At 48.0% G+C, this 58,399-nt stretch overlaps 4 non-coding genes across 4 annotated transcripts; 2 read left to right on the forward strand and 2 right to left on the reverse strand.

Moving 5' to 3' along the window:
• The first annotated feature begins 10,359 nt into the window (after window positions 1-10,359).
• Window positions 10,360-10,431, forward strand: TRNAG-UCC (transfer RNA glycine (anticodon UCC)). The gene has a single exon. It is a non-coding gene; the product is annotated as a tRNA-Gly (tRNA).
• Window positions 10,432-10,922: 491 nt separating this feature from the next.
• Window positions 10,923-10,995, reverse strand: TRNAV-CAC (transfer RNA valine (anticodon CAC)). Its single transcript has one exon. It is a non-coding gene; the product is annotated as a tRNA-Val (tRNA).
• Window positions 10,996-14,460: 3,465 nt separating this feature from the next.
• Window positions 14,461-14,532, forward strand: TRNAG-UCC (transfer RNA glycine (anticodon UCC)). The gene has a single exon. It is a non-coding gene; the product is annotated as a tRNA-Gly (tRNA).
• Window positions 14,533-14,942: 410 nt separating this feature from the next.
• Window positions 14,943-15,015, reverse strand: TRNAV-CAC (transfer RNA valine (anticodon CAC)). The gene has a single exon. It is a non-coding gene; the product is annotated as a tRNA-Val (tRNA).
• Window positions 15,016-58,399: the final 43,384 nt, after the last annotated feature.

Here is a 58,399-nt window from a genome sequence, read left to right on the forward strand (position 1 = left end):
CATCCATCATTCATTCATGCATCCACCCATCCATCCAGCATCCATCATTCATTCATGCATTCACCCATCCATCCATCCTGCATCCATCATTCATTCATGTATCTACCCATCCATCCTGCATCCATCCATCATTCATTCATGCATCCACCCATCCATCCATCCACCCATCCATCCTGCATCCATCCATCATTCATTCATGCATCCATCCATCCACCCATCCATCCACCCACCCATCCATCATCCATCCTGCATCCATTCCTGCATCCATTCATGTGTCCACCCATCCATCCACCCATCCTGCATTCATTCATGCACCCATCCACCCATCCATCCTGCATCCATCATTCATTCATCCACCCATCCACCCATCCATCCATCATTCATTCATGCATGCATCCATCCATCCACCCACCCATCCATCCACCCATCCATCATCCATTCCTGCATCCATTCCTGCATCCACCCATCCATCCATCCTGCATCCATCATTCATTCATGCACCCATCCATCCACCTTGCATCCATCCTGCATCCATCATTCATTCATCCACCCATCCTGCATCCATCATTCATTCATGCATCCACCCATCCATTCATCCACCCATCATTCATCCTGCATCCATTCATGTGTCCACCCATCCATCCTGCATCCATCATTCATTCATGCACCCATCATTCATTCATGCACCCATCCATCCATCCTGCATCCATCATTCATTCATGCACCCATCCATCCACCCTGCATCCATCCTGCATCCATCATTCATTCATCCACCCATTCTGCATCCATCATTCATTCATGCATCCACCCATCCATTCATCCACCCATCATTCATCCTGCATCCATTCATGTGTCCACCCATCCACCCATCCTGCATCCATCATTCATTCATGCACCCATCATTCATTCATGCACCCATCCATCCATACTGCAACCATCATTCATTCATGCACCCATCCATCCTGCATCCATCATTCATTCATCCACCCATCCATCCATCCACCCATCCAGCATCCATCATTCATTCATGCATCCATCCATCCATCCACCCACCCATCCATCCTGCATCCATTCCTGCATCCACCCATCCATCCATCATTCATTCATGCACCCATCCATCCACCCTGCATCCATCATTCATCCACCCATCCTGCATCCATCCTGCATCCATCATTCATTCATGCATCCACCCATCATTCATCCATCATCCATCCATCCACCCATCCTGCATCCATCATTCATTCATGCACCCATCCATCCACCCTGCATCCATCCTGCATCCATCATTTATTCATCTACCCATCCACCCATCCTGCATCCATCCTGCATCCATCATTCATTCATGCATCCACCCATCCATTCATCCACCCATCATTCATCCTGCATCCATTCATGCATCCACCCATCCTGCATCCATCATTCATGTATTTTTATGACCATATAACTTGCACACAGCTTGTCAGTGTTTAATACCAGTCTCGAACCTTGTACTCCAGCACCAATGATACATGATTAATATTAATTGTTTTTAAAAACATGTATTTATTCGACACCAATTTCACACCTTAGTCGGAACATCATTTTTATTTGTTTTTTTTAAATATCTATTTATTTAACACCAAAGTAAGTCATGTATACATTTTTATGGTTCGATAAGAGGCTCGAACCTGGTTTCCCAGCACCAAAGTCGGCCGTGCTATCCGTCAGGGGTTATGTAACCGGGCTATGTAGTGACCAGCCAATCCTGCGCCAGGATTGGCTGGGGGGGCACCATGACTCCTCGCCCAGTCGCCCTGTGTAACCCCGGGGGCTGCGGCCCGCCCCCTGGTCCTCTCTCTAAGGGGGAATTCACAAGAAAACGATCTGCGCATGCGCGGGCATGTTTGTGCCCAAAAATACACTTGCGCAGCTGCAGCAGCCCGATCCTTCCCCCCCCCCTCCACCCCCTCTTGCGCACTCCGGGAAGGTCGGGTGTCTCCCGGTTTCCCGGCCTGCAGATAGCGCGATTTTTAAAAATAATTGTGTTTGGCTTCTAGTGAGGACGTGGTGGGTCCATGGGGCTTAGTGGGGCTTCGCCCCTACGCCCCAATGGACGCACCGCGCCTGTTCAAAATTTGTGGAGAGTGGACTCATGTAGGGACTCTAGCTATTCGTGGCCCACCAGACTCACGGGCCACGGACCCCGGTCACACACACACAAGGAGGGGACACTTCACTCAGCTTGGCAGGTACGGACCGGAAGTCACAAGCTACTCCGGTCCCTTTATTTAAAGCCTTCTGGCCACGCCTGGCCAGAAGGTGCTACAATGTGTGGATGTGTTTCCGGGCCTCAGCCGAGACCCGCGAAACACTAGAGCGCTACATCCCATTCCAACTTGGTCCCTTGTTTATTCTTGGGACAGGGCTGTCAAAAGTCAACACACAAAATCAGCAAGTTTTACACTGGGTCTAGGGTTGGGTCTTAGATGGTAGCTCTCACCTCCCCTGGTTGCTTGTGACCCAGGCTGTGTTCCTCTCATCGGTTCAGATGCTCTCTCTCTGTCCGTTGCGTGGATGTTGCCGTTATCTTGCTCCGACCTCTCTGTTTCCTGTGTCTCACTATCTTGTCGGGTGTCCTGGCTCGCTGGGATGCGCTTGAACCAAGATATATTTCGGGTTACTACTTCGTCATTTCTCTGTGCTGTCACGGCCGTACCCTTTGTCGTCTTGATGACCCACGGGTCAACCTCGTAGGGTGTACGGAACTTGCCTCCCGGTCTTCTGGCTCGCATCAGCGCCGTGTCCCCTGGGCAGAGCTCTCTGTCTTGAGCCCTCCTCCGGTAACTGGCCCTTTCATTGGTCTGTCGCCGTCGTTCTTGGGTGGCCGCCGGTCGGTATGGCGCCACCTTCCAATTGTCCGCCATGGGCAGTCGATCCCTCCTTGGTCCGGCAAACATCAACGACCACGGGGACCTTTGGGTTGTGCTATGTGGGGTGCTCCGATATTCTCGCAGAAACAGTTGCAGTGCTAATTCGGGGTCCTTGCCCTCGACCATGGCGATTCGTAGGGTTTTGTTGACTGTCCTCATAAAACGCTCGGCCTCCCCATTCGCCTGTGGCCATTGCGGAGTGATTCTGTGATGTTTTATTCCCAGTTCCTTTACAAATTCCTTGAACTCAGCTCCTTGGAATGGCGGGCCATTGTCCGTTTTGATTCTTCGGGGAATGCCAAACAGCGCGAAAGTTTTACTAAGCAGCGGGTGGATGTTTGCGAAACTTGTGGATGCAGCCAGCTCCACCACGGGGTACTTGGTGTAACTGTCCACCATCACTACTGTCACTCTCCCATCCGGGAAACTACCAAAGTCTAGGCTGATCCAGCTCCATGGAGATGGTGATGGCTCCTCCGTGATGACCGGGGCTGGCGACTCTGGTGTGCTCGTGAGCTGACACGCTCGGCAGTTTTTTACCACGCTGTCTACCTTTTCGTCCATGTAAGGGAACCATACCTTTTCCCTCATTCTCGCCTTCATTCTTCTGGTCCCTTGGTGTCCTTCATGTGCTAGCAGGGTTGCTTGGTCTTGGAGTGTCACTGGGATGACTATCCGCGACCCTCTCAGGATTAGTCCATTGCTGGCTTTGCTCAGTTCGTTGTGCACTCGCCAAATTTGAGACAGTCGATTTCGGTCAGTTTCACTCCAGTCGCTTACGTTGCGCAGGAAACTCTCCCAGGATCCTGAGTCTAGGGCCGCTGCCACTCTCACCATCGTGGCGTCATGCTCATATTGACTCACAATATCTTCGGCCACCAGTGCACGGGGACACGCCAGCTGTGATATCATGTCTACAAACTCTTCCGTCTGCGATTCCTGTTCATTCCCATTTTCTTCCTTCTCAGAGGGATGTCGCGACAGAAAATCAGCCGGGTTTTTGGCTCCTGGACGATACACCAGCTCCATTTGGTAATGTTGCGTTTGAATGGCCCATCTCTCAATCCGTGGCGGCGGGTGTGGAGCGGTCCCTCTGAATAACGATAGGAGCGGTTGATGATCGGTGACCATCCGGAAGGGCTGTCCAGCGATGTAGAGATGAAAATGGTTGCAGGCCCACTTAACTGCTAACGCCTCTCTCTCTATCTGAGAGTATCTTGCTTCGGTTGCCGTGAGGGCCTTGCTTGCAAAAGCCAACGGGACCCACACCCCCGGTTCTGATTCTTGGGTGAGGAGTGCGCCCAACCCTACGGGGCTGGCATCCACCAAAATTTCTGTTGCCCTGGCAACGTCGAAGTAGGCCATTGTCGTGCTGTCTAGTAATGCTTTCTTGACTTTCTCGAACGCTTCCGCCTCTACTCTCGACCATCTCCACGCCGTTTCTGTCTTCGTCAGGTTTCTTAGCGGTTCAGCAATTGTGGCTAATTGCGGAATGAACCTGGCACAGTATTGTGTCATCCCCATGAAACTCCTCACCTCTGACGCCGACATTGGAGCGGGGGCATTTTTGATTGCTGACGACTTCCTGGGGTCCACCTTGACACCTTCCGCATCGAAGACATAGCCAAAAAACTCAATTGACCTTTTGAAGAACTGGCATTTCTCTTTGTTCAAAGTGATTCCATATTCCGCTAACCTTCGGAGTGTCAATTTTAGTCGTTTATGATGCTCCTCACTCGACTTCGCATGTATCAGGATATCATCACTTATGTTCAATACTCTGCTCAACCCGGATAGGATCTCTCTAATAGTGTTCTGAAAGATCTCAGCTGCTGATGTTATTCCAAAGTTGAGTCTTTTGTAACGTCGCAGCCCCAAGTGTGTAGAGAATGTCGTGATGTACCGACTCTCTTCTGCCAGCCGGAGCTGATGATATCCCGCATTAAGATCTAATTTAGAAAACCATTGGGCTCCATTTAAATCGGTCAAAATGTCATCCACTGTAGGCGTGAGATGTCTCTCTCGTTTTATTGCTCTATTCGGCATCCTCATGTCTATGCAGATCCGGATTTTACCAGGTTGTCGGGGCTTCTGTGCAATTACCATAGGTGATACCCACGGGGTTGGCCCCGTTACTTTTTCAATCACGCCTTGTTCTTCAAGGTTTTTCAGCTCCTGTTCCACCGCCGACCGCAGGTGGAATGGAATCCTCCTATGGCGCAGAGCCACCGGTTGTATTGCTTTGTCTATGTGTAGCTTGACAGGCGGTCGTTTGATGGTGCCCAGACCGTTGAATAGCGAGGGGAATCTTTGTAGGAGCTCTTCGGTGTGTAGCGCCTTCACTATGTTTGCAAATGCTATCAATTTGAGGTCTTCGGCGGTATGGCTTCCTATGAGTAGATCCGCTTCTCGATCTATTACGTGAAACGTAGTAGTGATCTCCTGTCCCTCTGCTCTTACTTGCACAGTCATCCTTCCTTTGAGGGGTAAAGGTTTCGTGCTCCCATATGTGAGGATGCGTGCTTTCGATGGCAGTAGTTCCGGTCTTGGTCTCAAAGCGTTGTAGTGCTGACACCCCATCACATTGATCGTTGCCCCGGTGTCTATGACACCTGTTACTGTTGATCCATCGATCTGTATTTCGCACTTGGGTTGTGGTCTCCGTCTTCTCTTCAACTCGCTGACAAATGAGACATAATAACACTCATCGTCTTCATCCGTTGACGATTCATCTGGGTATTGTGGATGTCGGGGCTGTGGTCTGTTGCCCGTTGCAGCCGATTTCTCACGGGAATCTTCTAGCGTCAGTTGTCTGACTGCCCTGTTTGGAGTTTTCTTCCCTGCCGATTCCCGACCTCTGAACGTTCCTCTGGCACCCCCTCTGCAGACGCTTGCGAAATGGTTCATTCCGCCACACTTGGCGCATGCTTTACCACGTGCCGGACAGCCATTTTGACTGTGTTCCTCATATCCGCATGCTCCACACGGGGCTTGTCGCTGCGTTCGGGTAGGCCATCTTCCTCTGCCCCTGTTGTTGCTGCTTTTCATCGCGTCCACTCTTTCTGTTTTCACCGTCACTTCATGGCTGGTGGATGGGTTTATAGCTTCCTCCATCGCGGTGGCACGAGCATCCGACAGTTCGTGTGACCTGGCGAGCATCAGAATTTCGTCCAGCGTAATGCGCGACTGTCGCAAAATTAGTGTCCTCAAATGCTTACTTCTACAGCCCTGGATCAGTTGCGCCGTCACTTCCTTCGTTTGATCGTCGTCCGGGCAGGTGCTTATCATCTCCCTGAGTCTTGCATGGAACGCATCCATGGTCTCACCTTCTCGCTGTTTGGACTGTCTGAATTTGAATCGTTCGTAATGGGGATTTAACTGGGGGTCGAAATGGTCATTCAGCGCTTGTACCGCTGCGTTGTAGTCTGTTGCTGCTCCTGTATTTGGTAGATGCGTGAACAACTTGTGGAGTTCATCTCCTCCAAAATGCAGCAAAAGGGAGCGTTTCACCTCCTCGTCCTTCTCACGCGTCGCCGTGAAGTAATTGTTCAGGCGGCGCAGCCACATCGCCCATCTCGGTGCAGCGGTATTTGGCTCAATGTGGGCACTAAATGGCGGCAAGGGGTTGATTTGTGAGTGTGGGGAATGTTGGACGACTGTCCCCACAGCTTGCTGTGCCACTGTTCCTGCCACTGCTGCCGGTTGCGCAGCCTGTGGTGTCCCCCCTGTCGCACCCCCTTCTTGTCCTGACATGTTAGTGTTTTCGACAGGTGACGTACTCCCCTCCTGGTATGACTGTCTTCTACGTATTGCCTTGCTCCCTGTTTACTACTTGTCCTTTATTGGCCCCAATGTAGTTGATACTGTAGACAAAATGTTATTTAGTGATATCCGGATTGGATGTGCCAATGCTTGATGGAAAATATTTTTTTTTTCAAAATGTCATTCAATATTTATTCTTGTCGATTGGATGCGCCAATGCTTGATTCACAGTCAATTCCCTGCTTAGCCGGGCTTCCCCCAGCGATTTAGAACCTCCAGTCCTCTCCGTGAGGACACACGCCGCACTCGCGGCCTTCAGGGACGTTTTCGCGCCACACAGGCGCCGGGCCGCTCCAGCCGTCTCTTCTGCGCATGCGCGCCTCTCCCGATGCAGACGCAGGCCGTCCCAGGCCCAGTATGCGCACAGGGTGACTCCACAGCGCATGCGCGAACCACACGAGGCCGCCGAAAGCCTTCCCAGGCCCGACACTCGCTCCACACAGACAGCGCCGGTCCCTGATGCAGCTCCTCACACGCTGCTTACCGGCCCAGTTCCGCGCCGCCTTCACTTCCCCGGCACAGCCGGGCCTCCGCAGGGCGACACGAAGCAGGTAGGCGCGACGCGCTTCCAGACGCGCTGCTCCGCCGCAGGGCTCACGGGCTCGCCACACCAGTGCCCGCCCTCGTCGCCAGTGTAGGGACTCTAGCTATTCGTGGCCCACCAGACTCACGGGCCACGGACCCCGGTCACACACACACAAGGAGGGGACACTTCACTCAGCTTGGCAGGTACGGACCGGAAGTCACGAGCGACTCCGGTCCCTTTATTTAAAGCCTTCTGGCCACGCCTGGCCAGAAGGTGCTACAATGTGTGGATGTGTTTCCGGGCCTCAGCCGAGACCCGCGAAACACTAGAGCGCTACAGACTCAAAAGACAAGTGCCATGCTTGGGAGTGCCCTGGCTCCAAGGCAGACCTAGTACAGCTGCATGTTAGCTGCTTTGTGTCCAGAGTCCACCAGCACTTTAAGGGGCCTCGAGGATTTCTGAGAGGTGTCACGCGATGAATGAAGAGGGCTCCAAACAAGTATGGGGGAGAGGTAGCTATCCGCATTCTTTGTTGATGAATCTAAAGAACAGAGTCAATAGAACCCAAGACATGGCACCGGGGAAAAGGATGATTGAGCAAGGTTTTTTGATACATCAGTTTGCACACAAGAGGACTGATGTGCCATGTAAACAGAGATGTGAACTGTAGCACAATGCACAGACAGTAATCATGTTCATATTGTGGAGTAGGAAACGACTAACCTTTGAAGCAAGACACATGATGTTGCATTTTATGCAATTACAGGCGAATGGTGTGCCCATTTTGTAGTTATTTGTATAACTATTTTGAAATTTAAAACACATTGGTTTCGTACAAAGGGACCCTAATAGCATGGAATTATGGTGGTTTCCTAAGAAAGAAACTATATATTCAAGAAATCCTTATCAACATGTTATTCACTAATAATGATGATTATGTCTTCCATAGAGGCCCATGAGCATCATTTTAAGCACTCCCCTTCCTACCTCCCAGAGTGAAATTGTATCTATGAACCACATAGAGTATTGCTTTCAATGGAAAACAAACCAACGTGTACATGCTCCCATTAATAAAGGGCACGCCTGTTCTATTATGGGCACCCACATGCTTTAAAAACCCCACTTCCTTAGCTGGGTTTTGTGTTTATTCTGTGTTTACAGTGAGGTTTGGTATTCTTCTCAAATCAAACTGCTCTGCTGATGCTTGGGGAGCATGGATATATAAACAAGAAGTTACAATTAATAATAATAAAACATTTTCAGGACACAGAGGGAATAGTGAGTCCATCTTGTTGAAATTACATTTAAATATGTAATGTTAGATTCCATCTGCAAACAAAGTCCTTCATCCATTCTTACGACTGGAGATGTGAACGCCATCTTGTCAAAATTGTCACCTGCTGAAAATCTGAATGCGGTTAATGAAGTGAAAGTTGACCAATTAACTGTTATAAAGTGTTAGAATCTCAGTGGCTTTCCACAGGCAGCGTTTATTTTGATTTGCATGAGCTAGAAACATTTTATTGTTGAAATATGTATATTACGTAGAAGATGCCAAATTACATGGTAAGTGTAACAAATCCTTTCTTACGTAGTTAGTGCAGTAGCCATAGAATTACACATTCCCAGGTGTTTAGGGCAACTTTTTAACAGTGAAAACTGCAAAACAGCTGTCCTTCTTGTAATAATACCAGTTCAATCGTTTTGTCCAGCAGTACTTTAACACCTCTTTGCCAAAACTATTTTGAGATGGAATTTTTTATTTCCATCCAGTAGCATGCAACCCTAAGGTCACCTCAAAGCTCCTAGGGTGACAGAAGAAATGGAAACAAACAGGAGACCAGTTGAGCACAAAGGAGGACTGGGTAGATGGAAGGAAGACAGAACCTTATACATGGAGGTGCCTTCCATCTATCCATCCATTGAATGGGAGTATGACACAGGACACATCAAAAGTGGTTTGTGGGTAGTTTAGGTGTGTGATCAGCAGGATGGGTGGGGCAGGAGATGATAGGGGACTTGAAAGGGGGGATGGAAAGGAGATGAAGAAGGTGGGGCTATTTAAGGTCTGATAAGATGATTGGTCTTTGAGAGGTAACATGGCAGGCAGAGTAAGCCCTGCTAAGCAAGAAACTTGGTTTGTCCTCCCTCTTCACAAAGTCAAGGTCATACCTTTGATGAAAAACAATGTTTCGCTAATAGATACATTGACCTATGTCCCCACAGCCAAAGAAGGGTTTAGAGAAGTGATAGTCTGTTCATGTCACTATGGACTTGGACTTCTCGGAGGACAGAGGCATCTTGATGGAGGAGTCTTCGATTTAATATTGATTAGCCATTGCACTCTCCAAAGATATTGTGTACTAAGAGTCCTCACGCTTTATTTCCTAGCTACCTGCTCCTGTGAGGATCATTTTGTGTTGATGTAGCCAGGGATGGAGTTGATCAAGGACTGGACACACCAACCTGCCCTGTTCCAGTATTTTGCTCAGGAGAGGTATTGTGAAGATGCATGAAGGAAACTTAGACGGTTGAACCACTTGTGCATGGACCTAGGAAATTTGAGAGCTTTGCTCTTGGTCTTCTTTAGATATCCTAAACCTAAAATAACCATTTAGAAACTGCAAACTAAACTGTATTGTAGTTTTATACTGAAAGCACTGCCACTTCGATGCCTCATCAGGGGTAGGAAGCGCTAAATAAAAACAATTTTAATTCACTTTCAATCCCACATAGGCACCAGCTAGTCCACATCTAAAACAATTTAGCATGGGTTTACACCGCACATTGTATTTAAATGCCCCAATCAAACATGGACACCAGGTCGGGTTCAAACGCATGTGATTCAACAGAACGCGGCCGTCGGGCTGTAGCGACAGTAATTATAGTCCAATCCAAAATGGCTGCTAGGTTGGCCTGATTCACATGCGCCTGATTTTAAGAACTTAATAAAAATGTCTAGAGTAGATCGAGTGCGTGCAAAATGTCTCCCTATCAGAAGCATAGAACTGTCCACACGCCCTTTAATTCAGAAATAAAAACACCAGTCATGTTCTCTGGTATGTATATACAATCTATCCAGAATAGCAGCAAATCAAGCAGGCGTTGGTGGTATAGTGGTGAGCATAGCTGCCTTCCAAGCAGTTGACCCGGGTTCGATTCCCGGCCAACGCAGCTAACTTTTTATTAATATTGAACAATTTTAATAATGGTAAATAATTGTACGTGAATTACTTCATTACACTTATTTGCAATGCATTTTACAGTTTTAAGTTTCGTTCGCGGTTATTTTAACATTTTCCTTTAACTCAATTTTACTATTTTCACTTTCACTAGAAGTAATTCAGGAGTCAAATACATTCATGCCCACTCGTATATATTTTAATATTTTTCATGTCTTTTGGAGCTCCGTAAGCAGTTTGCGTATGAGCTATATGTGGCATAATGTTCTAATGTCACGTTGTTTATGTATAATTACCGTCTTTGCTTGCATTTTGGAAGAATGAATTTTCAGTGTTCTCAGACTGTATTTTCACAAGGGAATACATCAGTCAGAGTGCAGCTACTTTTAGTAGGATTATTAAAATCAGCATTGCATTTAAATTAAATGTACTAAAATAATTACAGTTATTTGGTTAAAGCAGCAAAAATGATGTAAAAATAAGTGTTTCCGCCCGGGATCGAACCGGGGACCTTTCGCGTGTGAGGCGAACGTGATAACCACTACACTACGGAAACTGATGTTCAATAGAGCCTTGTCACTCTGAATTTAGTATGGATACACACATGTGTGAAAGTTATGTCTTTTGGTTTGCATTTATTCATTCTTATTTATAGTAGATAATAATGATGAAAAGTATTACCCTTCAAGATGCTCAAGTGAAGACATCAACATAAAGTCTCAGAGCTGAGTCCAAAGAAGACTTGCTATAACCATTGTCCTAAGAGTAGAGGTACTCCTCTAATGTGGCTAATGGAAGATGTGCCATGAAAGAGCTAAACCCACACAAGGAGTTTTTATAGTGAGTTACGCCCTGGTTATATTAACCTACAAGTGAGCCATGCAGTGGGTCCGTCAGATTTATGGGCCTGGCACCACTGCACCTGCTGCACCCTTGTTTGTTATGTCCAAGATTTGAAGTGGCCTCCCTCTGCTCTCAGACTTCTAACTAAGCCTGGTGGGTCACCGAAACCCACTCCAGCTCTTCACTGGGTATTCCTCAGATGGACGAGCAGAACCTCTAGTCATTCTTCAGCCCAGTACCCCAAACCCAATCCCTCCCCAGACACCCCCTGAAGCCTTCCAACTCAGCCTTTCTTCCATTTTTGTTACCAATCCCAAGGCTGTCCCTTACATGCCTGCCCATGTCTCCTACCCTCAAACAGGTTGTGACAGCTCCTGCCCCATAGCATAATTATAAAAAAATATAATAGTATGTGTACCACAGACAGTCTAAGCTAACTCAACCCTCCACAAGACCAAATCACAGAGTGCCTAAGTCCATTCCCACGATACATTCAAATCCCTGCAGACTCAGGCCCGGACTGGCCGTTGTGGGCACCGGGCAATCCCCCGGTCGGCCGCAAGGGTGGGGGCCGGTTTTTGGCCCTGAGGGCCGTTTTTGTTGCAGAGCCGTTTTTGCAGCATAGCTGCAAAATCGGCCATGTAACAAAATCGGCTGAAAAGCGGCCCTGGCAAAGTTCTCGCCCCCCTCCCGCCCGGGGGGCGGGGGGGCCGGCCGAGCACTTTGCCAGGGCCGGTTTTGGTTCCCAGTCCGGCCCTGTGCAGACCCCCCACACTAAACAACAGAATATCCATCCCTGATAACCTTAGGAAAGTCCCCCTCTCACTAGTACCCTCTACTACCCTTGACACACCCCGTCTCAAATGCACTCTTCTCAACTGCAGATCGGCCTCTAGACACTCCTCCGCCATCGCTGATCTCATCTTAACATTGGACCTTGACCTAATCATTTTAACTGAAACCTGGCTAACCAAACCTTCTACCCCTATAATGGACATTCTGGTTCCCCCCAACTACCACATCATCAGACTTGACAGGTCTGGCAAGATAGGTGGTAGAATCGCATGCATATACAGGAACAACCTCTCTGTTCTGAAAGTCACCGCACCTTCCCTACCCTCCCCAACCTCCTGTGAATACATCTGCCTCGATATTATCAGTGAGGGCAAACCGATATGCTCTCTTCACGGCATCTACCACCCACGTAACCGCACACTTTATGCCATGAAACTGAAATAAATGACGGCCGAAAAGTAAATATAGCCTATCACGTCAAGGCTACTAAATAGGCAGCACAGCGAAGACGAATCACTAGGCAGATGCCAGAAAAAACACGGCGCGCACTAAGGAATGTGCCAGCAGGACCCCTTTCAGAATTCTTTTTTTTTTCGAACACATAAGAGCTCGGAAGCTCCGCCCCCCACTTCGTGGTGGCGTAGGCCCGAGCCCTAAAAAAAAGTTTACCTTCACTTTTAATAAATGAGGTTTCACTTCTAACTCTAACATTATCTCCCTTCCCAAACAGGCAATTGCAAGACTAACGAAAAGATTATCTGAAAAGTCGAGCTACAAAATGTATATTGATTGCTTAACTAGGGACGTTCATCAGGAAATTGTATGTAAAAAGGCAGAATTAAAAAAAATGCACAGTATATTTGGCTGTAAAGTGAGCACACCTGTCAAAGATTTGTACTTATTCTAAGAGCTAAACGATTGCATATTAATGGAAATGTGATGAGTTTGTACCTAAATATGGATTATCTAGCAATCTGTCCTGTGAGTAATTTGACCGTTCAACAGAGCTCTGTGAAGAGTAAAGGTGCCAACGCTGAGCTATGTCCAGTGCTGAGGATCACAGGGTGGAGGTGCCAACGCTGAGCTGTGTCCAGTGCTGAGGATCACACGGTGGAGGTGCCAACGCTGAGCTGTGTCCAGGGCTGAGGATCACACGGTGGAGGTGCCAAAGCTGAGCTGCTGTGTCCAGTGCTGAGGGTGCCAAAGCTGAGCTGTGTCCAGGGCTGAGGATCACACGGTGGAGGTGCCAAAGCTGAGCTGTGTCCAGTGCTGAGGATCACACGGTGGAGGTGCCAAAGCTGAGCTGTGTCCAGGGCTGAGGATCACACGGTGGAGGTGCCAACTCTGAGCTGTGTCCAGGGCTGAGGATCACACGGTGGAGGGGCCAACGCTGAGCTGTGTCCAGGGCTGTGGAGCACACGGGGGAGGTGCCAAAGCTGAGCTGTGTCCAGTGCTGAGGATCACACGGTGGAGGTGCCAACACTGAGCTATATCCAGGGCTGAGGATCACACGGTGGAGGTGCTAACACTGAGCTGTGTCTAGGGCTGAAGTACACACGGTGGAGGTGCCAACACTGAGATGTGTCCAGTGTTGAGGATCACACGGTGGAGGTGCTAACACTGAGCGCTGTCTAGGGCTGAAGTACACACGGTGGAGGTGCCAACACTGAGCTGTGTTCACTGCCGAGGAGCACACGGTAGAGGTGCCAACACTGAGCTGCCCCGTGTGTTCTTGTGGTTTGAGAGTCTGCCATTTATTGCAGTATTATCCTTCTACCTGTGTTTGGTACTCTTTTGTAACATGCACACGTCACTTTTCTCTTGTAACACACTGTTTGCTACCTCTTACATTTTGTTTGCTTTCGATACTTGCACAAGTGCCACCATCGCCTAAGTAACGTTTTTTTCTTGTGCTTGAGTGTCTGCCATGTATTGCAGTATTATACCTCTAATTGTACTTTGTACGCTTTTTGTATCCTGCACACATGTCACTTTTTCCTCCTGTAATGTACCTTTGCTACCTCTTGTATTTTGTTTGCTCACAATTGTCACTATTGCCTTATGTAACTTAACGTTTGCTTTTGTAATGTGTTCACTTGTAATTTTCTTCTCATGTATCAGTTCTGATCCTATTGTGTAGCGCTCTGACACCTTCAGGTAAAGTCAGCGCTATATAAAAAGGCATACATAAATAAATGAATGCGCAGCCTCCGTATATTCAATTGTGTTGTCCTGTTCTAAAGCTTGAGATGTTTGCACGGAGCTGTTCCTGCAGAATGAAATGACTTTCACTTCAGATGTAGACAATAGGTTCGACATAACGTGCACTACACACTGAGTGCACAGCAATCAGAGATTTGTGTGAAACCTGGCAAGCAGGCAGGCGTTGGTGGTATAGTGGTGAGCATAGCTGCCTTCCAAGCAGTTGACCCGGGTTCGATTCCCGGCCAACGCAGGTATACTTTTTTATTTTAAATGTCGTTAAAATATTTATTTTAAATGATTCCTGTTACAAATTAGATATAAACGTTTACTAATTGCACACTTCCTCGATTTTGTCTTCATATTTCATATTAGAATTTTTTCATATTCTCAATGAGTTTGCTTTCCATATAGTTTTTAATGTGACAGTTAAGCGAACTAAATTGCACAATTTCATATTTTTGTGCCTGCGTCATTTGTGTTCCTATTTGTAATATGAACGCTTTATATTTTATTACATGTGCATGTCGACGTATTTATTTAATTGGTGCCCTACGTTGTGTTTTTATCATCTGCAGAATTATTTGTTATGGTTTGAATACATTTAACAAATCTCTAATAAAACATACATTTTAATAAATAAAACAAAAATATATAAAATGGTGTTTCCGCCCGGGATCGAACCGGGGACCTTTCGCGTGTGAGGCGAACGTGATAACCACTACACTACGGAAACTCATGACTGTGCACGTGCACCAACTTTTCAAGACTGGCGATCTGAAATGAGGTATTCTATACCACCTTTTGGTGCATGATTTATAGTCAGAAAAAACACAATTTCGGTCCAACACTCGGGACGATCAGAGGATATAGTTAGAGTTCCCAACGCCAGACTTCTCTCAGAATATAGCAGCGACCCCTGAGGCAACATCCAGGAGCTGGCAGAGGGGCCACAGGTCACGGGCTGAGCTCTTCCTTTCCTTGAAATTGTAAAGCACTCAGATATCCTTCTAGATCAATTGCGCGCTATATAAAACTTTATAAAAAAATAAATAGTTACTAAAACTGAGCTGTGAGTGCATAGAGTTGTGGTGCTTCTACTGCGCTATGCACGGGGCGTAGGTGGTGACTAGTTTTTAAAAGGGTAGAAGGGCTAACACTTCGCTGTGCATCACACAGAAGGAACTGCCAATTCAGTAAAATGCTCAGGAGAAAAGTGCTAACAGGTAAAGGTGCTTACACTGCAAAGTGTCCAGGTAGAGGAGCTTACACAGAGCTCTGCCTGAGCAGAGGTGCTTTCAAGGAGCAGCGACCAGGCTAGAGGTGCTGAGCGCGACCAGGAGAGAGGTGCCTAGCTGCGACTGGGGTAGAGGTGCTGAGCTGCGACCAGGACAGATGTGCTGAGCTGCGACCGGGCTAGAGGTGCTGAGCTGCGACCAGGCTAGAGTTGCTGATCTGCGACAGGGATAGAGGTGCTGAGCTGCGACTGGGGTAGATGTGCTGAGCTGCAACCAGGACAGAGGTGCTGAGCTGCGACTGGGGTAGATGTGCTGAGCTGCAACCAGGAGAGAGGTGCTGAGCTGCGACTGGGGTAGATGTGCTGAGCTGCAACCAGGACAGAGATGCTGAGCTGCGACCGGGCTAGAGTTGCTGATCTGCGACAGGGATAGAGGTGCTGAGCTGCGACTGGGGTGGATGTGCTGAGCTGCAACCAGGACAGAGGTGCTGAGCTGCGACTGGGGTAGATGTGCTGAGCTGCGACCAGGCTAGAGTTGCTGATCTGCGACAGGGATAGAGGTGCTGAGCTGCGACCAGGACAAATGTGCTGAGCTGCGACCGGGCTACAGGTGCTGAGCTGCGACCAGGCTAGAGTTGCTGATCTGCGACAGGGATAGAGGTGCTGAGCTGCGACCAGGACAGAGGTGCTGAGCTGCGACTGGGGTAGAGGTGCTGAGCTGCGACCGGGACAGAGGTGCTGAGCTGCGACCGGGCTAGAGGTGCTGAGCTGCGACCAGGACAGAGGTGCTGAGCTGTGACCTGGCTAGAGGTGCTGACCTGCAACCAGGACAGAGGTGCTGAGCTGTGACCAGGATAGAGGTGCTGAGCTGAGACCTGGCTAGAGGTGCTGACCTGCAACCAGGACAGAGGTGCTGAGCTGTGACCAGGATAGAGGTGCTGAGCTGCAACCAGGACAGAGGTGAGCTGTGACCAGGATAGAGGTGCTGAGCTGTGACCTGGCTACCGGTTCTCAGCTGTGACCTGGCTAGAGGTGCTGACCTGCAACCAGGACAGAGGTGCTGAGCTGTGACCAGGATAGAGGTGCTGAGCTGAGACCTGGCTAGAGGTGCTGACCTGCAACCAGGACAGAGGTGCTGAGCTGTGACCAGGATAGAGGTGCTGAGCTGTGACCTGGCTACCGGTTCTCAGCTGTGACCTGGCTAGAGGTGCTGAGCTGCGACCAGGACAGAGATGCTGACCTGCAACCAGGACAGAGGTGCTGAGCTGCGAACAGGACAGAGGTGCTGAGCTGCGACCAGGATAGAGGTGCTGAGCTGTGACCAGGATAGAGGTGCTGAGCTGTGACCTGGCTACAGGTTCTCAGCTGCGACCAGGATAGAGGTGCTGACCTGCGACCAGGACAGAGGTGCTGAGCTGTGACCAGGATAGAGGTGCTGAGCTGAGACCTGGCTAGAGGTGCTGACCTGCAACCAGGACAGAGGTGCTGAGCTGTGACCAGGATAGAGGTGCTGAGCTGTGACCTGGCTACCGGTTCTCAGCTGCGACCAGGATAGAGGTGCTGAGCTGTGACCAGGATAGAGGTGCTGAGCTGTGACCTGGCTACAGGTTCTCAGCTGCGACCAGGATAGAGGTGCTGAGTTGCGACTGGGGAAGAGGTGCTGAGCTGTGACCTTGCTAGAGTTGCTGATCTGCGACAGGGATAGAGGTGCTGAGCTGCGACCGGGACAGAGGTGCTGAGCTGCGACCGGGTTAGAGGCGCTGAGCTGCGACCAGGATAGAGGTGCTGAGCTGTGACCTGGCTAGAGGTGCTGAGCTGCGACCAGGACAGAGGTGCTGAGCAGCGACTGGGGAAGAGGTGCTGAGCTGCGACCGGGTTAGAGGCACTGAGCTGCGACCAGGATAGAGGTGCTGAGCTGTGACCTGGCTAGAGTTGCTGATCTGCGACAGGGATAGAGGTGCTGAGCTGCAACCAGGACAGAGGTGCTGAGCTGCGACTGGGGTAGAGGTGCTGAGCTGCGACCGGGATAGAGGTGCTGAGCTGCGACCAGGATAGAGGTTCTGAGCTGTGACCTGGTTACAGGTGCTGAGCTGTGACCAGGACAGAGGTGCTGAGCTGCAACTGGGGTAGATGTGCTGAGGTGCAACCAGGACAGAGATGCTGAGCTGCGACCGGGCTAGAGGTGCTGAGCTGCGACCAGGCTAGAGTTGCTGATCTGCGACAGGGATAGAGGTGCTGAGCTGCGACCAGGACAGAGGTGCTGAGCTGCGACCGGGGTAGAGGTGCTGAGCTGCGACCGGGACAGAGGTGCTGAGCTGCGACCGGGCTAGAGGTGCTGAGCTGCGACCAGGACAGAGGTGCTGAGCTGTGACCTGGCTAGAGGTGCTGACCTGCAACCAGGACAGAGGTGCTGAGCTGTGACCAGGATAGAGGTGCTGAGCTGAGACCTGGCTAGAGGTGCTGACCTGCAACCAGGACAGAGGTGCTGAGCTGTGACCAGGATAGAGGTGCTGAGCCAGGACAGAGGTGCTGAGCTGTGACCAGGATAGAGGTGCTGAGCTGTGACCTGGCTACCCGTTCTCAGCTGTGACCTGGCTAGAGGTGCTGACCTGCAACCAGGACAGAGGTGCTGAGCTGTGACCAGGATAGAGGTGCTGAGCTGAGACCTGGCTAGAGGTGCTGACCTGCAACCAGGACAGAGGTGCTGAGCTGTGACCAGGATAGAGGTGCTGAGCTGTGACCTGGCTACCGGTTCTCAGCTGTGACCTGGCTAGAGGTGCTGAGCTGCGACCAGGACAGAGATACTGACCTGCAACCAGGACAGAGGTGCTGAGCTGCGAACAGGACAGAGGTGCTGAGCTGCGACCAGGATAGAGGTGCTGAGCTGTGACCAGGATAGAGGTGCTGAGCTGTGACCTGGCTACAGGTTCTCAGCTGCGATCAGGATAGAGGTGCTGACCTGCGACCAGGACAGAGGTGCTGAGCTGTGACCAGGATAGAGGTGCTGAGCTGAGACCTGGCTAGAGGTGCTGACCTGCAACCAGGACAGAGGTGCTGAGCTGTGACCAGGATAGAGGTGCTGAGCTGTGACCTGGCTACCGGTTCTCAGCTGCGACCAGGATAGAGGTGCTGAGCTGTGACCAGGATAGAGGTGCTGAGCTGTGACCTGGCTACAGGTTCTCAGCTGCGACCAGGATAGAGGTGCTGAGTTGCGACTGGGGAAGAGGTGCTGAGCTGTGACCTTGCTAGAGTTGCTGATCTGCGACAGGGATAGAGGTGCTGAGCTGCGACCAGGACAGAGGTGCTGAGCTGCGACTGGGGTAAAGGTGCTGAGCTGCGACCGGGACAGAGGTGCTGAGCTGCGACCGGGTTAGAGGCGCTGAGCTGCGACCAGGATAGAGGTGCTGAGCTGTGACCTGGCTAGAGGTGCTGAGCTGCGACCAGGACAGAGGTGCTGAGCAGCGACTGGGGAAGAGGTGCTGAGCTGCGACCGGGTTAGAGGCGCTGAGCTGCGACCAGGATAGAGGTGCTGAGCTGTGACCTGGCTAGAGTTGCTGATCTGCGACAGGGATAGAGGTGCTGAGTTGCAACCAGGACAGAGGTGCTGAGCTGCGACTGGGGTAGAGGTGCTGAGCTGCGACCGGGATAGAGGTGCTGAGCTGCGACCAGGATAGAGGTTCTGAGCTGTGACCTGGTTACAGGTGCTGAGCTGTGACCAGGACAGAGGTGCTGAGCTGCAACTGGGGTAGATGTGCTGAGGTGCAACCAGGACAGAGATGCTGAGCTGCGACCGGGCAGAGGTGCTGAGCTGCGAACAGGACAGAGGTGCTGAGCTGCGAACAGGACAGAGGTGCTGAGCTGCGAACAGGACAGAGGTGCTGAGCTGTGACCAGGATAGAGGTGCTGAGCTGTGACCAGGACAGAGGTGCTGAGCTGTGACCAGGATAGAGATGCTGAGCTGCGACCAGGACAGAGATGCTGAGCTGCGACCAGGATAGAGATGCTGAGCTGCGACCAGGACAGAGATGCTGAGCTGTGACTGGGGAAGAGGTGCTGAGCTGTGACCTTGCTAGAGTTGCTGATCTGCGACAGGGATAGAGGTGCTGAGCTGTGACCAGGACAGAGGTGCTGACCTGCAACCAGGACAGAGGTGCTGAGCTGCGAACAGGACAGAGGTGCTGAGCTGCGACCAGGATAGAGGTGCTGAGCTGAGACCTGGCTAGAGGTGCTGACCTGCAACCAGGACAGAGGTGCTGAGCTGTGACCAGGATAGAGGTGCTGAGCTGTGACCTGGCTACAGGTTCTCAGCTGCGACCAGGATAGAGGTGCTGACCTGCGACCAGGACAGAGGTGCTGAGCTGTGACCAGGATAGAGGTGCTGAGCTGAGACCTGGCTAGAGGTGCTGACCTGCAACCAGGACAGAGGTGCTGAGCTGTGACCAGGATAGAGGTGCTGAGCTGTGACCTGGCTACCGGTTCTCAGCTGCGACCAGGATAGAGGTGCTGAGCTGTGACCAGGATAGAGGTGCTGAACTGTGACCTGGCTACAGGTTCTCAGCTGCGACCAGGATAGAGGTGCTGAGCTGCGACTGGGGAAGAGGTGCTGAGCTGTGACCTTGCTAGAGTTGCTGATCTGCGACAGGGATAGAGGTGCTGAGCTGCGACCAGGACAGAGGTGCTGAGCTGCGACTGGGGTAGAGGTGCTGAGCTGCGACCGGGACAGAGGTGCTGAGCTGCGATCGGGTTAGAGGCGCTGAGCTGCGACCAGGATAGAGGTGCTGAGCTGTGACCTGGCTAGAGGTGCTGAGCTGCGACCAGGACAGAGGTGCTGAGCAGCGACTGGGGAAGAGGTGCTGAGCTGCGACCGGGTTAGAGGTGCTGAGCTGCGACTGGGGTAGAGGTGCTGAGCTGCGACCGGGATAGAGGTGCTGAGCTGCGACCAGGATAGAGGTTCTGAGCTGTGACCTGGTTACAGGTGCTGAGCTGTGACCAGGACAGAGGTGCTGAGCTGCAACTGGGGTAGATGTGCTGAGGTGCAACCAGGACAGAGATGCTGAGCTGCGACCGGGCAGAGGTGCTGAGCTGCGAACAGGACAGAGGTGCTGAGCTGCGAACAGGACAGAGGTGCTGAGCTGCGACCAGGATAGAGGTGCTGAGCTGTGACCAGGACAGAGGTGCTGAGCTGTGACCAGGACAGAGGTGCTGAGCTGTGACCAGGATAGAGATGCTGAGCTGCGACCAGGACAGAGATGCTGAGCTGTGACTGGGGAAGAGGTGCTGAGCTGTGACCTTGCTAGAGTTGCTGATCTGCGACAGGGATAGAGGTGCTGAGCTGTGACCAGGACAGAGGTGCTGAGCTGCGACCTGGACAGAGGTGCTGAGCTGCGACCGGGATAGAGGTGCTGAGCTACGACCAGGACAGAGGTGCTGAGCTGCGACCAGGATAGATGCTGAGCTGCATCTGAGGCAGTGATGCTAAGGTGTACCCCAGGTAGAGGTGCTTATATTGAGCTCTGTCCTGATCAGAGGGGCTTTCAAGGAGCTGTGACCAGGATCGAGGTGCTGAGCTGTCACCCTGGTAGAGGTTACAGCTCAGCCTGAGCGCCTGAGGTCAAGAAGCTGAGCTGCACCCCACGTAGAGGTGCTTACACTAAATTGTGCAACCGCAGAGGTGCTTACGTGGAGCTGCGTCCATGGCAACAGTTGTTGTTAAGGGTGATAGGAGGGAGGTCCTGGTCCACTCTCTTCTCTTCAAAGGAGGCTGCCATTGGTCTATAGCTTTCTCCATCTCACTATAAATCTCCGAACCAATCAGGGAAAGACAGATATTGGTCAGGACTTGGAATGGAAAGAGATTATTGTCTGGTGAGCACACTAGGAAAAGGTCCATGTGGAAATACCTTCTGCAAAAAAAGTTTACTCCAAATATCCACAGTTTTCCCATGACCAGTCTCCTTGTGAAAAGGATTTAACTCCTGCTGACAATCTCTAATCATTTCAGGCTGAGAAAAGGTCAGGAAAAATTTGCGAACACCCACAAACTAGTACATTTGCAGGTGTGTACAAATATTTACGACATACTGGCTCTGTTACACACGCTCCCCACACCTTGGAGCATTGTAATTGCATTTATATAGCGCTTATTACCCCTGGCGACGTGTTGAAGGACTTTACATCATGCAGCATGCTGCTAAAGAACCCAAAGATAGTGGTCAATAAAGTGGGGAATTCATAAAAAAATCTAGGAAATTTTACACACACACATTTTTTTGTGTGAGTACATTTATTTATTTGTATAAAAACATGACTTGTGAATATCATAAGTGGTTTTACACTAGTAAAAGAGGCTATATTCATGTGTAGAATGAATGTACAGGAGCATTCAGATTTGTGAAGCAGGCACCTAAACTGACTGTGCACTAAAAAAAATAATCTGAGGTAGTCAGAGCAACCCTCTTCTCCGGTGGCATTAAATGAAACCCTCAGTCGGACCAGGTAGGGTAAGAAAAACTGGAAAAGGGGTTTTGTCCTCGCCAGGGAAGCTTACTTACACAACTGTTAGCAGAATCAGATGATGCTCAGTTTGGGGTCTCAGTATGGACAAGTCCTTGTATAGCAGCGTAGAAATGATCAAGTGGGTAACAAAACTCTGCCCTGGCAATAGTGGATTTGCATATGGCTGGGTCTAAACTGGGGTGGCATGGTGAGCAAAAGAGCGATGGATTTAACCCAGATCTCTTGACTGGGGGTGAATGTATGATTTATTCAGCATTCCTTCCATCATTTGTTTGCGTAGCACTGGCAATAGTGGAGTCACACCTTTCTAGATTCCTAATACATTTCAGGACCGACTCTTGCAAGCAATACAAACTCCCCTATCCAAGACAATTCCACAACTCCCCCTGCCCACTCGTGTCACCCCACTCAAGGGTGTTGAGTAGATTTCTTCCAATGTGAAACCTTTCCACAATCTGTGTAGCTAAACAATCTACAGCATAAACACAGGCCCAAACCACTCTGCTGAACTTCACCATTGCTCTTTGTTTAATCAGCATCCTCTCCATGAGTGGTAAACAAAACTTAAACAAACTAAAACCATTTAGGGCCTATTATTCATAATACCTTGCAGACAGCAGCTTCAAAAATCCCTCACTTCTTCAGACTGTTTTTGAAACAAAGCAGAAACTGTACCTACTAAAACTCTACCTTCCACACTTCATAATTTGCTTCAGTTTTTTTTCTCAGTAAGGACTACCAAACTATACAACTCCAAATTCATTTCCTGTTTTCAATCTACTCCCTGTTCGAAACGAATATTTTTCAATCTAAATGCATTAAAATCAACTCGTAACACTGAAACGCAAAACAGGGAACGTGTATTATAGCTAAGGTCACTGACATTTTTGGTTTAAATCTGTAGGCGATGTAGAATGTAGGCAATGTGAAAATCCAGAATTATGAAGAAAGCGCCACAGATTTTCAGCATCTGTGATTATGAACTAGCCGAGTCCAGCTTGAAGGTTCTGACAGCGATATACAAATCATTACAGCGTTCAGCATTTGAGTTATTATGTGGCTAGAAATCCTCAATAATATTACAGAACCATAATCGGTCCACTAGAATTCTGCAATCCTGTGGCTGTGAAGTTTTTAGCATTAATACGCATTTGATGCACTTGGCACATAATCCACCATCTGCTGCATAATTTGTAGATTTTAAACACAAAAAAATGTTTCTAGCTCAAACGAATCAAAAGTTACAAAAAAAAATGTGTTGCTGTGCGGTGCAAGGCATTCCGCCAACGTTGACTGGTCATTTTTCACTTGGTTAATCCTGTATTTGTTTGTGCCGTGAAATGTGGTCACAGAGACTATTAGGGAAAGCGTGGACAGAGGCGAGGTTGCCATGTTGGTGCTCCTCGATCTGCCCGCAGCTTTCGACACCGTCTCCCACCCTATATTACTGGACAGGCTCCATAAGGTAGGGGTTTGCGATACACCTTTGGCCTGGATAAAATCCTTTCTATAGGAAAGAACGCAACAAGTATGGTGCCGCCCCTACTTTTCTAAAGATAGAAAGCCTCTTGACTGTGGAGTCCCCCACGGATCGTCTCTTAGCCCCCTTTTTTTCAACGTGTACCTTGCACCTTTGGCTGAGGTCATTGAGGCTTTTGGAGTCAGAGTGGTCTCATACGCTGATGATACACAGCTAATTTTCTCGTTTAGAGACCACTCTGACAATGGACTCCAGAATTTTAAAGCTTGTCTATCCATCATCGTATCATGGATGACCCAAAACACCTTAAAGTTAAACTCGGATAAGACAGAGGTGTTGTTTTCAATCAAATAATACCTCTATCACCATCCATATGGTGGCCGTCTGAGCTGACCCCTTCTCCCTCTCCAGTGAAAGTGGCCCGAAACCTCGGCTTTCACATCGACAATGAGCTATCGTACAAAACCCACATCCGCAAAAGAACTTCCGCCTGTTTTGGCAAGTTACATATAATAAAAAAGATTTCACCTTACCTCCCTGCTGATGCACTGAAGACCGTACTGCATGCCCTTATTACCACTCACCTAGACTACTCCTATAGTCTATATACGGGTTCCCCGGCATATCTTCTTCAACGGTTGTAGACCGTTCAGAATGCTGCAGCTAGGTTGATCTGCAAAATCACTTATCGCCACTCGATCTCCCCTCACTTAAAGAACTTGCACTGGCTCCCGATAGCCTCTCGCATTCGGTTCAAGGCCCTGGTCCTTGCCTTCAGGGCTCTGAATGGCAGGGGTCCAGGGTATCTCAGAGGTAGACTGAGGTTAGTCCACTCTGCTCGTGATCTCAGATCAAATCACCTCTGTCTCCTTCTCCCCCCTCGATTTCATCGGGTTAGAAAAGGAGGTAGAGCCTTCGCAGTGATCACGGCAAAATTGTGGAACTCCCTTCCACTCAATCTCCGCTTGCTCAAATCCGAATCCCTGTTCAGAGGCAAATTGAAGATATGGCTCTTCTCTGGCTACTAAGGTTGAGGTCCTTGCTGCCGCGGTCTATAGCGCCGGGACACCCCCATTTGGGGTAGCTGTGCGCTTAATAAATGTTACTACAATAATAATAATATAATAATGTGCATTTTCTTGCTGAATAATTTAGTCAACACTGCCACATAATTTGGTCATCCTTAGCTGCATAATTCCAGTGGCCCTGACCACAATATACCTGTTACCTATCACCATATATGAAAAAAAGCTTTTCATACTGCAAACCAGTCCCATGTAAACAGGGATTTCATTAGCCATTCCTGTCTTTTTTAGCAAACCGCAGATTGCCAGGGACCTAGCAATACTTAGCGCAGCTGGTGCAGTGGCACCCGGGCCAGTAGTGTAAGAGCCCTCGGCTATGGTGGTCTTTCACTAACCAAATGTATTTTTTATTTTTTTATTTATTGCAATTTTATATAGCGCAAACATTACCCGAAGGTGTCAGAGCGCTTTACAAAAGAACCAGTTGCGTTACATTAGGACTTTGGATTACATGAGTTAAATAGGAGATATCAACAGGAAAAATTGCAAATGTACAAGTTGAAAAGTCACTCAAGGAAAAGATACAAACAGATAAACTCTACAATCACATAGGAATGGTAGTAAGTACAAAAGTCTACTACATATGCTAGTGGTTAGAGTTGGTGACAGACATGTCCCTTGTCTGCATTAGCTCCCATGATATCCTTGTTATGCCAGCTACGCTGCAGTCTGTGACTTGGAGTTTGCATTAAAACTCCCAGAATGCAAAGCGCTGTTGGCTAAAAAGACAGGATAGCTGAAGGTGTCACGTGGGGCCATTTGGCAGCTCTGACTTGTCAGGTCAGCCTGCCTTGTCCTCGTGCCTCTCCCCCTCCTGCTTCTGGGCGCTGTACGTGCTTCCTGCCAGGCTGGGCCAGTTTCGCTCCCTGGCTGATGAATGTTGCTCTCGCTTGCTCACAGCGCAGCCTCCGCGGCGGGTCCCCGGCTCCGGGGACTCTGCTCCGGCCGCCAGCCACGCCAATAACGCTCTAATAAGGCCCCCGGCAGGAAGGGCTGAGCTGCCCCTGGCAGGCACTTAGCTTCATTAGACAGGACCCGGGAGAAAACAGGCCTAGCTGCAGTGAGGAGGTGGAGGGCAGAGAAGGGTCACAGGAAGTGAGGGGGGGGGGGGGGGAGAGGAGGGAAATAGGCTCAAGGGACTAAGACTGGCTGAGGATGGGAGAGGGAAGGAGAAAAGTGTACATTTTCTATACCTAACTCTGCATATACAAGGTACATAGATTTGGGGTTAGGAATAGTAAATCTATACCTCCCAATATCCACTCATCTTTTGATATTTTGTACCTCAGTATCCTGTCCTCCATATTCTTGTATCTCAATATTCTTTATAAAGGAGAAACAAAGTGGGAAGCGAGGAGAGAGAGGAAACATACTGGAGGAGAAAGGAAGAAGGAAAACAGGCTGAAGGGACAAAGAGAAGCTTGGGGCGCGGAAGAGAAGAAAAGGGAGAAAATTAAGAGGGGATAAGGAGAGGTAGTAAACAGGTTCAAAGGACTGTGTGTAAGTGGGAGTGGACAAGATGGACGGGAGAAAAAAAAGGAGAAATGAAGAGGAGATGAGCAGAGAGAGGAAAGGGGGGAGAAAAGGCTTGAGGGCGGCGAGAGGTCAGAGGAAGGGAAAGAAAATGAAGGGACGAAAAGGGGAAGGATGGGAAGGGAAAGAAAAGAGATGGAGAGAGACAGAACATTGAAGCATAGGAAATAGCAGGGGTGGAGAGAAAGGAGAACAAGGAAGGAAGGTAAGAAAAAAGCAGAAAAGAAGAAGGGATAACAAGAAAGAGAGGGGAAACAGGCTCAGGAGACGTGAGGGTGGCTGGGTGGAGAAGAGAAAAGCGGAGAAGTGAAGGGGAGATGAGGGGAAAAAAGCACGAGGGACTGAGAGTGGGTGAGGCCAGCAAGAGGTTGGAGGAAAAGGATGGAGAGAGGAGAAGGAATGAGAAAGAACGAGGCTGGAGAGACAGGAGAGAGCGTGAAAGAGGTTTGGGAGCACAAGAGGGGGAGAGTACAGAGGTGAGCCACAAGAGGAGATGGCTATGGAGAGAGAGGAGAGGTGAAGGGAAGGATTGAGCAGAGTGTGGAGAGGAGGAGCAGGGCCGGACTGGGAGCTCAAAGCACCCCTGGCAATTTTCTCGTACCAGCCCGTGGGGAAGCACTGCCCGAGCTCCGGGAGGCTGGAAACGCTTGCTTGCTGCTTTTGTTACTGGGGCCGATTTTGCAACACTGCCGCAAATCCAGCCCCCATTAGGAAAATCGCCCCCCACAGCCAGGGCCGGACTGGGAACCACAACCGGCCCTGGCAAAGTGCTCGGCCGGCCACCCTTCCCCACTCGGGGGGAAGGTGGGGGGAGGGGGGGGTGTTGGTGGTGCCGCGGAGCTCTTTGCCGAGGTGGTTTTCAGACGATTTTGGTACAGGGCCGATTTTGCATCTATGCTGCAAAATCGGCCCTGTAACAAAAACAGCCCCCAGGGGCCCAAAACCGGCCCCCACCAAGCGGCCCACCGGGGGGATTGCCGGGTGCCCGCTATGGCCAGTCCGGCCCTGCCCACAGCTGCAGAAACTGACTCCCACCCTTCTAGCATCCCGGGAAAAATGCCCTATACGGCCAACCCGGCCCTGGTGATGCAAGCTATAGTGGCCTCCTGACAAGGACCCTGAAACCTGCAGATGTTGTCTTCGAGAAAATGTCTAACCACCTGCTGTTTTATACTTGATTTTAGATATATATCTTTCCTGCATCAATTATTGATGATTATTTAATGTCGACCATATACAGTTTTACCCTATTTAAAAACTTAGCTCAGTTTTTTTAAGTTTAATTACTAGGTGATGGTTTTGTCATACTATTATTTGATGGTGCTAGGAACCTTACCTAGATCCGTGGCTAACAGTTTTTTTGTTTCGTAGCCAGGGCTGAGTCCGGAGCATGTTTTTGTTTATTTTTAATATGTTTTATATTGTAATAGTTTTAATTAATAAACCCAAAAAATAAAAAAAACATATTCAATATTATCAGAGCCACGGGAATTGAGGGTAGTGGGAGTGTAAGATTATGTGGCAGAGTTGACTAAACTGTGCAGCGCTCTGTTCAGTTCTTCATCTAAACTGCTTGAAATAAGGGCAATTTTCGCCCAGTAGCCAAGGTGCCACCAAGCACAGATTAGTTGACGTGTATCACTTAGAGGGTGCAAGTGAAGACGTAAAAAACACAAGAGGTAAAATAAAAAATAAAAAACTTGGCAACAAGAAAAGAATCTAGTTCATCTTGGATTGAAAAGCAAATGTAAATGCAGTGCTTATATAGCGCACGTATCACCTCACGGCGCTGTACACATACCGCTGTGGAACCCTTCCTGGCCTTTCCCTGTGAAGTGCCCACTCCTGGGCACCCCCAAGGTGAAGCCAGGCATCCTAGCGCTGTTGGGTCCGTTGTGGAGATTAAGCAAGCTATTGCCCAGAGTTGCAGAGTGGGACCCATGCTTAGAATAGGCACCGAGGCGAGAATTATCAGGTCCGGGGAAATTAAGCCCAAGACCCGCAGAGGCGGGAATTGAACCCTGGTCCGGGCCAGACCTCTGCATCAGGGTCTGCCACTCTAACCATTGAGCCACACTTCTCCACTTCTTCACTCCAAAGACACCACCATGGCGGTTCCACTGACCCAAGCTCCCAGAGAATGGCTGAGCACAGCATCCAGAACATGCATCAAACACTATACCATCATGGCTCCCTCCTCTTTGGCACGTCAGGGCCTCCAGGACACTCTTGACACAGATATACAATCTCTATATATTCACTCTATATTTTATTGTTTACTCATATACATTAAAATGTACCTGCCTGCCTAAAAAGTTGCCTTTACTTGTAGTTTCCATCAACTTTCCATAACTGGAAATCCAGCCTCTTGCCTTCTATGGTCAATCTTGGGTGTCTGACATCACGTGTGTTTTGTCTCATGCCCCATCTGGGCCCAGCTCATGCTTCTCTCGGTGTCTCCTCTTTCTGGTGTCTGTCGCGTGTCCTTCTGCTGTCTGTCTCATGCCTCCTCTGGTGTCTGCATTATGCCCACCATAGTTTGGCCCATGTATTCCAGGATGCTTCAGTTGAGGTGGTACAAAAGGGGGTGGTGATGGACGGAGTATCTGAAACAATCAAACACTCACACCCAGTCAACAGATCTGGGTTTAATCCATCACTGTTCTTTAGCCTACTCTGCCACCCCAGTTCAGACATGGCCATATGCAAATCAGTCAGACCCTGTGCCTCATGGAAACAGTCCAGCCCGAACTGCCAAGTCATGCCTTCCCTGGACCGGAAACAAACTTCCGAGGACCGGTTTCTGGCATTGCAGCCGTCTTCAGTCCGGCTTGCTTGAATCCAGTGGCAAAGTGAGTAAGGGACTCGCGTCTGAGCATACCCAGCCAACTTATGGCGAACAAAGTGGTACAAAAGGTGGGCAAGCCAGGCCAGACTTCAGTTCTATTCTGTTGGATTTGTAGAGCACATAGCTGCTACCCAGAGGCTTTCCAGCGCTAGAAAACCAACACGACACCCACCTGGTTCACAAAGGTTTGAGCCTGCCTCGGGCTAAATGACTGGGTCTGGCTCGGCTTTAGTCCCATGGGGACTGGCGAGCCAAAATAGAGCCAAGCCTCCTAGCCACTGCCTTTTCACTCTCCATAAAGTGTAACAAGACAAAAAACAGCAGATTCTGGCTGTGTGTCCGAACCACACTCTGCAGGGGCCTCGGTGAAAACATGAAGAACCCAACCACAGTCTCCCTGTTTTTTTTCAACCCTGCTTTGTTTTGTAATTACTGTCCCTGATGCACCGAGGGCTTCCCTTTTTACAGTTTCTTAAGTTGGGGAAAGGAAGTGAAAATAACAGAAATAGCCCCTCGCCTTCCCTTTTACTCAATGTTGCAGAAGAAAGCTATTTGACATTTTTTTTTTACCTATATGGAGTCAGACTGAATGAACACGAGAAACTTGCATTTGCTAAAAATAGAAGACTCAGTTAGGTCCAGGAATAGATCACTGCCCATTGGTGGTAACAGGGCAGTGGGGATATTCGTCCAGCGGCTGAAACGCTCAAAGTGCAACCAGGAAAACTAGCTTCAAATCCTGGCTTCACCACTGACCGTGTTGTTGATGTTTGTCCATGTCTACCCTGCTGTCTGTCCCACGCCTATCCATCCTGCTGTCTGTCCTATGCCTACCGTGCTGTCTGTCTTTACTCCACTGATGTCTGCCCCATGTGCCTCCTCCAGTCTTTCTTTCTCCAGTCTTTCTTTCTCCACAGTGGTCTTCCTCACTTGGTGTCTGTCTTTTGTTCTCTGGTGTCTGCCCCATGCTTTCCCAGGTGTCTGCCCTACTACTCTGGTGTCTGCCTTTAGTAAACTGTGTCTGCCACATGCCACTCCCTGAAACCCTTATTTCGCTATCGGTGTCTGCCCCCATACCATCCCGGGTATCTGTCCCATGCCTCCAGTGGTGTCTGTCTGTCTGTCTGTCTGTCTGTCAGGGGCTGATTCCTGGCTCACTTGGTGTCCCCTGCCCTCCCCAGCTCTACACGTCTGATATTTTGTCCATGTGTTTCCTAACGCGCTCCTGTCCCACTTTCTATCATATTTCTTCCCAATTCAGAATTCGGCACTTTTCTCCCCCCACCCCTTCTTTTGTCCTCCTCTCTCTCCCACCTTGCACTGGTTTCCCCTTCTGTTCCTGCAAGTTTTCTTTCACTTTTGCTTTCTCCTCTCTCACTGTGGCTATTTGCTTTCTCTACAGTATTTACTTTCTCAACATTTCTCCCCATTATTCTACCAATGATCTTAAGTGTTTGTCTGTTCTTTCTTTGCAGGGTGTCTCCTTTTTTTTTGGTCTTTATGTTCTCATTGCCGCTCTCCCCTTCTTTCTCTTCTCCAATCGTTGCCTCTTTTACATGTCTTTCAGGGGCTGCTGATGGGCTCTCCCCCCCACAAGCCTGGATCCACACGCCTTTCGGCACAAGGGCAGCACTTTTCCATCCCACCATCTTCCCCTCACCCCACCCCAAGCACTGTCATTTTAAGGAGATTGGGGTACATCGACAAGATATATTTTGAGGGCCCCAATAAGGAATACATTTTAATTTAATTTCCTATTTCCTGCTTCTTCAAGCCCGCGTGGTTTTAAAAAATACTAAATTATACATTAAACTTGAACTAGGCCACACAGAAACAGTTCAAATATGCCCTGTCCGGCACCCAGAAATCCTTAAAATAACAGAGGGTAGAAAGACAAAGAGCCTTATTTAGATCTCAACGGATGGGTCACTCCATCACAAATAGGCCTGGGCCTGGGCTGTAAATTCCTTTCCGCTCGAGGAATTTTTTGCATTCCGCGAAGAACACAAAACACAAAATTGCCAAAAATTCTGCGATCTGCAAATTCACAGAATTTTTTGCTTGTTCGCGCTTTCAAAATGCGTGTTCGCAAGATATTTCTCCCCGAGCACGCAAACAGCGTTCGCGAACAGGAAAAAAGCATCGTGAACGGGCGGTACAAGCAATTCCGCGTGTTTGCGATACTTTGCGTGCTCGCAGAGATTTTTTACCATTTTGCGGAGCTTCTCGTAGCGCGACTATGCAAATTCCGCCCACCCCTAATCACAACGGTGACAGATATCCCGTTGGCTGAAATAAAAATCCCATTGTATCCTAACCCACTTCCGAGATCTGAATCAGGCCCCAAGTCAGAGGTATAAGAAGGCATAGAGGGAGAGGGGTTTAGATAGAACGGACAGAGGTAAAACATTCAGAAAGCACACACACTCAGGGTGCCCCTAGGAAGGTTGGGTCCCTGGGCAATTGCACACTTTGCCCCCGCCTTAAAACCTCTCTGCACCCACCCTTGCTCAAACAGGGTCACAGCAGTGAAGTGGAAAGACGAGCAGACCGCGGGCCCTGGGCACCTGCCGCAGGTAATCTCCTGAGCCGGGGTAGGGTTGGATTTCATCCTCCAGGCAGGTGGAGGGCAGGGTGGTCCGAGCCTCTAATCCACCCGGCGCACGTGTCCCCGGAACAATAACGCCAGGAGGGAGGGTGGTGGAGCAGGGCCGAGCAGGTGACCAGCGTGCCACCTGGGAAGAGCATTGCTGTTGCCATTGATGGCAGTGGCCAGGCGAAAAGCGTATGCAAGCTTTACTACTATGACCAAACCAAATCCCCTACTTTTTATTAAAAAACAAATTGTTCCTAAAAGATTGAGTTGCCACAGGTTGAAATAGAAGAAAGGGACTCCTCAGGTGAAGGGAGAGGCAGCTAAAGAAGAAACAACCCTTCTTAAATAGGCCCATGCTACCTGAAAAAAATGTAAACATATGGACCTGTTTAATCGCAAATCTTAAGACTGCGGGGGTGCCAGTATAGGCTTTAAATGAATGACAGAATCTGAAATGTGTCCTTTTAATCAATTGAGACCAATAAAAAGGGTTTGCACCAGGTACAATCCCCATAGTACTGAAAACATAACTTTTGAAAGTACTGTAAACATTTAAATAAAATCTTTTTGCACATTAAGTTGCAGCCTATTTATGGTGTGTGCAACCTAGCATACTATAAGTAGTACATTGTTAAACTAATGACTTACTTATTCAAAGGGCTTTTTGTCACAGGACTATAAACACAATATTTGTGTGTCGTATGCGTCTTTGTCAGCCTCATGTGTTAAAGTGGAAATGTTTGTTTCAGAGCCGTCAAATGTACCGATTCTAGACACTGGATAGGTTCAGACCAAACCATTTGTTTTCCATTGGCATTCTGGTACTAGTAGTCTGGACCTGAAGCTTGGAAGGGTACCACAATGACGTCGCGATGTTCACAGCAAAAAACTCTTTTCTAATCCTCTGTCACTCTTGGCACCTCTTCTGCATCGAGCGGCTCAGGTCTGGGAAAATCTGAATCTTACAACCCTGGATAGTTGAGTCTCTCTTCATGGCCGAAGCGCGAGTGACCAGCATCTTCTGCCCTGGCTCTGCGAACTCCACAAGGATTGTACCAACTCCAGGGGTGGCCCCATGTCATGAGTAGCACCCAGGGTTGGAGTAGGATAGTAAATAGGTCCGGGCACCAAAATAAAAGTGGCCATCATTAACAAATCAGGTAGCTAAAAAAAGTGGCCCATATTTGGAAATCAAGGAGGTTTTGAACTTGCGAAGACAGTTTGTATAGGTGTTTTGCAAGGGATGGAAAACTGCGTGGATCTGTGCTTGCTGCAGGCATTGTTTGTGGTAGTATCAGAGAAAGTAAAAGTAAAAACTGGTCCAGCAGCCTATAAACAGCCAAAAAACAGGCCCACACACTGACCTGTCAGACAAGCCCTTCTAGTACGGCCAGATTCCCCTACAGACCAGACCGACTGACGACTAATCCTTTTCATATTTCTATATTCCACAGCATTCTACGTGCTGGAACTCAAATAACTCTCATTGTAATGAGAACACTGACATTCCAAATCCTGGAAGCCTCAGTGCTGTTGGCTAGGAAACCAGGACTCCAGAGATCCTAGTAACCTCAAGGTCCTTTGGGAACACTATAGCAAGGGGCCGGAGGCTGGTGAGAGACATGGACAGGCGTCATCCATGTTTGGGACAGTAAGGGAGGCAAGAAGAGGGCTTGGCCATCTTGGTCTGCTGGCACACTCTACAAATATAAAGATGACAACATGTAAGGTAAATAATACCTGGGGGCTTTACCTCAAGGGTGGGGAAATTTATATATTGTACAAAGGAATCCTGAGTCGTTCAGTGCGCACAACAGCGGGTGCCTCGCGAAGGGACCGGATCCAGGCTCTAAATTTCAATTTTGTGTACAAAGAACGCAGCACTCCGGAGCGTTTAAAGTTAAGCAACTTTAATCCAGCAACACTACACCACCGCGTTTCATTCTCAACTCGGCCTTGATCAAGGCCATGTTGAGGCTGAAACTCGTTGGTGGAGTGTTACTGGATTAAAGTTGCTTAACTTTAAAAGCTCCGGAGTGCTGCGTCCTTTGTACACAAAAAATAATATATATATATGTATATGTGTGTGTGTGTGTGTGTGTGTATATGTATATACATATTCAGCAAACCCTGTGATTACAGAGGATCTTCCTCTGGCCTAAGACTATGGGGTGTTTAGGAGCAGATGGAAGTAACTCCATCCGCCCCGTACACCTCACCCAGATCGAGGATTCCCCATAGTTTGTCCGCTTTGTGCACAGATGAGAAAAAGTAGCGGGCAGGTGGAGGTACAGGCAGCAGGCGGGGTCCGTTACATCAGTCATTAGCTAATGGAAGCTTCGCTGGAAAAAAAGGTAATTCAACTCCATCATATCAGAACACATGAATACAGATGTCCAGATGCTTCATCATGGAAAATGCTCCTACGCCCTCCGTCCCTCGCACCTGCTCCAACAACTGCGACATTTTATCTCTTGAGGTTCCACCAGGGCGAACAGAGACCACAAGTTTTCCAAAGTCGCTTGTTTGCAACTCATCCAGTGTTGTTGTTTTGTTTCAAAAGGCAAGATGGGGTGCACGCTCCTTCTCTGCGGCAGATGCTGAATTATAGAATACACTGCCAAGTTACATCGCTGAGACGGAGTCCTTCGTTTCCTTTCGAAAACATTTAAAACCTAGCTCTTTTCACCCATGGCTTGAACTTTGGGTCTCACAGATTATTCATATCTCCCTCCTTCTCTTGCCAAGTTTTCTGAGGGGTCTCCGTCTCTTGGTCTTTTCTCTCTGGGGTGGGTTTTCCTTTACAGTTTTCTGGAATTCTCAGATGCAGCGCCTTGATAACTTCGGTTTTAGAGCACTCTATAAGTCTCTTTTTCATTTTCATTTCATTTCATTTGAATAAAGCCACTTGGAACCTTGAACATATAATGGAAATACAAATCAAAACAACAAGCACCAGACCACAGTGAAAAACACATAGCTGGATAAACTACCCACAAATGGCTTGGCACAACCTAAGATCTCTTAATTTCACTAAAATGAAACTAGTTTGACCTTCTTGCACACTGCTCCCAATAACTCTGTGGTACAATTTTTGCCCGACGACCCGTGACTATCCTCAGAACTTTGAACAAACAGAACGAGCAAAGATAACCTAAATGCTTGAATGGTTGTAAATGTAACTGAACACTGCTACAGTGTAAAGTATGTCCATTGAACTAGATAAGAAATCTAACTAAAAGAATTAACTTCTTTTAGAAGTATACCATGGCTGCTAATGGTCTCGCATGCCTGACCCACCTTATTAGCCTCTGCCTAACGTGTTGTGTCTCCTACACAAGTCAACAAGTCTATTCCGAAAGCAAACACCTCATTGGAAGCTGCAAGTAGTGTCAGACACTATAGAACATCTTCTCACTTTCAGGAAAGGGCGAATGCTACTCTTGGTTCCCGATCTGTTTGATGCTTCCAGCGACGCTTACCGGCATATGTCAATAAATCAAGATATATATACAAAGCAAAACAATCACCTAAATTGCTTTAAAAAAGGGTAAATATCCCGAGTAATGAGTGTCCAAAGTAATTAGAACAGTCCACAGTAGTAGTTTTCACAGAATTCTTCTTCTGTTCTTTATTTTCATAAAACAAAGTTCAACACAGATGTAGATTCTAGCCAACACGTGTTTCGTTTATATGGGGTAAACCATAGACTTCTTCAGGGCTAGAAACATGAGAAAAGCACCAAATAAAAATCAGGAAAATACTCTGTCAGATGAGTAACAGAAAACAACAGATAACTAACGATATTACGTATAAGGGTCAGTAAGCAAAGACCCAAAGCAAAAAACACCCTCATAGTGTTATGAGGAAAGAGAAGAGGTCAACCAAAATAACGTGAAAAAGTAGACGAGGCAACCTTCATGCTTGTCCCAAAGGGAAGATTGATTTAAATAGTATCGCAGCCTAAATTGCTTTATTAGCGCTAAAAAAATGGAAAATTGTTGAACACATGAATAATTGATTGAACAAGATTGTTTTTAAATCCTGTCTAAAATGGGTAATGGAGGGTTGATTGCAAAGGGCTAACGGCAAGGTGCTCTACATTTTTGTACTCTCCATAGTGAAGGCTCTTGCACCATAGCTGATGTACGCGATTCGCACATATGCACGTGACACTGCTGGTTGGATCTAAGATTCCTCTGAGACATATACCAACAAACTCCTTTTGACAAGAATTCAAGCGATTGACAATAGATTGCTTTATGCCCCATGGATATAGCCGTAAAGATGGTTCTGGCATGGACTGGAAGCCAGTGCGGGGCTCTCCTGGCAGCTGATATTGGATTATATATTTTTTCGTACGGTTAATAAGACGCACGGCTGAGTCCGGAATCCTTTGTAACCGCACTAGATCCTTCTTATGAGCTGGCAGGAGGATGGAATTACCAAAACCTATTCTCGATTGAATGGTGCCATAAACAACTGGATGCTTGAGATGAATTTCTAAAACTTAAAATATTTGTAGTAACATTTTCAACTGGCGAAAACATTATTTTGATAGGTTGGCCATGGGGTCCCAAAGCCAAGTTAAGAATTGATGCGTTTCTTCACGGTGTGGAATGATTTGGCAGGAATGGGGTTCACATACATGGGGGATGGGGGGCATATATATTCTAGCTCTTGGTCTAAGAAGTGGGTGTGTGGGCCCCACCTTTCTGCGCATCCATTTACGCCCTCTTTCGTCCCCTTCCACACAACATATACTAATTCTGAGATCATGCCGTTTTTTTAACCGCTCTTTAAATGTAACAAAGACAGATTTTAGTCTCATATATCCCTGTCATCCCTCTGGCCGCATACTATCTACAGGGGCATCAGAGGATTTCCAGAAAGGCATGCAGGTTAAGAGCACTTGGCATCAGCCTATCTGCCTAGCTTAGAGGAACCAGCTGGTAAAAAAGCCTATTTACTTTAAATATAAATAGACCTACAGGTTCTATGGAATTTGTTTTTTGACAATTGGATCTGTAGTTATCTGCATTTATTTTGTTGCTCCTTTTATCTGTATATATCCACATTTATTTGTGCTTAGCGTAGAAAATGAAGTTGCATCGGAAAAATTTACACATTTATTTAACCGACAAATGTTTACTCATGTTTGAGTCTCAATTGGGTTTAGACATTTAGAGTATAATAGTCTTTTGAAATCATTTGCATTGTAGAACAACTTAAACAGATTTCCTGCTGCAGTTATTCAAGCTTCACCAGGAAATCTTTCTTTTTTTTTACTCTCATACATGTCAATCTGTACAGCTATTGGCCTAGCACTCATGATTGACAGTTGTGATAATCGTCTAAGACAAAACCTGTTTTCTATATTTATACATATTTAAATATAAATACAGTCAGCAAAATAGATGGTTTTCTATCTGTATTAATCTGTAATTATGGAAAACTGGGAGCCTTACTTAAAAGCGACACTGCATTTCTTTCTTGTCCTCCTTTCAATTGCCCCTTTTCTCCTTTCTCCTTCTATTTCCACCGCTGTCCCTTGTTTCTTCTTCTTTTTACTATTTCCACTTCATCATTTTCACATCCAACACTCTTCCACTTTGTCTCAACCCCTTTCTATTTCATTTTTCTTACTCTCTGTCATTTTCTGTACCCTCTTCACTGTTTTTACTCTTATGTAAACTCATTCTCTCTCCCAACTCTTTCCCCCCTCTGTTTCCTGACCTGCCGTTTTGTCTCCCAACTACTCTTTACCCCATCCCACCCTTATCTCACTTCCACATTTTCTTTCTTTTCGCTTTCACTCTTTCATTAACGTATAATGAAATACCCCACTGGCTGCCCTTGCCGGCCCTCGCCATCTTTAAAACCAGCTGCTTCATTTACAAAGCGGTACAAAAGGGGGTGGTGATGGACGGAGCATCTGAACCAATCAAACACTCACACCCAGTCAAAGGATCTGGGTTTAATCCATCACCCCCTTTTGTACTGCTTTGTTCGCCATAAGTGTAGCATGGTATGCTCAGATGTGAGTCCCTTGCTCACTTTGCCACTGGATTCAAGCTAGCCTGGCTAAAGACGGCTGTAATGCCAGAAACCGGTCCTAGGAAGCTTGTTTTCGGTCCATGGAAGGCATGGCTTGGCAGTTCGGGCTGGACTGTTCCCATGAGGCACAGGGTCAGACTGATTTGCATATGGCCATGTCTGAACTGGGGTGGCAGAGTGGGCTAAAGAACGGTGATGGATTAAACCCAGATCTGTTGACTGGGTGTGAGTGTTTGATTGGTTCAGATGCTCCGTCCATCACCACCCCCTTTTGTACCGCATCATTTACAAAGCCATCACCCCTGGCACAGCCATCTCTTGCTGGCAAACTCACCATCCCAGGTGGCTCTCGGCACCCTGCTGCCAGGGAACCATCAGACTGGCACCGAAGAAGAGCAAAATAAGACAGAACAAGACAACAGACCTTCTCCACTATGCACCCAGTCAGAAGCGCAGCAAGGGTGCCATGTGCCTCGGTGCCAGCAAGGAGAATGGCCCCTTTGACTACTATTGAAATAGCAGAATACAGCAATTATAAGGATTCAATTGGCCCCGGTGCCACTGCACCTGCTGCACCAAAAGGTAGCAGCACCCAGGATGTACAGCATACACAACAGCCATGGTCAGTTTTTCCCATGCCATGTCCATTCCTCCTGTCCTGGGCACACCCATGTGGTAAAATACAGCAATTATAAGGATGCAATGGGCCCCGGTGTCACTGCACCTGCTGCACCAACGGTAGCAGCACCCAGGATCTACAGCATACACAACAGCCATGGTCAGTTTTTCCCATGCCAAGTCCATTCCTCTTGTCCTGGGCACCCCCGTGCCAGCCACCGCTGACCTGCCTCCTTCGTCCCTGCCAAGCGGCTCGGGTGCCCGGCTGCTCCCCTGTCTCTCATGCTCCGATGCTCCTCGGCACACACCCCCCTCCGTGAGGCGGAGGGCGGGCTCTGACAGCTGAAAGAGCAGGCTCCGCCCCTCCCTGCCCTTCCACACACCGACCCCTCCCCACCCCAGGGTCCATAAAAGCCCTAGAGCCCGGGGAGGTGGCAGGAGAGAGATGGCATGGCTCGGAGCAGAGGTGAGAGCTTCCGGGGGCAGTGGGGGCATCGGAGGGGCTTCACAGGGGCTTTTATACCTCATCCTGTAAGAGAAAAGGAGGAGCCCGCCACCTGTGGAGCTCTCTGGGGTCCCCTCTCTTTGTGATGTTTGTGGAGGGGGGGGGGGGGGGGGTGAAGCAGGGGAGGGAGGGGGTATGGGAGTATTCTGGAAGTGTGCCTGATGGCGACCCCCTCTGTTTACCTGGAGACCCCTCAGCTGCCCCCTCCACGGGCTGTTGTTTGTAAGGGGGTGGTGGGCGCGGGTGCAAATCAGTCGTATAAATGTGAAGGGGTGGCAGCAGTTAGGGGGCGCTATCCCGGGCACTGTCCCTCCCCTCTCCTAAAGTGGCGGGGACGGGAGGGCGTAGCCGGTTTACGTTCCAGTTAGAAGTTTGTATTTTTAAGATAAATAATAATTTAAATGGATCATTTACAAAAATATTATTTTTCAGAATTCAGAGCCATTGCCTGTCCTGCAGAGGGGGAGGGGGAAATACAAAACTGAGGTATATCACACCTGCAGGGTGGTGAAATACACAGCTATGGTATATCACACTTGCTTAGAGGGAGGGTGAAATACACCGCTGTGTATATCACACCTGCAGGGGGGAATTAAATACACAACTGCGGTATATCAAACCTGCAGGGGGTGAAATACACATCTGCGGTATATCACACCTGCAGGGGGAATGAAATACACAGCTGTGGTTTATCACACCTGCAGGGGGGAATTAAATACACAACTGCGGTATATCACACCTGCAGAGAGGGAGGGGGAAATACACAACTGCGGTATATCACACCTGCAGAGAGGGAGGGGGACATACACAACTGCGGTATATCACACCTGCAAGGGGATGAAATACACAACGGTGGTGTATCCCACCTGGGAAGGGTGTAATGCACAGCTGCGGTATATCGCACTTCCTTAGAAGGAGGGTGAAATGCACAGCTGTGGTATATCGCACCTGCAGCGGGGAAGGGGGAAATATACAGCTGTGTATATCACACCGGCAGAGTGGGAGAGTGAAAGAAACAGCTGTGGTATATCACACATGCAGAGAGCCAGGGTGAAAAACCCAACTGTGGTATATCACATCTGCAGAGAATAGGGTGAAATAAACACATCAGTGGTATATCACACCTGCAGAGTGGGAGGGTGAAATAAACAGCTATGGTATATCACACCTGCAGAGTGGGAGGGTGAAATAAACAGCTATGGTATATCACACCTGCAGAGTGGGAGGGTGAAATAAACAGCTGTGGTATATCACACCTGCAGAGTGGGAGGGTGAAATAAACAGCTATGGTATATCACACCTGCAGAGTGGGAGGGTGAAATAAACAGCTGTGGTATATCACACCTGCAGAGTGGGAGGGTGAAATAAACAGCTGTGGTATATCACACCTGCAGAGTGGGAGGGTGAAATAAACAGCTATGGTATATCACACCTGCAGAGAGTGAGGGTGAAATATACAACTGTGGTATATCACACCTGTAAAGGAGGAGGGTGAAGTACACAACTGTGGTATATCACACCTGCAGAGGGAGAGGCTGAAACAAACAACTGTGGAATATCACACCTGCAGAGGGGGAGGATGAAATATACAACTGTTTTTTATTATACCTGTAGAGGAGGAGGGTGAAATATACAGCTGTGGAATATAACACCTGCAGAGGGGGAGGGTGAAAAACACACCTGTGGTATATCACACCTGCAGGGGGGTGAAATACACAGCTGTGGTATGTCACGCCTGCAGGGGGAGAGTTAAATACACAGCTGTGGTATATCACACCTGCAGAGGGGGAGGGGGAAATGCACAGCTGTGGTATATAACACCTGCAAAGGGGGAGGGTGAAATAAACACAGCTGTGGTATATGACACCTGCAGAGGGGGAGGGTGAAATATACACGGCTGTGGTATATTACACCTGCAAAGGGGAAGGGTGAAATGCTCAGCTGTGGAATATCACACCTGCGGGGGGTGGATTGAAATACATAGCTAAGATATGTCACGCCTGCGAAAGGGGGGAGGGGGTCAAACACGCAGGTACAGTACATTATGCCTGCAAAAGGGGGGGGGGGTGAAATACACAGCTATGGTGCGTCACGCCCGCACAGGGGGAGGGTGAAACACAAAACTGCGGTATATCACACCTGCAGAGAGGGAGGGTGCAATACACAAAACATACTGCACGATTTCACCCAGAAATAGCCACGTGGTTGTAACCAAGGACAGGGAGACAGTGACACCCCCACCAGACCCGAGACATAAATAAGACCCTTCCCGCCCCCACCCTCACAGCATGGAGTGCCCCACTGTGAAACCCCACAACCTGTGGGTCACATTCTGCACCCTACAAAGCTGAACAGCGCCAAGAGGCATGGCGTCGGTCAGAGGTGGGCCCACCATGCCTTTCATCCGCCTTAGGTTGACAAAGTGTGCGCCACTATATGCTGCATAGTAGGAACACCTGTTATTGGCCCCTACAAACACTTCAGTTTGTAGTATAAGGTTTTCAGATGACTCCAAACTTTTGCTTTCATTTAACCACCTAATGCATTCTGGGAACTGTGGTCCCTGTTCACCTTGATGGAACTACGGATTACATTGGATTTTTTAAAAGCTAGGCTTGACTGGAAACAGGCTGCCCCTGATTCTATGGTAAACCACATGCAGTGTATACATAATGCACACGGTGTGTGTGCAGACCGCAGAGGCCTCCTCGGTGCGTCTTTGTGCCCGAGGCCTGTCCAGATCATGGCCTCCTAGGTATCAAGGGCATCCGAGTCTGTGGTGACGCACCACACATGCCAAGAAAAATCATTTCCGCATCATTTCACATGAACGAATTAATGAGAGAGTTAGACACAACATCCGTCAGGGCCCAGCAGTTATCTATGCAATGGTATTTCTGTCTGCTGTTAGTGTGGGTGGGGGGGCGTTGGGGGTCTACCCTTCAAAGGTTTGAACGGCGCACATCCCAGAGGGGCACAGCCCCTCCCTCGAGCCTCAACAGAGGAGCAGCGGGCTCCCCCAAGGCTGAAAATCGAATATCTGCCCTTTCATGTGCACATCAGAGGCTGTACAGCCGCTCACCCCCCTCAAACCCTCTGCCCCCTCCCGCCCTCTCCCCTTCATCTCTTGCCTCACCCCCCCCCCCCCCCGCCCCCGTCTGTCGGCAGCTCTTTTTACCTCTCCACTAGATATACTTTATCCCACATTGCGTCTGTCCTTCTGTCCGCCCTCTCCCCTCACACTCCTTTTCTGTCTCTCTAACCGGTGCCATAGTGCAAGGAAGGAAGGACCTCTGGCCACTGTGTGAACTCTGAAATACAACAGCATTCGGAGTTCAGTGGGCACCTCTGGCCCCGGTGCCGCTGCACCTGCTGCACTAAAGGATGCCGACCTCTCTAACACGCACTTCCGCCGAGTTCTTCTGGCCCCTCTCATTGTAGACCGGATACTTGCTATGTTCTGTTACACTGCGTATAAATGGAGTAACGTTCACGTTTCTAACTCCCGCGTCTTGTTTCGAGGTTAGTGCCCTGGTGACAGTGGGTGCTCCCGTCAGGGGCGGAGTTACCTGGCCCGCGTCCATGTCATTGCAGCACTAGTGAAGCTGTGGTGTCTTGCACTGACCTCAGCCTGTTGTTTTGGTTCCATTCCCAGTTGAGTTTTGTCTCTCTCCACGTGCTGCTTGACACCTCTTGGCCTGGCGTAGGACCGCGCTCGCCGCCTCCCCTCAAAACACCCACTAGGAGGCAGAAAGACCAAGGAAACAAACACCTACACGACCCCCCTGGCCAACAGTCAGAAACCAAGGACTGAACATAATCTCGTATGCAGACGGCCCCCAGCTCATCCTCTCTCCATCTGAAGACCCTTCCATCACAAGGGCCAGCCTCCACCGGCACATGGCACAATGGATGCAAAACAACTGCCTCAAACTCAACACGGCCAAGACTGAAGCAGTGATCTTCGGGGACAACACCTCCCCGTAGAACGAGTCCTGGTGGCCAGCTGGGTACCTTCTCCCACCCCCACCGACCACACTCGGAACCTCAGCATCATCTTGACAGCAAACTCAGTAGGGAAAACCACATCAAAGCAGTCTCCCCACCTGCTACCTCAAGCTGCGTGTGCTCCGAAAAATCTTCAAATGGCTCCCAGTCGCCACCAGACGCAGTCACGCAAGCCCTCGTCTGCAACCGCTTGGACTACGGCAACGCACTATACGCAGGAATTTACACACACCTGAAGAGACCGCAGACCAATCAGAACTCAGCGGCCAGACTGATGCTGGAACTTCCCAGACAGACCCACATCACGCTTCACCTGAAGAAACTCCACTGGCTCCCCGTCCACAAGAGATGCCAATTCAAGATTCTGACTCACGGCTACAAAGTCCTGAACAGCCAAGGATCGTCATACATCAACCACTTCCTGAGCTTCCACCAACCCTCCAGACTCCTGCGATCCGCCTCCCTCTCCCTTACTCGCACCCCCACATCCGCTGAAGCACCAGTAGAGGGCACATCTTCTCCTACCTCACCGCTAAGTTGTGGAATAGCCTCCCCCTCAGTCTCCACACCTCACCCTCTCTGCTGGAGTTCAGAAGGGGACTCAAAACCTGGCTATTCAAGTGACGACACCCGAGCAGCTTGGATCTCAGCGCCTGGATATCTTCGCGGGTGATTAGCAGCGCTTTATACATCCTGTTAGATTGGTGAGCCCCTTGCCTCCCCTTACACTGTTGCATCTGCCCCTCACTCTGTTTTCTGCTGCTGCTGCGCTTTACCCAGGGCCACTAGAATTATGTGGCAGGGCAGCACCCAATTATGCGGCACTTTTTTTAAATAGTATTACTTCATTTTTATAGTAATTTTTACACATGGTCATACTGTCTGGGCAAAGATTTCACCTCATTACCACCAATTTAGCAACCAAATACAGACTTAAGCAAATACAAGATGACCAGTCAACCTCTGCAGGGGCCTTCCATTGCATGTGAACACGTTGCCACATTTTTAGTAACTTTTGATCCGTTTGAGCTAAAAACGATTTCTTTGTTAAAATCTGAAGATTATGCAGCTGATGAAGAGTTATGTGGCAAAAGTGGCAACTCATAATCAAGCAAAAAAATACAGAGGTCGCAGAATCGCATAATTCCAGTAACCCTGGCTTTACCAGTTGTGTACTAGCAACATTTCAGCGCTACTGGCCATACTAGACTGGTTTTGTGTGAGTGAAGCGCACACTTCGGCTACCCCGGTTGCACATCATCCGAGTTAATGTACATAGAAATATTGCATGACAGACTATACAAGTAGTGCACATTTTATTATGAGGAGTTAGAAGCGTGTTAAATAGCTGACAGTGTCTAGAGAAGGCAGGGGGAGACCTGGGGGTTTATGGAAAAATGGGTGAAGGATCATGCATTAGTGTCCTGGCTGGAAAAATCCAAGGACAGCATGTTTGCAGATGCCTGATTGGTAGATGATGGGGAATCTGGGTCCAAAGTAGAGAGATATAGTGTAAGAGTTTGCCAAATATCTTTTGGGTGAGCGGAGGGAGGTTGTAGAGAGGAATACACCTGGCTCGTAAGGTCGCAGTTGGTCATACTACGGAGCTTGGCCTTAGTGGTGGGGGCACATTGTTGCTCCAATGAAGTGCGATCTCCCTTTTGGCCAACAGCAACGCAATAGCCGTGAGTCTGCCATATGCTATAGGGATCGGGGCAAAAAAGGGATGGGTCTACTGACAATGAGAATATCTGAGAGAGGATGTGGAATACTCTGGCAATTACTGGGCAAGTCCAGGTTAAATGCCGGACATCTGCATCACGACCTTGACATTTGGGGGGGGGCTAGTTTAATTTGTGCGCAGCAGAAGGCCCAGTCCTTGTCCGTCATAGGGCGTCCAAGGTCTCTCTCCAGTGTTTTAAAATCTCATCTACATTGGCGTATTTAGGATTTGTACAAGCAAGATAAAGCTTGGCAATTAGTTGTGATCCGCCTGGGTCCAATATCAGTAGGGTGAGTGGAGTAAATTCATCGTGGCCAAAGGATATGACAGGATGAGGGATCATAGTTCACCTTGGAGTCGACTTGGAATAAACCTGTCCAAGAAAGGGGGTGCCAGTATGTGCGGTGTATATATTGGGGGATAATGCATGCCCATTGGGGAATATATCCCCAAAGAAGTGGAGGTCATGTTTATGTAGGGTACGCTATACTCGCTTTTCCGCAGTAAGTGGAAGCCATGGATTCGGGATGAGAGGAAGTCAGGGGAATATAAAAAGCTGAAGCCCAATGTGGATGCCAATTCAAGATTCTGACTCACGGCTACAAAGTCCTGAACAGCCAAGGATCGTCATACATCAACCACTTCCTGAGCTTCCACCAACCCTCCAGACTCCTGCGATCCGCCTCCCTCTCCCTTACTCGCACCCCCACATCCGCTGAAGCACCAGTAGAGGGCACATCTTCTCCTACCTCACCGCTAAGTTGTGGAATAGCCTCCCCCTCAGTCTCCACACCTCACCCTCTCTGCTGGAGTTCAGAAGGGGACTCAAAACCTGGCTATTCAAGTGACGACACCCGAGCAGCTTGGATCTCAGCGCCTGGATATCTTCGCGGGTGATTAGCAGCGCTTTATACATCCTGTTAGATTGGTGAGCCCCTTGCCTCCCCTTACACTGTTGCATCTGCCCCTCACTCTGTTTTCTGCTGCTGCTGCGCTTTACCCAGGGCCACTAGAATTATGTGGCAGGGCAGCACCCAATTATGCGGCACTTTTTTTAAATAGTATTACTTCATTTTTATAGTAATTTTTACACATGGTCATACTGTCTGGGCAAAGATTTCACCTCATTACCACCAATTTAGCAACCAAATACAGACTTAAGCAAATACAAGATGACCAGTCAACCTCTGCAGGGGCCTTCCATTGCATGTGAACACGTTGCCACATTTTTAGTAACTTTTGATCCGTTTGAGCTAAAAACGATTTCTTTGTTAAAATCTGAAGATTATGCAGCTGATGAAGAGTTATGTGGCAAAAGTGGCAACTCATAATCAAGCAAAAAAATACAGAGGTCGCAGAATCGCATAATTCCAGTAACCCTGGCTTTACCAGTTGTGTACTAGCAACATTTCAGCGCTACTGGCCATACTAGACTGGTTTTGTGTGAGTGAAGCGCACACTTCGGCTACCCCGGTTGCACATCATCCGAGTTTGATGAGAAAATTGCACCGCTGCTGCGCAAACTGTTCTTAATGTGCATGTGTTTGTGTTAAGGAAGTTTGGCCTGCTGCCAACTGTGCTCTCAAAGTTTAGCGCGCGAGGGAAGCTGGCACTGATGCCAGTGCTGTATATACTATTGTGCACATGCTACATTTAAAGCTTCTTGGCGCTGAAGGCGACGTGCACTAGTAAATATCCAGTTTGTCCTACTTAAACTCCTTATTTAACTTTTAAAGTGCTAAACTAGCAATATTCACCATTCAACACTTAAGCTTGTTACATCGATTTGGGAGGAGGTGTGGGGGGAGAGGCCGTCAAATTTAATTTTGCTCAAGGGGCTCAGCATAAAAAAGTTCAAAGTTTACTGATTTAGATCGAGGTTGTGGTGTAACGTGTGGTGCTGATCAGGTAGGCATGTTTTTGGATGGGGAATATGCATGGTGCAGTGGGTGTGGTTAGTTGAATGTGGTGGTGGTGCTAGGTTGGGTGGTGTTGAGTAGTTCTGTGTGGTTATGGTAGGTGAGGCAGTCGATCTGTTGTAAATGCACTTTTAAGAACTGGTGTTTGTGTCGCATTGTAGAATTTATGATCTAGTATATTGTGTGTCTTGTGTTGTAGTGGGTTGTTAAAAGACGTTCTACAATCAGAATTTAAGTGGTGTGGTACATTTACTGACATGCTTTGTCAGTGTGGTACTTTACAAAGCGACATGTTGAACATTGTGCAATGTACATTGCTGATGTGTGGCGTGGAGTGTCTTGTTAGTTGGCGTCCAGCTTGTGGTCATTATAAAGAGTCGTGTGCTGTGGCGGGATCTGGTGTTATATGAAGTGGTCTGGTGCACTCTATGGGGACTATTTGCATCGCAAGCTTGCTTTATGGGGGTGTTGTATGAAGTACAGTAACACATTTTTTTGTTTGTTGTATTGTAACATTTATGTACCGATTACTACCCCTATGTGTGGCGCTGAAGCACTTACCAAGGTGGACCGCAATCTACACTCTGTAGGAGACGTGGTTGTAAGGGTGTTGTCTTTGCTTTGAGCCCATGTGGGAAGTTTTCAGGTCATGTATGAAGACCAAAGAGATGAGGTTAACATGCTAAGGAAAGCAAGAGCTTGGCGGTGTGATGTATGAGGGAGTATAAGAGCTAGACAAGCCTTTTATAGTTTTGTTGAACACTGGCGGCTCCACATGGGCCTTTATTATGGACGTCATTTTATTAATGTTGTTGTGGGAGGGATATATGGACGCGGAGGCTGGGTTGCTTTACTGATTTTGAGGGTTTATTTTTTTAGCACAGTAGTGAGTTAACATGTATGAATGAGTCTGCCCGCAGATCTTCTAGGTAGCCAATAGGAACCAATGTCATTTTTAAAGACTTTTAAAAAACTTTATTTAAAGGTTTTCAGAGTTACAGTACAGAAGATTACCATCGACGAGATTCAGACATCATAATGTACATAGAAATATTGCATGACAGACTATACAAGTAGTGCACATTTTATTATGAGGAGTTAGAAGCGTGTTAAATAGCTGACAGTGTCTAGAGAAGGCAGGGGGAGACCTGGGGGTTTATGGAAAAATGGGTGAAGGATCATGCATTAGTGTCCTGGCTGGAAAAATCCAAGGACAGCATGTTTGCAGATGCCTGATTGGTAGATGATGGGGAATCTGGGTCCAAAGTAGAGAGATATAGTGTAAGAGTTTGCCAAATATCTTTTGGGTGAGCGGAGGGAGGTTGTAGAGAGGAATACACCTGGCTCGTAAGGTCGCAGTTGGTCATACTACGGAGCTTGGCCTTAGTGGTGGGGGCACATTGTTGCTCCAATGAAGTGCGATCTCCCTTTTGGCCAACAGCAACGCAATAGCCGTGAGTCTGCCATATGCTATAGGGATCGGGGCAAAAAAGGGATGGGTCTACTGACAATGAGAATATCTGAGAGAGGATGTGGAATACTCTGGCAATTACTGGGCAAGTCCAGGTTAAATGCCGGACATCTGCATCACGACCTTGACATTTGGGGGGGGGCTAGTTTAATTTGTGCGCAGCAGAAGGCCCAGTCCTTGTCCGTCATAGGGCGTCCAAGGTCTCTCTCCAGTGTTTTAAAATCTCATCTACATTGGCGTATTTAGGATTTGTACAAGCAAGATAAAGCTTGGCAATTAGTTGTGATCCGCCTGGGTCCAATATCAGTAGGGTGAGTGGAGTAAATTCATCGTGGCCAAAGGATATGACAGGATGAGGGATCATAGTTCACCTTGGAGTCGACTTGGAATAAACCTGTCCAAGAAAGGGGGTGCCAGTATGTGCGGTGTATATATTGGGGGATAATGCATGCCCATTGGGGAATATATCCCCAAAGAAGTGGAGGTCATGTTTATGTAGGGTACGCTATACTCGCTTTTCCGCAGTAAGTGGAAGCCATGGATTCGGGATGAGAGGAAGTCAGGGGAATATAAAAAGCTGAAGCCCAATGTGCCACTAAGTTTCTGTCATGCCCAGTAGGTTGTGGATAAGGTTTGGAGATCTGTGGGGTCCAGGGTAATGCTCTGGGGTAACAATACATTTAAAGGTGTGGGGTCTGCTAGGTCTCCGGCCTAGCATTGGGCAGCTGAGCATCGGGATGGAACCAATGAAACGCAAAATGGGCCCGGGCTACCAGAAAATAGAGCTGAAAATCAGCATGGTAATATGGGAGAGTTAGGGTGTCACAAGCGACTTGTGGCTGCGGTCCGCCCATACCAACTTCAGTAGTAGGTTACGGAGGGTGTTTAAAATGAAGTTGGTTAAAGAGATAGGTATATTTATTTAAAAAAATAAAATACAAAAACTGGGGAAGGATCGTCATTTTTATGATGGCTATACGGCCAGCCATAGAAAGGGGATGTTGTATCCAGCGATCTACTTGGTTGGAGTTTGTCTATAGCGGAACGTAATTCAGAGGGATGACCTGATCTTTGTTTCTGTGTAAGACCACTCCTAAATATTTAACGGTGTCCGCGGACCATTTGAAAGGATAATCGCATGCATGGGGCGTAGTGATATCAGTGAGGGGGAGCAGCTTTGATTTCGACCAGTTGATACATAGGCTGGTAAGGTCACCAAATCGGACCATCTCTTGAACTTATGGGGGTTAGATTGATAGAGGGGTGTCTGATGAAAAAGAGTATTTCGTTGGTATACTTTATAATAAGAGGCAGCTCTGAAGCAAACCTTAAGCCTCAGTGCATGTGACGCTCTTGAAGGTGATGCACCCACCGATGGGTCCATTGCTATATTAAATAATAAAGGCGAGAGCGGGCATCCTTGCCTTGAGCCATGGGTGATATTAAAGGGGTCAGAGATTGAACCGTTAATTCTATTACACAAACCGATGTCATTGATGTCGGTTTTCTCTTCTTCTCTGTAGGTTCTTCCAGGAGGCTGTTGCCGCCAGTACCCACAGGGAAAGAAAAGCACTGTAAGTATATTGGCATTCCGTATTTGGAATTAACCTTTTACCAACACCTGTGAAGGCAGATTCATCTATGCTCTTTACGGGTCAGGGTTAGCGAATTCCCGGCGACCAGTGCAAGGAAAGGTCTGTTAGTGTTTGCCCCTTGTACAGCATGAATCTCCTGAATAAAGGAAGAGATTGTAAGGGATGACAGGGACACCCCAATTAACCCCCCCCTACTTATCTCTTTTTTTTGGCACCATCCAACAGCTCATGCATAACCTGGAAGAACCAAGGAACAAACATTGGAAAACTAAAGGACTATCCTTATTCCTTACAGGCGAAACATGGTGACAAGAGGAAGGGGAACCAATCACGGCAACCAGAAGGACAAGAAAAGGAAACCAACAGACACACAGAGAAAAAGAAGGAGGACGGAGGACGGGCCAGGAGAACACGGAAGACAGCAAAAGTGAGCAGTCTACAGGAGAGTGGCCGGAGAACACTGGAGATGCCGAAGAAACATACCTGTGCGAATCCAGGACCGAAGACGCCGAACCCGACGGAAGTCCGGAGAGTAGAGTGAGGAGTGGTGGTCACCCATGGAGGACGTGTACAAGCCGCCATCATTCAGGAGAGTTGTGGCAGTCACGGTAAGTGACTCGGAAGGGAGGGTGGCACGTTGAATACAGGGAGGCCAGGAGAAAAGTCAGGCACTTGCTTTCGTTTTATTTCTTTTTTCCTGATTTCCCTTCACAGAGGGTTTATTTTTTTTGTCCAAACCAGTTTAAGGTACCGGTGGGCTTACTTTTAGTCTAGACCTGATACCTAAGGTTCTTTTGTGGTGAAAGAGTGACAGCTAGAAAAGGGGTGCGTCACTGAGAAACAGGCGAGAGCAAGATACTTGAATGCTCTGGAAGCCCACTATAAGTAGATAGAGGCACTCCACTCTAGTCCTGGAACAGAATAGTTATCGCCTGTTTTTTTTACCCCCTCCAGAAACAAAGATAGAAAGAGGAAGAGGGTACAGTTATAGGAGCCTTTCATCAGGAAGAGACCTATCATTTACTAAACTTATTTGGTCATTATTTCTTCATATACTTAGGTTCTCCGCTGTCACCTGGGTGCGGTGACAGTGTCTATCTTTACTCTTTTTTGGGAAAAAATCTATATACTTACCGCCACTTTCTTCTTTTCTTGCTTTTGAGCCTCCAATGGACCCTCTCCAATACGAAATAGATGATCTGGAAGGAGAAAGAAGAGGGAAGAAGTTACAGGGGACCATTCTGACCGGAAATACCAACCTATACTTGACCTGAAAATAAAATCACACCCATATTAAGAAACACATAAAGCCTCCTCGCTTTTTTTTCCACCCATCCCTCCCACAGAGATCCCGAGTATTTCTTCCTCTAGTACCCCTCGAAGTAGACATGCCTCAAAGAGAACAAAACACTTATGTGAGAGGTATAGTGTACACAACACGCCCCACACCCTGTGATTAAATACAGGAAGGTGAAATCGAGAAATGAAACTGTGCACAACGAATATCACATCTAAAAGAAAAGGTGCTGCCCGGCCACTCCCGTCTTATCCCACTCACGACAATCTGTCGAAATGCTTTTGACTCCCAACCCTTTGTGCTTTCATCGCTTTCACCTTCACCCATCCTGAGTCACTCACCACGGTGCCACAACTCTCATGAGTTGTGGCCGGTGAATTTGTGTCCTCCGACGGCTTCCACTACTCCTCGGACCAGGTCTCTGGAGGCTCCTCAAGGTTGTTGGTGTAGCTCGTCCGGGCTCCCAAGTCTCCTTGTCCACTCTCTGAGTCTCATCGCTGTCCGGTGCTTCCTCAGGACACGTTGATGGTCTTCGCTCTCGTCCTCCCCTCCTCGGCGTCTACTTGTTGCGAAACTTGTCCTTCCTATGGTCGGCCTTTTGGAGGCGTAGCCCTGCCGCCTGAACAAAAACAAAAGAAGATAAGTCCATCCTCAGTATTTGTATTTTTTTGTGTGGTCTCCACACTTCCTTATAGACTGTTTTTTCTTTCTCCCTCCAGATCTGCCAGCAACTCTGGATGACAGAGAATCTGCCCCCGATGCACTCCGCAGGTAAGTGGTAGAGGTGGGGGGGCTTCTCCACAGTTCTCAAACCTGTTTTCAAGGCAGGATGTGGTAGGATGAAGTCTACTTTGATATCCTATATCAATCAGGAGGAGGTAACTGGTGTGGAGAAGGAGGGAAGAGTTAGTTAATTAGCAATATAAAGATTATTGTATTAATCAAAAGATTACAATAAAAGATATAAAACATCACACATTATATATATATATATATATATATATATATATATATATATATATATATACACATATACATACCGACGAATACTCACACTTCTGTTGGAGAAACAAGCGACTCTGGTTTGGGTGATAAAAAAATCCAATTTAATGGGAAGAAAATAAGACGCGTTTCGACTTCCTCATGAAGTCTTGGTCACATATATATATCAGAATATGTCAGAAGAAACTGAATGATAGGAGTGAAGAGTCCGAGGCCAGCCTGGAAGAACTGATTTACAGTCCTCCCTCTTAACGATTGCCAATACTGGCTTCAATTTGCCAAGATGCACTGCATTATGTTCATCAATTATATCCTTGACATTGTAAGATGTTGGAGCTCATAACATGTGACTATATGGGACCTGTAGGGTTAACTAAGCTAAAGTACTCCAGTGTTGAAGCAGTGTAGCAGAGCTCTTCAGTCACAGAAAACCTGTGTGGTGGGTATTGAGTAATTAGTTGTGTCAGTGTCTTCCAGAGGCCGGCAGAGTTCCACAGGGCCTTTCAAACAGATATATGCCTGTATCATTACTGATAAAGGATCAATGAGCAGGTTGGTATATATTTTCAGATGATGATACAGAGATTATATGCGATTTAGTCAGGGATCACCAAAAGAATGACTACATTTACTGTTATTTCTCATGTGGTTGGAAGTAGTGGATAGGCCAGACCTTCTTGTTAGGCTATTGCCCCATGGGCAGGCACTGTGGTTTAGTCATGTTAATGTTAATGTTAGTGGGTATTTATAAAGCGCACTTACACCGGGTGTCTTCATGGCGCTGACCAGAAAACAGAGTATGCTAAGCAGACCAACAGACAGCAGGCTATCCACTATCCCATGTTATATGCTTGCCGGAACAGCCAGGTCTTAAGAAGCTTCCTAAACTGCATAATGTCTGTGCAAGATCTAATTGCCAAAGGAAAAGAGTTCCAGAGTTTTGTCGCCAGTACCGCAAATCGGCGGCCACCTTGACGCACTCGTTTGAACTTTGGAACAGATAGCAGGGATAGATGGGCTGATCGAAGGGTCCGATTAGGAACATATCTGGGTAATAGGTTATTAATAAATACAGGGCTTTTGGCATGCAGGGCCTTGAACACAAGGCAGCCTGTTTTAAAAACACAGCGCTGGGAGATGGGGAGCCAGTGTAATTTTTCAAGCACGGGGCTAATTGATTGTCATCGGGGTTGTCGAATGACCAACCAAGCTGCCTGGTTTTGTACCAGCTGCAGGTGTTTGAACAGATAGAGTGGCATGCCCAGGTACACAGAATTCGCGTAATCCAGATGAGATGTAACAGTGGCAGTTATAATCCGGATCAGAGCATCCTGGGTAAAAAAACGGTGAATTTTCCTGATCTTGCGCATCTGGAAGAAGCACTTCGAGATCACATTGCCTACCTGGGATTTCAGTGTAAGTTCCTTATCAAGAGAGACTCCCAGAGTTTTGGCCGAACTGGAGGGGGAAGGTGATGGACCCAACTCCACAGGCCAGTAATGTGGGCCCCAAAATTTATAGCCGTCCCTGGTCAGAACAAGCTCTGTCTTGCCCGGGTTCAATTTCAGATGGCTATAGTCCATCCATTGTTGTATATATAACAGTGTTTCCTGAAAATCCACCACTGAGCGGTCAGAGCCATCTATCTCAAAGACCAACTGCAGGTCATCTCCATAATTGAAAACTGTTACCTTTCTCTCCTTCAAAGATCGAATCAGAGGGGAAATATAGATGTTAAATAAGTGAGGGGACAGTGCCGAACCCTGCGGGACCCCACATGTGAGTTTATGAGGGGAAGCAAGAAAGGGCCCTTGACGGACCGCCTGAGACCTATCATTCAAAAAAGAAGAGAGCCAACAGGCGGCCGCCCCCCGGACACCAGCAAGTTCGACACGGGCATCCATTTTAATAGTTAGGAGGAGGACTTTGAGCGTCTATTGTTAGAGGAAGCTCTAATAATGCATGGAAAGGCATAGCTTGCGGATGGAGCGGTTTATTTGATTCCCACCCAAATGTTGTGATAATGTTGGCCATGGAATGTAGACAGATACCTGCATCTAGTCTGGAGATTAGGTGGGCAGAGAATTATAGGCGAGAACTCTTGCACTGCTCCCCAGCAACAAGATGATTCAAAATGGAGAAACTGAAGTGTGGTGTAGCTCCAATTGCTCTGTACAGAGCATTCCGGAATGAGTCCTTGGGTCAGCTGGATAGCCAGGGGCATAGGTCTCCATCGAGTAGCTCGTGAGCTACCAGTAGCTCTCCAGCTACCTGTGAGTAGCTCTCCAGAGTACAGCCCGGCCTATAATATAAACAATTTTGCTAAGCTGAATTATCATAAGTATACCAAAATTAAAAATAATGTATTGAAGACAAAAATGAGTGTCTTTTCTCAACTCATGAACTAATGTTTGGAGTAAACAGTTGAATTAAAAAAATATATTTGAAGCTAATATTTTTGTTGGAGAGATTTCTTACTCATATTTTACTTGGGGCCAGGGGGATTGCAGCTATGTATTACTCGTGTAATATTTTGATACAATGTGTGAAAGCCATTTTTACTTTACTGCTCGAACCCTGCCTAATGCACTGATATAATCACTGCTGACAACTTTGGATGGGATGGTCACCATCACATCACTCATATTAGTAGCTCTGGAGGGTTTTCACTAAACATAAGTAGCTCTTATTACAGAAAAGGCTGGAGACCGCTGCTGGAGACCGGACAGCCCACCTAATTTGGCAACCAATGGATAACATAGTGTAGGTTTGCTCATCAGCTGCTCCTTTGTAGGTCTGGTGACCCTCCCTTCACTGTGGGTTTACTGCTATCACTGCCTCCCTCTTAGGTGGAAATTTGGAAACAGATAGTGCTTAATTTGAGAAGGTAGTTGCAAGTGGAGGCCACCGGCACTCGTTATTGGAGACCGGCACTAACTTTCCCAGCCCAAATATTTCCAGAGAGCAAGAGAGGAAAAAAACACACAGGGGAAAAGAGGCGGTACAGATAGACAGAAAACAGCCACAAAGGGAGAAAGAGGGACCTGCAAAAGTGATATAACTTGAAAGGGGGTGTCTGGTAGTGGATTAAGAAGATATTATGAAAAGGTATCCCGAGGAAACAAGCATTGGAAATGCAATAGGTCTCGCAGCATTAGAGTTAGTGCTTTTAGAATTGTTTATGGGTTTTTTTGTAAATCTTAAGCATTTTTGTTTCCTGTAGCCAATGGTAAAGAATAAAAAAAAAAAAAGCCATAAACATTTCTAAAAGCTCTAACTCAAATGCTCCGAGACCTATTGCACTGTGTGAGGGTGAGGGGTTGAGGGTGAGTGAGGGTGAGTGAGGGTGAGTGAGGGTGAGTGAGGGTGAGTGAGGGTGAGTGAGGGTGAGTGTGAGTGAGGGTGAGAGTGGGTGAGGGTGAGTGAGGGTGAGTGAGGGTGAGTGAGGGTGAGTGAGTGAGGGTGAGTGAGGGTGAGTGAGTGAGGGTGAGTGAGGGTGAGGGTGAGGGGTTGAGGGTGAGGGGTTGAGGGTGGGTGAGGGTGAGTGAGGGTGAGTGAGGGTGAGGGGTTGAGGGTGAGTGAGTTTTTTTTTTTTTTTTTAAAGGCACAAGCAGGCTCTTTGGAGCAAGTATACTGCATTCCTCTTTCCTATAAACGCTGACACTTTGAAGTTAGCCTAGAGCAAAATAAAAAGCTTCCCATGTAAACACAGCTTGACATTTTATTTGGGTGAGTAGTTTATGTATGTCCTGGAAAATACCTTAAGAAATGGGTCGAAAACAGAGTTGCCTCTTAAGTATCATCAACACATTTATTTCAACAAACCAGTTTTAACAGGCTGGGTTGCGTATTAATATTTTTTGGAGTCAAAGGATGTACAGTCTGTGCCAAGTTTTGCTGTTTACAATACATGGTGAAGTCGGGGAGCTGGTAAACTGTGCACGAGGGGCATGCGTGATTCGTAAATGCTACAGCAGTGAGAGTGAAGACAACCAATGAGAGACGACTAGGTCCGTGCACTGGGAGACGGTGTGAGTATCGCAGCCAATGGGAAGCCAAAAAGGCCCTGCTGGCTCACGAGAAGCAGGCGTGAACTGCTGTGCGATTGGCTGAAAGGCTCATGAAGATCGCCGACAACAGCAACCGATACACGAGGAGTAGGCGTGCAGGGCTTGTGACTGGGGCAGGGGAGGGGCTTGCGGGCGGCTTCCCTAGGAAATTGACGTAGCTGTAGATTCAAAATGGCCGCCGGGTTTACGTGCGGTCATTCACGTCCTTGCAGTATTACAGCTCCACAATGTATCTCATGTTCGCTCTTTATTATTTCTAGCGGCTGAGTCGGGTCGGGTTGGGCCCTTTTTACTCTGCCATTGTAGATTCCTTGCTAGCTCTATGTTTGCGGGAGGGGTTAGGGTTGCAAGGCTACTGCTGGCATTTAGAATGTATTTCGAGTTAAGTTTTCATACTGCTCCAAAAGCACGCGGAGTTAACGTGTTTTCACTGCTCGCTTTTCAGGTAGTTGTACAAGTGCGCCCCCAAAAATCCCAGTGCATGAATTCTTTCTCTTTGCTAAGTAAAAAAAAAAGCCTTTCACCGTAACACGGCTGGCAGGGGAGGGGGCGGAGAGGGGAGAGGTGCGACACGGCAGTAGGAGGAGGAGGGGGGAGGAGAGTAGGGGAGGCACGGCCTAGCGGCAGGCAGGCAGGGGAGGAGAGGAGGAGGGGGGAGGAGAGTAGGGGAGGCACGGCCTAGCGGCCGTGCAATCAAGTAGTGAGGGGGCGGAGCTGGGGGAGGCTGTGAGAGAGAGTAGGCAAGGCAGGCGGCTGGGGGCATGTGCACGCGCTTTTAAGCTCAATGCACATGCGCATTGAGCTTAAAAGTCACGGGCACTGCAAGGAATCGCCACGATTCCTTGCAAGTTAGATAAAGTCTGGATGAGCCCCTATAGTCTCGCTTGCTCGATGCGCATGCGCATCGACAGGCGAGACCTAAAAATGGTGTGTGCTACATCAAAAAATAATCTAGTTGTGTGTGGGATTCCCTCTATTAAGGATGAAACCCTCACCCACCGACCTGGTGATATGCTTCATCATAGGGCTCCTCCTCACAACCAAAGGCATGGGCTACAGTCCTGCAAAGGAGGGGTGCTCTTAGGATGTTTTATCTAAAGCAGCACTAAGGGACAGGATTTATATGTGTGTGGTGTTGATGTACAAAGAAAGGGGGGGGGATCCCAATAGATCGGTACAGAGATGGAAAATCACTGTTAAAAATACCATTTAGGTGGACAAAATATCCTTTGTTACTGTTTCCCTAGTAGGTATATAAAAAGAAAACTGAGGGATATTTCAACGTAATAAAGAGGTCAACATGTTTCAGCCCCATAATATGCCCTGCTAAAAAGGTGCTAGTTGGCTTTCTTCAGGACCAACACAGAGTTTTTTTTAACTCTGTACCAATGATGCCCAAGTGGGCAGAAATAAAGGAAAGTAGTACTTGACCAATAGAGTAACCTTCAGACACCCTTGTCTTCCAAGACAGGACTCATAGTGTGAAGAGGCCGCAATACGCCTCCCTATAAATCTGCTTGCTTGCAGGATATCAATGTATGGGCCATTAACTGCAGATGGTCCCCTGCTGCTTAATCACCCGATACGCCCCTTCTGAACTCTAAACGATGAGCAAAAAATTGCAATGGTTAAACCATCACTTGTTTACTCTTATTGTAAAATGTAATAACTGAAGTCTGTAAGGTGGGCAGCTATCAGGATGAATAACGAATCATCATATTTACCAGTTGTGACTGTAAATATGCATAACAACAATGCACTATTTTTGTAGACAATAAGGAAATAAGACTCCAACAGTAGTATTGATGAAATGGGGCTACTAATACTCTCTATATGAAGGGGTATGGGACAATTGCTTGGCAGTGCTTAATATCAATGACCTAGGGGTACAATGCTTTCACCAAAAAATAACATTAACACAAACAACAATACTCTGGATATCCCCAGGACACAGTTTAGGAATTAAGAGGGCCTGTTTAACATGGGGTGGGAAACTACAACCCCTCAGGATTCTCTGTTAACACGGCTGATGTATACTCACCACACGCATCGCGGCTTCTAACAATCTCTATACAAAAGAGTACGGAACAGTCACTAGACACTGTAGAATATCAATGATTTGACAGTATGTTTCCCTAATAGTATCACTAATACAAAGAATATTTTTTGGGCATCCCCTAGGACAGTGTTTGTGAATTACAAGTGCCTGTCTAAGGAAAACTATGTTCTCTGTGATTCTCTGCAGCATGGCGGTTGCACGCTCGTGTGGTGATGCATTAAGGGATCGCGAGCGGGAACTCAACATAAGAATGATGGATCCCAAACTGCAGATCCATCACAAGTGGGACAGAGTATTAAATAGGTGCAATTGGGGCACAGTACCCTTGGAGTGGTAAATAGTGGCAAGAAGACAGCAAAATTATTTAAGAGGTGAAACAAGAAACCATTGGCCCATTGAAATGATATATTCTTCTTATCTACTGATTTTATCATAGAGGTTGAGTATAGGGCGTGCCGTCAGGCCTGTCCCTTAAGGGGTGTCATGTCACTGAATATTACA

This window comes from Lissotriton helveticus, chromosome 12 (genome assembly GCF_964261635.1).
Source record: "Lissotriton helveticus chromosome 12, aLisHel1.1, whole genome shotgun sequence".
NCBI classification, from domain to species: Eukaryota; Metazoa; Chordata; class Amphibia; order Caudata; family Salamandridae; genus Lissotriton; species Lissotriton helveticus.